We start from the raw sequence: 72,089 nt of genomic DNA, 5'->3' as shown, positions 1-72,089 counted from the left end.
ATTGTTCACTGATGATGTGAACTCAGGTTACAATTAAACTGCGTCTGATTCTACTTGACAAACACTAACAACATAACATGTAAATCTTTCTAAAAGCATCGTCCTTTAACTCGGAGAGAAATTCAAGTACAGAAAGCAAGTTTCAAAGATATATTCTGAAACAGCTCATCAGCATATGGAAACATTTCTACTGTCCAGATAAACAGAGATACAGCACAATGTGATCAAAGTCATCCTGATGATCAAACATTTACACATTTCTCTGGTAGGATTCTCACCTGCTGAACTCACTTCAGGTCGACTTACAGACACTTTCCACCTTCATGTGTGGAGGAAACACTGGAAGAGAAGAAGCGGCTCCTTTCGTCCTCGTCAGTCCTGGTGTCTGTGTGCATTTGATCCGAGGACGCTGTCACACCCTCAAAACTTCACGGTCCAAGTCTAACAAACACCAGAGTGACGTCAGAACCAGTTAAACAAGAATCAGACTGCACCCAATCAAAAGCATTTTTATTTCCTTCTTCCTCTCCCTGAACTGTCGGAGTGTTGGGGATGTGTTTGTATTGGTTCAGATCCATTTGTCATTATAGTTGATGAAGGCTGCAAGAACAAAAGTGCTTTAAACCTCTGAATACGCTGTTGGCATTGAAATAGAGTCGCACCTTTCCTCTATCTACAGTCAGTGACAGAGAAATCACTGATCAGATATGTAGTTCCATTATCTGTCCATTAGATGGTGCTAATTAATCATACAGTCCCCTTCCCTCTGTAGATAAGAACTGCTAATTCTAAGGAACCAAAAACACAATGTTCAGGTATTTATACACTAATAAAAACATACCTATAAATACTATATTCCATTTCTGACAATAAATCATTCACAGTGTTACACAGTGGATCTTCACAAATGACAAAACTTCTTATTTATGAATATTCTTCTACAGTGACTTCAAGTCTCAAAATCCCTCCGTGTGACGTCAGAACCAGTTTAACCTGTGGCAGAAACCCAGTCAGTGTCAGAGAAATCACACATCAAATGATGTAGTTCTACTATCTGTCCACTAGATGGCACTAACTGACCATCTCATTGAATAAAGATCAGCAGAGCATCATCTGCTGCTGGCAATTATTTCTGACTATCAACAGGACTCTACAGGTCAGAGTGAACCAGACATTAGGCTCATTCGAGATGAACTGCAGCTGTAAAGAGGACAAGATGAGGCAACAGCAGCAGGAGGTGGTGACAAAAAGCTGCAAGTCAAGTCGGGCAGTTTTCAGCATCCTTCAAATAACATAGATAAAGTCAAAATACAGTTTACATCGTGTTAATTCCACCTGTAGTTTTTAGACATTTGCTAAGACATTGTTTCATATTCTCAGTGGCTCTAAAAACTACAGCCACCTCATACATGATGTCAGAGTAGTTTAGCATCATTAATGGTAAGGTATTATATATATATATATATATATATATATATATATATATATAAAGTCTGTTTTTGTTCCACTGTGAACGGTTACAATCCAGATATATGTTAAATATGTATTGGATGAATTCATTTCAATTTCTGTTTATCAGTATGATGTTACATTAATGATTGAAGGGGTTTAATTTAATAACATATTTTAAGGGATATTGAAATGCCAAACCATACTCACCACATATTGTTGGACACACTGACTAAATGCACAACTAAATATATATAATAATATAAAAAATATGAAAAAAGCTGAATGAACTTTGAACGTTTGAATGAACTTTCTACTTTGAAACATTTAGAAGAAGGAGCCAAAATAATCTGTCTCCTCCCATACACTGCTCATAGGCTGACACCTGCTGGTGACTTTATGGAACTGCACAGAGGTGACACACACGGAGGTGACACGGTCTTAACCAGCATTTATTTGCTCCTGCAGAAGACAATATAGCACATTCATTTCCTTCTGCTCTTTTTTTCCTGCACCTCTGCTTCCTCAGCAATGCAAAACAACACTGTGTGATTTCATTATCTTTCTGAAAATACATATAGATAAATTAGTTTAAACATAACAGAGTATATGTAACTCAATGTGCATATTACAAAAAATATATTTTTTAAAATTTTTATTAAAAAATACTAAAAGAGCTGTTACAGTTACCAGAAAACATTTAATTTTAATAACAAATCTGTATATACTATATAGAATAGGTTAAACAGAGTAAAAAGTGTGTGTGGGGTGGGTGACTAAACAGAAACAACACAAACGAAGGAGCTACGGAAGTTCGGGAGCTACGGAAGGACAAAGTTCAGAAAACTCAATTTCCACTGGAAATAAACCAAAATAACAGTAAATGAAAAATAACTCAATGAGATAAAATTCAGACTCAATAAAATTCACAAATACACTGAAAAAAAGAACATGTTGGATTAACTTAATTCAATAGTGGACATTGGTTGCACACAGATGTTTTGCTTTGGCAGCAACTTCAACAATTGAGTTAAATTAACACAAGTTATTCATGTGTATTTTGTGTTGATACAGTGTGATTGAAACACATTTTGATAAAGTAATTTGAGCTCTTGGAACATTTTAATCCTTCACAATTTTATCACTTTATTTCAACACTATTCAATAACTTTTACTCCAATACTATTTGGTCACTTAAATACTACACGTTATTTTCATATTACATGTCAGTATTATATTCTAGTGTCAATTACACAATTTAATTTTTTTTGGGCCTTAAAACAGATTCTTTGTATTGTTCTCTGAATATGGTTCCCTGTAACCACTAGTAACCTTTCAAAATAAAATGTCTAATTTCACTGCAGTGACAGTAGGTAAAGAATTTAACTGACATTACCCGGTTTACTGTAATACAAATCAACAGTGAACAAGTAATGTCAGTTTTTCAGTGTTTTACCGACTCAGTCACAGAATGGAAATTAGACCTTTTCTTTTGAAAAAGGTTACAGACAACTATCTTCAAAGAGAACAATACAAACATTATGTTCAAGGTCTCTATGGTCAAGATTAAATTAAATAACTGTAAACAATTTGATGTAACTATAGAACTGATTTGAAATGCAAAAACGTTAGTTACCATTGCAATCATTTATTTTAATATCTAATACCTTTCTATTAACTCTCTTAATCATAAACATTACCCATTTTTACCAGTTGCATGTCAAAACCTTTATTCAAGAGCCATAGGATAAACAGCAATACAGTGAGTGTCAAAAATTCCAACACTGACCTCATTGTGACATCTTGGTTCAAAACAGTATTCTTAGACGTATTTAAAATTCTTTACTACAACTGAAAGATCCCATTTCACACGGCCCTGGTGGGACTATTTAGATTGTGTAGTTCTCCATCTCTTCACTTGTAAAGAGAAACAGAAACTAAAATTGAAGAATGCTGCCAATCAGAACTTTTAGCAGAGGAAGAGGGGGAAAAAATGGCCCCGTCCACATGGCAGTTAAGGTTTTATGAATGTCCTATAACTCCAGCTATGAAATATACAGCGAGTGTACAGCAAATATACATTCAATTTGACTCATTTTTAACTGCCTTTAAAATATGTAACTGAAATCTACAGACCCAAATACAAAAAGTGAAATAAAATAAATACCAGTGTTTTGTCTCCAATAATCTGAAAGATGCTATGTGGAAAAAAAAAAGAATCTGGTCATCAACTAAGATTCAAGGTTTAAGTGTCACTTATACAAGTAACAGGTAAATATTTCAAAACTTTTACACTGCCTTCAGTCCAGCCATGAATTCACCCTATACATAAGATTAAGAAACTGTGTCAATATCTAATGCAATACTGTTGTAGGAATTGGAACAGCGGTTGAACTTGAAATAATCTACACAAGTTTAAAGTTTCATAAATTACACAGTAGCCTAAAACCATCTAACCTAAACACATCTCTGGTCCCACAGGTAGGGCCTGTACACAAAGAAAAACGATCCCTACAAGAGCCATGTCTGAGTTGTATTCTTAGAAGTATTAAAATTCTTTACTCCAACTGAATTAAACTAAACATCCTGTTTCACATGGCCCTGATGGCGCTATTTAGACTGTGTACAGTTCTCCATCTCTTCACCTGTAAGACAGATAGAAACTAAGATTGAAGAACGCTGCCAATCAGAGAAATTGTAGGGGAGAGGAAGAGGGATAAAAACTGGCCCCGTCCACATGTCAGTTAAGACTGCACTTGGTTAAGGAGAAGTATAAACCGACTGACACTTTCTTTTCTGTTGGTGGACTTAACAATGGATGCTGTGATTTGTTGTGGGTTGCTGATTGTTCACCTGGAAATTCAACCTCCAAAATGCAGGATAGCAAGTGTGAGCTTTAAATGTCCTCCTCTCTGGAGCTAACCACCTCACGTGCACAACAACAGTGAGCTCACCTTACTGGAGCAGTCATATCCAACTCCATTACCACCTTTTGAATCACTTCGAAGTGTAGCGGAGCTGTGACGGATACCTCATGTTCAAAGAGTAAAAAAGTCCAAACAGCAAGGCTGTTGCAAGGGCCACATTATCCAGATCTTGAAGAACCACCACACCCTCGATGATGATGCCAACATCAGAAAAGTCATTGCCTGGCGTCTCTCTGGTGATGTAGATTCCCACTGTCGTTTTCTCCATGGCACTCAGTGCAGTGGCCTCAGTCATGTCCTGGTTAAAGATAAAACATTTCTTTAAGCTTTTTTAAAAAAAAAAACAGATTGCTTTTGAATGCAGCAATTCTAATGCTATAGTTTATTTAAACCCATGTAAGCAGCATAGCAGATTAATACAGCCAAAGAATGCCCTGCCATGCTGTCATTCATGGTCAATTTCTGAAAAAAATAAAATAAAATAGATTCCAGATCAAATGAAGAGGAGCCTTCAAGCTTTACAATCTAATGTAAAAATTTAATTCTCGTCCTCATTTTTACTGGAAGTTGTATTCATGTTCCTGGATAATTTTTATCATTAACCTGGATTTACTCCAGGGCTGTATCTCAGTCCCACTTCTGCCCTTGTCAGATGAGGGTCAGTGCAGTGTAAGAAGATGGGGGAATTTTCCTTCTTTCACTATATTCACAAATTTGAAGTGTTTTCACACTGGTGTAATCCCTAATGTAAGAGAAACAATATTTTTTCGCTCTGTGGCAGAGGGGTCAAAATAGGTGGTTTTTCACTTTCATAATGGGGGACTATGGAGAAAAAGTGGACTGTTTGGACCATTTGTTTTAGTCTCACTGTAATCACTTTGCCAAGGTGATAAAGAGGGCAAATGGACCTGAACAGTCCAAGAAGGATCACAGGGTTAACCGAATACGTTTTGAAATGTAGCAAAGCTACAATCTACTCCCAAAACACTCACCATGTACTCCTGCACCAAGACGTCGGGATTCTCATTCAGATAGATGCAGAGTCCTTTAATGAGGGACTCCCTTCCAGCATCAATGTCATCCTTAAGAATTAGAACAAAGAAAATAGAGATATTTGAACTGAAATGTTCAGTAGCACAGAAGGAAGTAATCAAAGACAAAAACTCACTTTTTTAAACAGTCAGCATGTGACACCAGTATCTACAAAACATTACAACTACCTGTTTGGACCTGACCTTTACCTTTACTGTGAACTGGGGCAACCACTAGCTCAACAATCTGTTTTAGATCCAACAAGACCTGCCATACTGGCTCATGTTCAGGAATCTTGGGGCCAATTAGAAATGGGAGCAATCTTAACAAGCTCCAATTTTCATGGGCATTGCCCCCTATGGTTTTCCTGCTTGAAAGATTTTGTGGCAAAGTGTGAGGCTTATTGGTTTTGTCTGTCCACTTGTATGGGAAATGCAGAATGGAACTGTTTATATCATCCAAGGTGATATACTTCTTTGATATTAGTAATGTGAGGCAATGTGCTATTTCAACAGGCACAATGCCTTCGAAAAGATCATGAGCAATGTCAGGAGGGTAGCCACTGACAACATGAAAATGAGACAGTGCTCCAGTAAAAGGACAGGCTCTTTTAACTCCAAAAAAGCTACTGCCACTATCTAGCGCTGCTCTGACATGGGTTTCATGTGTTTCTTTTGTTCTGAGGCTGAAAGTTCCTGACCTAACCTCATGCGATTGAATATCTGAAGCTGGTGCTGTACAAAAACGACAAAAGTAGGGGCCTGTAAAGTTCTCCACAAAACCTGCTATTCCATGTGCTCCTAAATTGTCAGCAGCAATAGTCTGCACTGTACCCTTCAGTGATTTGTTCAGTTGTGGGACAAAAATGCCATCAACTTCCAAAGACCTCAGGTCGCGTATTAGGGGGTCTAAAACCTTGTCATAACCAAATGACTTTACATTGTCCGTTTTACACAAAATGGCCAGGAAAATTGAGGACAAACTAGAATGAGACCCTGGGGGAAGGTTACTCAGTACCCAATACACAGCACAAAGTTTGTGGGTTTTGCGGGAGGTGCCCAAAGGGTTACAGACCTCGAAGTCATCAGCATACAAAGTTATGGATAAACTTAGGTCTTCCCCTGACAACAAACTATTTTCCTTAAAATGCAGACCATCCTTATAAGACCTGTACACAATTTCTTTTCCAGTCTCTGTCTCCCTTTGTGTTTCGTGATTACAAACTATCTTGTCCACAATATCTTTCCTACTTAGCAGCACTTGCAGGGATTCTAGGATGGGGACATACTGGAATGTTTTGTTCTCTTTCGCATCCAAAATATATTCAAGTGGTTCAACATTAAATTTTGCCTTGTAATATTGCTTACGTTGATATGCAGAACTCAAAGGTCCATCCTTCTCTATGGCCTTATTTAAAGGATTTGCTGAGCACAGAGAGGAGATTATTTGACAGCTCTGTGAACTTGGAGATGGTGCTTCTGAAAAATTTCTACTAGAACACCTTAAGCATGAGATTTTGAGAGACAGCCAGTTAAGTGGTGAAGTTCTACCAAAAAATCATTGATTGCTCTGCTTGGTACATGGGAAAAATGTTCTAATTTTATCAAAGCTGCTGCCAAACTGTGCTCGATTACATCTGGGAGGTCATTTAGAGCACCAGTACTGCTACCGGGTTGAGCATCCTCACCAATGTCATCATCAGACGTACTTGAAGCAGATTCTGAGAAAGCGAGAGTGGGTGATACTACAATTCCTGGTTTAAAATCTTTTGGTGAAAAAGACCTGTGTTTTCTGCTCTTGTGGGATTTAAAAGATCCTAAAATGTTTGTTTGAAATTTGCAGTCCAAGAACATACATGTTACAACCTCATTTTTCTTCAAATGTGCATTAATGTGAGTCCAGTAATCGCTCTCAGACACAAGATCCTTACAAGGACACAAATGGCAACTAAATGTACATTTCTCTGACTGATGATGATTGGTTTTAATAACATGACATCTGTTCAAATGAATTAACAGTGCATTCCATGTTCTAAAAGTGCATGGGCAACTTGCATGCACACATGGAATACGATTGTTATTCCCATAATGTCTATGTCTGACTCGATAGTGCTTCAGAATATGGGACCTACTTGGAAAAACTGAAGGGCAGGTCTTGCATTGCCACATTCACTCACTTCTAGCACCATGCACTGTGAAAGTGGAAACAAAGATGTATTAATGAGGTGGCCAGTGTGTGTATGCATGTGTTGAGCGATTCATTAAAATCTGTAATGCATTATAACTACGGTTACTATAAAAGCAAATACAACGTCCTGGTCTCACCACAAAAACTTGAGCCCGCGATCCATCAGCTGACTCCAGGTGATATGCAGACTTGAGTTTGTCTGTCACTCTGCAGCAAAACAGAAAAAAAAAATATAGGCATTACAAAACTGTATTTTAATAAACATACATTAGATGTACACTCACCGGCAACTTTATTTAGGTACACTGCATAAACTAGCATAAACCATTGTAAAATATCAAATCATTAATGTGATTATTGCCTTCTCTGATGAGAACAGAGACTAACCATTGTTCCATGTTCAAACACTGGGCTGACTGTGCAAAGCCAACAGCTTCTATCCCAAAACAGATAAGTTTCCATTATGTACGTTAAGCAGTGGCAGGCCATCGCTACGTGACTATTGCTACCACTGCCTCAGACAGAGCAGACACCAGTTAATGTCCTTTATTGTTTGACTTTCCTCTCCGTCTGCTCATGGTCTCATTACACGGTGTTTGGGGGGCGTGTCGCTAGCTTAATGCCGTTGACGACATTAGCAGAGACTGCTCATGACCAAATCTCACTAACGCTACGGTCACGGTGCAGTTAACACACACTGTAACTGAACAGTCAGTTGGCAAACTAATTTCAAACAGAAACAGACTAAGGAGCGCAGCAAAGTTAAGTTGAATGTAACATGAACGGCTCCCGCTCAAAAAACAAATTCAAATTAAACATGGTGATAAAATAGCGCGAGCAAATAAGCTCATGGGAAGTTATTTAACGTTAACGTTAATAGTGACTGTCAAGACATTAAACTACACTTGGCTGAGATTTCGGCAATATTTAATTAGAAAAGTCCAAACTTACTGACCGAGTTGTGGCGTGGCGTACCGCGAGCCCTTGGATGTGACGGTTGACTTCTTCTTCTATCAACATTTTAAAGCGCGCAAGACGAGATCGCGTGCGGTATCGCGAAAATCAACATCGCTATTTTATTGACTCACTTCATCCCAACATGATCTGAACAAATTCATGTACCCTCTCTGCATATTGTGTAGTTTCTACACAATATAGTTACGTTTAACTTTAAAACATGAGGCAATTGTGTTAAATACACCCAAGATGCTTACATAAATCTAAGAGTTGGCCAATGTCCTTTTTTCAGTCTACATGTAACACTGTCCAATGTACATATAATAAAATGACTGTCATGTACTCTCACTTTAGGCCAAATCAGAAGAAATAGATACGCTCAAGGAGGATTGATGGAACAGGACAACAGTTTGAAAAGAGTTGTAACAAATAGCTTTATTGGCAACAGTGCAAAACATAATATATTTCAGATATGACTGAAATTCCTTTATTGTATCAGAAGTTATCAACAAATCAGAAAATTACACTGAATAATGCTCAGTAGAAAACAAAACTCTTCACAGTATGAGTTATGAAATATGGGCCCAAAATAATAAACAAGAAAGAAAATTCAAAAGAAAAAGTCTGAATGAAGTCAATATTCACAGTTTGTCCTTCTTCAGTGTGTTTGTGTAATAGTTCATCTACCCGGGTAGTGTGACTTATCTGTATGAAGAGATGTTCTCTCCAATGCACAGTGAAGCTCTCGCTGACGTCACACCTTCCACGATCCAATGGGCTAGGTTCTGGCTCGCCATCAGAATCCACTCATACAATAAAACCAACCTGCATAGAGCAGTAGTAGTAGCATCTCTTCAATAAAATCTTATTTATCTCATTAATCTCTTTTTATCTATTTATCTTAACTGTACAGTATTAACTCTCTTTTTATCTTAAATCAATGAACATGAATTATTCAATGACAAAGTTTCATATACAGCTGCACAATAACTTTAACAGCCAACACACAATTATGTATATGACTTTTAAATGGTTTTAACTCATCACAGCTTAATGCACACAAATTATGAAATGAATGTTTTTAGCCAAGAAAATGAAATGAATTATCTTCTGTAAACTCAAGTTCACACAGCTGCGTGTGTTTGAGCTTAACAACCAGCTTTCTTAGCTGTATAACATGTGCTAGTGCAATTAACACAGCTCAACACATGTTTATCTGTCTCCGGTTGGTTTTTAAACACTATCACAGAAGCAAAACTATACTACGGAGGCCCTAAAGGGACATGGGAAAAAAAAAAAGGAGAAACATATCTAGTGCGCACTACTAAAAAACCCTCTTCCTTGTACAGAAGTCCTCAAAAATTGTAATTTTAACAACTTTACAGGCAGTTATCAACTTTATCAAACTCGTCTCTCACGTGGTGCTCTGGTCTGCATCGGTGCATAAAAAACCGGGAACAGAGAAAGAAACAAGGAAACTAAAGGCTGTTATATACTCGTCATTCCCGACCTGTAGCGCGACAATGTGACGTCAAGGGAGCGCCGTAACTATTTATACTTGCACGTGGTGGTGGTGGCCGCTCTTCTTTTGCCCTCAGCCCTAGCACGGTTCCCAGAAAGACAAAAACAAAAAACAAACTTGCGCGTGGTGGTCGTGACACGAGCTGCAGTCTTCTCCTGAACAGAGGTGTCGCTGCCAGGGGTGGACTGGGACAAAAATTCAGCCCTGCCATTTTGTGTCCAGACCAGCCCATTACATTATCAGCAGACACTACATAGACGTCCACAAATCTCGCAGCATCTCCTCTCATGCATACTACAAAGGAGAGTCATATTCCTTGATAGCAGTTAACAAATAAAGCACGTAACTATGAACTCAAGGACTAAAATTGACAGCTATAGCAATCAATCAATCAGTCTTTATTCATTATAGTGTCAAATCACAACAGAAGTTATGTCATGACTAGGGGTGGGACGACACTAACGGGAAGAACCCTCATGCTACCCTTTCAGTTTTTAGTCTGTGACAGTGAAAATCTTTTGGTGTAAGCCCAGCATTAGTTAAAACCAGACTGGGACAATAATAACAAAATATCCTGACAAATAATCTAAATAGAAACATATTACAGACAGTAGCAGCATTAGAGCTGAAACTCATTTGTTTTAACGGTGACTCAGTCATTATCAAACCATAAATAGAGAATTGAAAAACAAATAATGATCTATAGCTGTGTTAAAAAGTCTAAGACATGAATTACAGGTCTGAATAGATATGCATTCTCATATACGTGTATGTGCACATGTATATATTGCCCTACTTCCTCGTCCGCAGCCAGCCAGCTCCACTCCTCACCAAATTCATGACCTGCAAGAAACAGCAAACAGAACTTGTACTCAGTATCTGTGTACTGACAAGTATGTGTATAGCCTTTTTGTGATGTAGTGACACTTAGTGAACAACTTTTTCTGTCATGAAGGATGACTGAAGTCTCAAAAGAGCCCTAAGGCCTACCTGCATAACTGTTAACTGAACTTAAAAGATATGCAGATGTTTGAAATTAAAATCATCAATATGAAAATCTTCAATAATTAATAAGTTAATCAAACCTTTTGTTTCAATCTGAGACAAAACAAGTTGCATAATAAACTCACAAAGTCAAGACGAATCTCTCTCTCTCTCTCAAGCATCATAGAAGAACTTCTAGCATGTCAGGAAAACCTGTTTGACAGGAGATGATGGTAGCAGAGAATATAAAGAGACATTTATGAATGACCAATTGTCATTTTATCACACATATAGTATGTTTCTTCACATAAACCTTTAAACATACACATATTGCATTCCTCTCACCACATGAAATAAGCTCAGGAACCCAAAAGTGGCCCAGTGAATGATGGAGGAGACAAAGCAGGTCCTCAAAAGGGGACAGAGGGAAAACAACTCCTTAGGCTCTCATATATAGGGTGGTCAACCTAAAAGAGACATGGAAACATTATTAAGTCATCATCACAAATCAAGTATGAATTCATATAACATTATAAGACACATGACATACTCAACCAATCAGAGACGTCTCAGTAGCCAAAAAGTGGTGAAGTGGAGGCAGAGAGAGAGCAAGTCCTCGAACATGGACGGAGGGGGAACAACTCCTCAGTCTCTCACATGTCAAGTGGTCAGCCTGAGAGATTATTGGATACATTATTAATTCTGAAAAATAAAGACAATGTTTTCCTCTGTCCTGCACCTAGAGTTGAAAACTTTTTGGATGTGCGTTTCTTTTAAAACTTTTTTAAAATTATTATAATTATGAAGTATGAATAACATTAAAAACTACATGATAAACTTACCAAATTCTAACAGTGGTCCCAAATGAGAGAACAAGTCCACATATAGAACAGAGGGAGAACGACTCCTCAAATAAATCAGAACAACCTGTAATGGAGAATAATTGATCATTTAGTGTACATGATCACACCATTAATAACCACAGAATAATGTACAAGATAAAAGATTAGTTCATATTGAACTAAACGTTCACGAGCGTAACAACACTAATGGCTTTGTCATGTTTTCATTATGACACTAGTGTTTTCCAATGCAAGAAAGTCAGATCTTTGTGACAATACCTCACTGTAACAACATTACCTTCAAATTTACAGTAACTTACAGGCAACAATTAACAACCAGCAAGTTACTGTAAATATGTTTTACAGTAGACATACTGTACTTCCATTTACAGTATTGGTGTAGTTACTGTAAAATAAATACCAATTAAATACTGTGATTTCAGTTTATTTTACAGTATTGAGAGTTTAACTGTAAAGTAAATACCGATTAAATACTGTGATTTCAGTTGTTTTTACAGTGCTGGTTTATTTACTGTACAAATAAAAACAGTTAAGCACTTTTATTTTATTTTTAAATGGTATTGTAAATGGCAATACTGTACTATTAACAGTGGGTAACAGTTGATCATTGTAAATTCAGTTACTCACTGTACAATTTAAATACTGTATCACTTTGATTTACTATTATCCAACATTAATAGAATGACCCATATTCTAAAATATTTCAATTAACTACAGAAAACAAGAAAATTGTTAACACAATTATTTATTTAAGACATTTGGTGAACAGGAACATGATAAAGCACAGGTTACCAAACTTTTCAGACCAAGTACCACTTCAGAACCAACACAACAATGAAAGAGACACCTCTACTTTGTCTGACTACTGCAACTACCCAGGCACGCCTGAAACATTAGAAACAAGAAATCAAAAATAAAAAAGCTCGTTACGTCAGCCGAGCTTCACAATTATACATTTACTTTAAAATACTGAACATTTGCATGAACAATGCATCAGGACACTGTAAAATCTTCTCATTCCCCTCACACTTGAAATAAAAGTCTATGGCCTCTTGCTTGCCCTGAACTTGCCCCCGTGGCCCAAATAAAAAAAACAAACAATACATTTATTACAATCACTTGTAATGCACCACGAGGAGAGGGTCTAAGATGGTGATGTCGTGCAAGGTACTTATTCCGATAGAAAGTGTATCAAATATCCAAAGATACAGTGCGCATCAGTTTAAGGTAGCCGACACTTTATTCAATATGTAATTGAGTTTAGCAATGTGTTAAAATGCTTAAAGAGATGTTGAATTAACTGTGTTTTTATCATGTTTTTGATTGATCATGAATTACAGCATGTTTGATTTTTCCTGCTGAAGTCGACTCAAGAGCCTTCATCAGTGGACCATAGTCTCCATCAGCATTCAATCACTGACACAACAGTAGCTTAACACACATTATTTAATAAAATATCTGAGAGAACATCTTTGAATAAACCATCTTGAACTTTCAATGCAAAAGCTATCGTCAGAACCTCACCTGCATCTAGTCAGTTTGCCAATCGAACTCAGTGAAGTCCCTGATGAAGGAGATTGGGGGTTCATGTATGAAGTCTTCCGCTTCACCACTCTCCCAGTCTTCCGGCTCATCTGCTCCTTGGCACTGCACTTGGTGGAGTCCGGATTAATCCCGAACTAAAAACCTATGAAAATGAGTACAGGAGTTAAGGGTGGGACAATATGTACATGTTAACGAGTAACCGGTTACAAATCATAACTGTTTGCAGAGAAAAACAAAACAAACTTTATCAAATAGATCAAAATAAAGAAAATACAGTATCTTGGACATGCATCAACTTATTTCTCAGAATTATTTTCCTTTTACTGATTAGAGGTGATAATACTGTCTGAAAAACACTTGTTACTCCAAGTGTTGACACAAGCGCAGTTCTGTTACAAGTAATACATGTATGGGGCATAATGTCACATTAATTAAACAATGCCAGTGGGAATAAAGTTCAGTATATATATTTATCAGGCACACGCAATGCATGTAGTAGGATCAGCAGTGCTTACTACTCTCCATATGTCTCTTCATTCTACAGCTTTTGCAATGACGTGACTGGCCCATTAGAAGCACGACCGTTGGCCTCTCTTGATCCTCATTGGATAAATTGAAAGTGAAGCGGGAAAAAACTTTGATACAAAATAAAAGTCCCATAATAAGTCAGTTTGACCCTTCGATAAGCCCCGCCCCCTAGTTACTGTTGCTATGTCAGAGCCCGTCTACGGATCCTTATTAGACATTCTTTGGAAATATGGAGTTTTCAGTGATATCAATAAGAGATATTCCAAAGGAAATTACAACAAATGTCTGGAAAAACTGTTAGAGAGATATGATGAGATGAGATAAGAAGACATATATAAGATATAAAGGGTCAAACTTATGATTAAAAAAAACATTAGATCAAAATTAAATTAAAAAAATAAAAAAATAAAAGTGAATCATTGTTTTTTTTATGATAAACTTTTTTAAAATCTAATACACACAATAAAGGAAAAATACAGTAGTTTACTTTACTATTTACAGTACTATACTGGCTATTGTGATTTTCTTTACAGTAACCCTTAAACTACTGTGATTTTGTCACGTGGACAAGGTTTTATTGTAAAATTTACAGTATTCTACTGTAAAAATCATACACAGTAATGTTACTGTGTTTACTGCAGTCAATAACTGTAGATTTCACAGCCATTTTTTACAATGCTCAAGACAGCACTATACACAGCCATTTGAAAACTCCAGTAAAAGTAACACATTTACACAGAAATTAAAGTTACACACAAATTATACCTACGAAATAGTTATCACCTCAGTAAACAATAAATGAATTGAAAGATTACAATAAATTCAATGGCAAAAATTGCAAATTAAACTAATTATTTCCTCTAGGTTTACTTGTATTTTGTGCTCAAATTCAAAGTATCTCATCTGTATTTACAATATTGATTCTGCATCTCTATTTACAGTCATCAGTCCATGTCAATGGTTACTGTTGCTACGGCAACAAGAGACTGTTAGCCAGCTTAGAACAATTATAACCCATAATATCACAATTCGGCATATTTAAACCAAATCAACCACAACTACCAACAGTCACAGCCCTTCAACTCTGGGCTAATATGTTGTCACAAGTATGCAGTTAATGAGGTCCCATCACATTCAATGGAAAAACCAGGCTAACGTTACTCACCATGTCTGCCTCCACTCGCTCGTCTCCCGGCGCAGCAGCACCTGCTGGGGTGGTGACCCCGGCACCAAATAGGTCTGTCAATGTCCAACATTTAGCAGCTTCCACCTCCAGAGACTTCAGCTTTTTAACGTTAAGTTTCAGCGCCACCCGGGTGTTTCTTACGGTTATCCATCTTCAGCTCAGCAGCAGCCCGTCCCGCCACTCCGGCCCATGCCATGAGGTCCCGCCCACCCTGGTTTGTGTTGTGATTGACAGCATTGATTGATTGACAATGACAGACATAGACCAATAATATGTGTCGATGCTGGCAACACACTGCTAGCCCTCTGTAGCCAACTGGAGGGAATTTAGAGAGAGAGAAAAAACAAAAACATAGCGGACCGGACCACATTGGGTCAACGGCCCACCGGGACGATGCCCGGTGCTCCCGATGGCCAGTCCACCCCTGCCAGTGGCGGACTGGCCATCGGGAGCACCGGGATATTTCCCGGTGGCCTGGCCTGGCGATTGCCGATGGTCGGGACGATTTTGAAATAAACAATCCGTCGTGCGGCTCATTAGGGTATCTGCCTCACTGAAAGTCACACAGACTGAGCAGCAACGTTGGGCACAAACACACACACACACACACACACACACACACACACCAAGAATATTGCAAATGTTAGAATATGGTTACCTAACATAGACACAACATAATACATTATATGAATATTGAAATCCTTGTATTATATTGTTTCATTGAACCTTTATTTAACCAGGTAAAATCCAGTGGCGGCTGGTGAAAAATATTCTCGGTGGGGCTGTGCCATACATTTTTGTTTCCGTAACCATCGCAATACAATTGAACACAAACTGCAGGACACCAGTGCTCAGTGAAATAGTCAGTAATTATTTAATGCCAATATTAGTTGAGGCATTCTTACACAAAAACATAAACATCATATTGCACAAACACAAGAAACAAACAATTGACTATTTCTACACTTAACATCTTTTGTGGAAAGTGGACAATAACATGAAATTATTATAAAGTTTATAGGAAATCTTACACTGTATAAAGGATGTATAATATAGAAATGGATATCAAGTGGCTGAACTCAAACCTTTGACTGGAAGAATAGCATACAGTATTTTATGATCAAACTAAATGTAACTAATTGTTAATGTGCTCCAGAACTGCAACAATTCATTGATACAAAACAACACATATACAGTAATATTAGCAAACACACTATTAAGACTTTCTAGAGTACCATATATAACTGGATGATTCTTTATGCTAAGGTCAACTATATACAAAGAAACATGTGGTCAGTGCTGCGGGTGTGTGTGTGTGTGTGTGTGTGTGTGTGTGTGTGTGTGTGTGTGTGTCATCTTATTTGTACAGGAATTTTGCCCGTCTGTCCTTCTGAGTGGCAAACCTCTCAATGACCCTTTTATTAAAGTCAGGAATGTCCCTGACAAGTTTCTTCTCCATGGAGAGCATAGCCAGAGCATTCAGGCGATCCTGTGTCATGCTGTTTCTCAGGAAGGTCTTGATCCTCTTCAGTGTAGAGAAGCACCTTTCTGACTCAGCTGTTGTCATGGGTGTGGTGATGAGGATCTTGAGGAGGCTGACAGTCTCTGTGAAAGTGCTCTGAAGGTTGTTCTCCATGAAGAACTGGTACAGAGGCACTGCACCACTACAAGCCTTGAACTCACTGTTCTCATAGATGAGGGACAGTTCGGTTTTGAGCTTGGCCTTGTTCAACATCGGGTACGCCTCCACGGTTGTTTCAAGCGCTGCATCGGGGAACTTCACACTGTGTTGTGGGAACAACTTTCCGTGCAACAGTGTTGCGCTGATGAGGTGCTGGGTGAAGGAGAACCTCTCCTTGGCATGAATCAGGATAGTATCACATACCTGTAAAAGATACATCATCAGCTTTAATTTGCAATAAAGCTATTTTGATGCAAGTGATCCTGACTGAACACATGCCTATGTCCAAGTCAAGTATATGATTACTAAGGTGCTGATTGTTCAGGGTTTTTGGTTTTGGCTACATACTACCAGGCCTGAAAAAAAGTTCTAGGGGAAACACTGACAATGACATCACAACTTACCTCTGTAGCCAGCCTCTGTTGTTCTCCTGGTCCCAGCACCCTCCGTCGCTTTATGGGCTGCTGCTGCTCGTCAGATGCGCTGTCCCCACACAAAGAGGGAATGGAGGCCCCGGGTCCAAAAAATAAAGTTTAATTTGAAAACTTGCCATCAGACTTCTTAACTCACTGTAACCCCCCCTCAACACACACACACACACCCACTGACACTAATAACACACAGAAAACAGTTACAGACATATCGTATACACACACACACACACACACACACACACACAATATGTCTAGTAACTGCTTTTAACTTGTGATGTACGTAATTAACTTATGTTATTACGTTTTTTAGCAGTTTTCTATCACATTTGTGAGAGGGATGCAACATAATTTTGTTCTCCTGTGCACTTGTCCTGTGTAAGTGAAGGAAGTGTGTAAGGCCTCTTCTAGAAATTGACCTGGTGGACACCTGAATAAGCCTGTTATTACAAACTGTGTAATACTTTCCTGCATTATTATCCAAGTCTGATTGTGTCTTCTCTTTCCTTTTAAAATACTAAAACAAATATAATTGTGATGTGCTCTATGATAATCACTCACTTTGATGACAAGACACATTTAGGCTTTTACACTGTTGGAAGTGAGCTATTCATCTTTCTAACAACAACAGCTTTATCAGCCAATAGTAAATATAGTTATTTACCTGATCGTTAGCATGCTGTCTGCGAACCTCTGGATAAGTTCTTTAATGAAGACAGGGTCGATGTTCCTCTTCTGCAGCTGGCTGAAAACCATGTCCACATTTGGCATGATCTTGTGGAACAGTGCGTCTTCGAGCATCCTCACAAAGCCCCCAGCCTCTCTGACAGTCGGGGGGTCAAAGTTCCCAGAGTCTCTGATGGTCTGGAAACACGTTAGGAGGTCATCCTTGTGCTCGTACACAGTGTTTACAGCGCGACTGTGGAAGGTCCACCGTGTTGTAGAGGCTCTGGGGGAGTCTATGCGCAACCACTTGGTCAAGCACGGTGGTTCGCTTGGGAGACCTGGAGAAGAAAGCAGAAAATCCTGCAAGGTCGGAAAAGAAAGTGCCGATCCTGGGGATGCGTGAAGTAGCCTGCTGCATGATGAGGTTCAGCTGATGTGCATAGCAGTGGACGTAGTGTGCATTTTCGTACACATCCACTATTTTACGCTGCACAGTGGGTGGAAACGTCAGTCGTCTCGTCGGCTTGAATGGCGATAAAATCAGCACTCTTTACTTCCTCCAGGATGTAATCCTTAAGCACTGACAGCATGCAGTCCAACAGCTCGTTCTGTATCGTCTTTGACTGCCCTTAAAAACGGTAGCTGTGTTCAGGTGCTCCTCCAGCACACTGTCAAGGGAGGCAACAAAATCCACCAAGCCCCGGAAAATGCCGGGGTTGTCCGAGGAGTCCGAGTCAGTCTCGTCATGCCCACGCAAGGCCAACTCAAAAGTCCCACAAAACTTCACACAATCGATAATTTGGGATAAAATGTGGCTGTTTTTATCCACCTCCTCATTGTGTTTCCTCACTGCAATCCTGTGGCCGTCATCCGGCTGGGTAGCGATGTTCACCCTTCCTAATATGGCTAGCTTTACAGAGTTATCCATGTGTGCCCTGGTGTTCTCGTGTTTCTTTACCTTCTCTGACAGGTGCTTCATATCCCTCACTCCGGTAACTGTCCATGCTGGATCTGTCCCCGTCCTTTTAAAAAGCATGAGTGCACCCAGCTAGCCAAGCCTTCCCGGTGTACCGGCTACGGGAGAAGCCGCCGCCATATACTGCTTCCCTTTCTCTCTAGCCTGCTGTCTGATTGAGAGCTCAGGTTGATCTGGGCCCAGCTCTTTCACCCCAACTTTCTCCGACAAAGTTCTCCTCTCAAACGGGTCTTGGAGGAGAGATTTCCCCGAGTTAGGGTTGGGTCTTGGAGGAGAGATTTCCCGAGTTAGGGTTGGGTCTTGGAGGAGAGATTTCCCCGAGTTAGGGTTGGGTCTTGGAGGAGAGATTTCCCGAGTTAGGGTTGGGTCTTGGAGGAGTAACGTTCGCGCTCGTCATGGTCGTCTAGTAAAAATGGCGCCGCTAGAGCCCGGTCCTTGTTTTATCAGGGGCGAGCTTGGGGCGATAATCTAATAATCTCCCTTCTTGGATTCGATTTAAGGACGCTGATTGGCAAAATTTTCTGTCATACATTCATATCTTAAATTAGCAATTGGCTTAACTGCTACATAGACCCGCCTCCTGGGGGCGCTTTCTCTATCGGCCAGAGCTGATGAGGCTTCAGACAGGCAGAGGAAAGGTTGTGAATATGATTTTATATCATATTTTACACATATTACTGGCTGCATTCCATATTTCAAACACACAAATATTGACATACTGATATTTTTATCATTATTATTATTATTATTATTTAATTGTTTTTTTATTTATTTTATTTTTGTGGCTCAAGGGGGGCCAGCTGCCACAGGTTAGAGAGTAACAGATCAGAGGTATTAAAGGATGTTTAACTGGTTAGAGAGTAACAGATCAGAGGTATTAAAGGATGTTTAACTGGTTAGAGAGTAACAGATCAGAAGTTGATTTAGATAGTTTCACTCCTTATTTAGTGAGTAGTGAGCTAGTTTCTACCTTTGTTCATCGTATACAACCTCCTGGACAACTTTCAGCTAGTCTGCATGGAAGGTGGCAACCCTATAGCTAGCTAACGTTAGACAGTGATTGATAGACCGTTTGAAAGTGTCCCACCTAGTTTTGTGTAAAATAGTCTTTGTATGGTTGTTGCACTACACGTTTAGCTACACTGCATGTGTAGCTTGCAAACTCAGCTACACATTATTATTATTCTAAATATTCTTTAGCATGTAGCCGAGGTCTAGAGCTGACAAGGTAAACTGCAGGTCTAGGACTAACTCTTACATTAGCAACCCACCAATATGTGGTGCCTGTACTGTCATGGTAATTAGTTTTTATTTTAAATCCCAGCATGGAAAACCAATGAGTTTGCAAGTTTACCTAGCATGATGGCTAATTCATTTTGAGAGAGATTTGTTTTTCTCAGAAATAATTTTAAACATTTATATTTTTTTATGTTCTATGAGAAAATACTTTCTCTCAAAACTTTTTTTAGTCTCAAATATTATTATTTTTTGCTCTCAGTGTGATAACTTTTTCTCTCAGATCATTTATTTTCTCGCATGTAATAAAGACACAAATCTAACTCCATACTTAAGGCGCTGCCAGTGTTTGTGTGGGATGAATGCGCACCCTGCTGGTGAAACTAAGCAACTACATCTGAAATCTACTAGGCTGTATCGCTCTACACATTGTTAAACTGTAAAACTGGGGATTGCACTGTGTGTGTAACTAATGGGCGTTACATACATATTAAAAGTAAGAATTAATAGTGAATTTTTAACTCTGATACACCGTCACAAAAAAATACATATTTCTCCATTATGTTCTTTCTGTAAAACAGAAATCAAATCTATCTCTCATCTATTCCTTAAACAGACTCACAAGAGTTCTGGATTGAAGTTGATTTATTCATTTTATTAAAGTTTAACCAGATTGACACCCATTAATGTCAGAAAGTCCTGTTTCTCATTAATGTTTTAACGAATTGAACCAATTGAATGATATTTGAATAAATCTGGGTAACACTTTATAATGAGTACACACTATTAAGCATTAGTTAAGCATGAATAAATACTGAAATCATCATTTATAACGCATGAATACACATTAGTATGTAGTTTATAAACACAGTTAAACATGTTTTATTCATCATTGATAAGCACATTAGTTATGGATTAGTAAATACTGAATCCATCATTTATAAAGCATGATTCTGCTGTAAATAGTCATTACTATGTGGTTTATAATCACAGTTATAAATGTTTTACTCTTCATTGTACTGTACATTTCTGCATGCACTTGCACATCCACTATTCAGACATGTATTAATGATTAGTGACTGTGTTAGCAGATGTTCTATAAAACTCACAACAAATTCATTTTCTAATGATGGCCTATAAACAGTGATTAATGCAGGAATTCACAGTTACAAAGCACTTACTACTCCTTAATTAAGTATTTTGCACAAGCTGATCTAAAGTGAGCACTATCTATGGCTTATTAAGCATTTACAAATGAGATATAAAGGCTGACAATGCCTCGAGACTCACAACATGTTCAGTTATCTTAACAGACGAAGGAGAGACACAACACAAAGGGATATAGAACATATTGTATTGATATTTACTGCAACTTCCCAACATATTGTATGAAGACGAACAAGGGTGGTTTATGAAGACATGCTATTGTTGTGATCTTCTCTGTTTGGGACGTTGAGCTAGCAGTCAGCGGCTCTAGTGGAGAGTATGTGTCTTTGTTTGGTAGCACACATTATGGTGCTGACAAGATAACGTTAGCATTTGTTCTTCACAGAAACAAAAGTTTTAAGGCAACAAAGTTCAGTTTTAGACTCAAAGTTGAATATTTGTTCACACTTTAATATTTGAGTCATAAAAACACTTTCCCTCTAACTGTGCTTTCAAAAAGAAGAAGATTTGAAAAACAAGCAGCCACATTTGATCCTAAAAATGTTCATTTTTCTCAGAGTTATAGAAGAAGATCAATTCTTTCTATCATTTCTTTCATCTCTACGTCTGCAGGCTGCACATTACCCTCACACATGATCCCTTCATCCCAGCATCCTTTGCTCTTCTCTTCCTTCAGCCTCCTCTTCCTCCTCTATTACAGTAAACACATCAGGTTGGTACTAACTAACATCAGCTGTGTGTGATCCTGTACAGACTGAACTATCTGGTCAGCAGTGAGAAAGTTTCTCTCTCCCTCCTACAGAGGACACAGAGACACTGAGGAACCAGACCAGAACCCGAACCCGAACCCAGGATAAAGAGGTTCAGTGAATGTGGTGTTGAAGGTGTGGAGGTGGATCAGTGTGTCAGAGGAGACTGTGTAGAAGGACAGAGTGCCAGCAGGACAGTCCACATACACTGCTACTCTACCAGAGGAGGAGGAGGAGGAGGAGGAGGAGGAGGAGGAGGAGGAGATGGATGTTTCTCTCTTATTGTGCCAGACAGAGTAACCATCATCAGAGCACTCCAGACTCCAGGACTGATCATTCCCTCCAAACAAACAGTCTGTCACTGTCTCCTCTCCTGCTGATTCCTCTGTAACTCACTGATATATAAACCTCTCCTCTCCACTCGACCTCCCAGTAACAGCGACCAGTCAGACCATTTCTACACAGCAGCTGAGGCCAGAAGTTAAATCTGTCTGGATGATCAGGATATGACTGATCCTCCTTCACATAAATCATCTTCCTGTTGTTGTCAGACAGTTTGATGTTTCTGTTCACTGTGTTTGTGTCGACTGTGAGTTCACAGGAATCTGATGGAGAGAACAAGACACAATACAGCTGCAGTTATTGATCTATCATCTGATCATTGATTGACACTTTGATGATGACATCAGAGCTGTGAATGAGTGATGTCACAGTGTGAAGATGGTTGAATGTGTGCTGCTTTGTTTTCACACTTACACTTCCTCAGACCTGGTCTCAACCATCGGACTCCAGCAGGCTCCACCCTGAAAGGAGGAGGGGGGTCAGAGCAGCATGGAAACATGGACATTACATCGCTCTCATACACAGAGCTTATTCTCTACAAATGGACTTACATCTTCACATGGAGCACTTATTATTAATCAGCTGATAGTCTTTCAGTTCAGTGGAGCTTCTTCTTATTGGCCGATGGCTACAGCTCATTATTTTCACTTATTGATGATCTATTATTATTATCAGTATTATATTTGTAACAGAATGTTTACATTGATTACCTTTAAACAGTTTAACATGGGAGGTGAATTGGTAAGAGCCGACTAAATATAATATTTCTCTGCATTTACTTCCACTAGAAGCTAATGCTAGTTAGCAACAGCCAAAGAACTATAGTTAGCGTACATTATGAAAGTCCAACTATTATTTGTAGTTAATAAGTTTGATTTTAATATCTGAATTTATGAGGGAAACTGTTTCAAGATGACTGTAGTTGCCTAAAATAGCCGCTAGAGGGCGCACTACGGATGTGATATGTAGTAAATCCAGTAGACGTGAGCGTTGCATGCTGGGATCAAAAACACCTCAGCTAAGCCCGATGCTAACAACTCACGAGTGAAGTTAGTTAATTCCATTTTATGGAAGAAATATTGTTGTTCTCATGTTTATGAGTCTGTACTGGAGCGAAGTTGTTGCCAGACCGCTGCGACCGGAGGATTTGCTTTCTTTTGTTTATATGATTGAGGACTCTGGAGAGTGTACTAGTTAGCATGCTACGTTGCTAGCAGACATGTAATTTTTCTGTGTGGTTATGATTAAGCAATTTTCTTATCAACAAAAACCAATTGGACTGTAAATGTTATGGAGACACTGAAATGAGTTAATATGCTGAGTTGTGTTTTAGAAATGCATTTATTTTTAGTGTAATGCTAATGTTTACATTTCTGGGCGCCATGTTCAGTGTTAAAGTCAGAGTTAAAAATATGCTATATGTGGGCTAATGCTCATGATTTGTATACATATGGGTTTTTCCTGATATAAATAATGTGTTTCAGTTCATGTTGAGATGATTAAAAATACATAAGGGTGAATATGAATGAGAGACATGATTGATTAGAGATAAGAGATAATTGTGTAACATGATTTATTAATACGGGTAAAAAGGAAACAAAACACAATGATGTCTAAGCTTTTAAGGTCTCAGGATATAGTTCATCATTGCTTTTGTTATAAGTTACACTTGAGTTAAAGAGAGATAGATACTGTACAGTAATTGATGAGAGATAATTGGTTTTTTGAGTTGCTGGATCTACATTCTGGGTTTCCTGTGGGATGCGAGGCAGGGTTAGAGAGTATCTGGAATTCTCCATCTTCATCATCTTCCTGAAGATAAGATCTGAGCAAGCGTACAAACAAACACACACATTCTACCCGGGTAGCACATACACATTGAATACACTTGGACGGACATGGATACACACTAAGCTTTTGGACTGGACTTTGACCAACATTGATATCAGACAGCAATAAGCTGTAAAGAAACACTTTCACTTTCAGTTCTTTTATTTCTTTTATATATTGGAATGAATCTGAACTGTGATTCTACTTTTTGTTGATTGTGAAATTGTGTTTACCTTTTTACATTATTATTATTTACATTTACTCACTCCTTGAGTTGAACCTGAGTGCAGTAGTTACTTCTGTTATGAATTGGTGACATTGAACTGAATTGTTGTTTAGGTGACGCCTTTAGTTTTTCTGTTCTGTTGCCTGGATTGCTGTGTTTTTATGTAACCACAAGATGGCGCCTCAATTAGTAAAGCAAACACAGGTAACAATACAGGTGACACAGATGATGAGCTGATGACTGATAAATGTTATTCTATAGGATGAGTTAAGAGCAGTTGAATTTTGCTACTCTAATCTAACTCTAATTTGTACCCCAGGGCCGCTGGAAGTCATTTTGAACAGGGGGTGCTGTGAAAAAATTGTTTGGTATTTTTGGACAAAAAACCTATGAGCCTATAGGCCTATTTAAAATACATTTTAAAAATAAATAAAGATTGAGATTCACTACTTTATTGTCATATACACTTCAGTGCACACAGCCAGGGTCTGTAACACACAGACATCATCAGTTCTCAGATGAATATATGCGCTATTAATTAAACTTCACAATAACGCTATAACAATGCAATAGATTTGTTCAGCTGGCATGAACCTGAGTCACTGCACCATCTACGTTTATGTCACACGCGACTCTATTAACTCCAAAATCCTTTTACGCAAACCACAAGGAAATAATCTCTGACTATTTAAACGTTATTGAACAGTTCTCCACATCCATTACGCAAAGAACACACGATCAAAATAACACTCTCCATCTCCATCCTTTTTGATTACACGCACACTGGATAGCAACGTTGTTTGTTTAGTTCACAACCTCTGTCCAGTGGCGGATGATCAAAGTTGTGAAACTAACGTTAGTCCCTGTCAGAGCATATGAGCGGAGCGGGGAGCAAAAGGATTTTGTGTTGAGCGGCAATTTTTTTAAAGGTAGCTCCAGTCTTTGCACCTGCACGCGCACACCCACACTATTTTCTTTCAAAACTATGGAGTTTAATGTGTACTTCAGAAAAGAAACTGAGAAGTCGTACAAGTGTGCTATTCCTGTAAAAGTAACAGATGGGGATAATGTGGAACAAGAAAAAGGCGACATTGTTGAAGTCCTTTTTTTTTTTTTTGAGCGGAGTGGTGAGTGGAGCGGGATAAAATGTATGATGGAGCAGAACCAGGCATAGCGGATGAGCGTCTCTCTATCTCTCTTTTACATCTCCGTTTCTCTTTTTAATCCTCTCAGAATCCGGTAGGTTACCTCATACTCATCTCTAATAGACCCTGATTGGACAATGACAGGTTGACACCTGAATACTCTAATAAACAACAAAACATACAGCAGGAGGTGTTCAAGGACTGCTCAGAACACAGGAAAATTCAATATCTTGTAAAAAACATAGCAAATATACATTTCCCTGCATTAAACACAACTGATCTCACATCAGTAGTAATTTAGAATAGAATTTAAAATCCTCCTCCTCACCTACAAAGCTCTTCATGGTCAGGCCCCTTCATATCTTAAAGAGCTCATAGTACCCTATTACCCCATCTAGAACACTACGTTCTTTGAATGCTGGGCTACTTGTGGTTCCTATAGTCTCTAAAAGTAGAACAGGAGCCAGAGCCTTCAGTTACCAAGCTCCTCTCCTGTGGAACCAGCTTCCAGTTGTGGTTCTGGAGGCAGACACCCTCTCCACATTCAAGAGTAGGCTTAAGACATTCCTCTTTGATAAAGCTTATAGTTAGGGCTGGATCAGGTGAGTCCTGAACCATCCCTTAGTTATGCTGCTATAGGCCTAGACTATCGGGGGTATTTCCCATGATGCACTGAGCTCCTCTCTTCCTCTCTCTTTCTGCACTCATTCATGTCCCATTAATGCATGTTACTAACTTCACTTCTTCCCCGGAGTTCTTGTGCTTTCTCTTCTTGCAGGTTCTCATCGATCCTGGTGGAGCCTCAAAATTACTGATATTATTATTATTATTATTATTATCATTCTAATCTTATTATATTCTAAAATTATTATAGTTACTATTATTATTGTCCATCGTTGTTTTCATTGTCATCATCTTCATGTTCATCATCAGTTATTTCTAGTCTCTCTCTCTCTCTCTCTCTCTCTTTCTCTGTCTGTCTCTCTCTCTCTCTCTCTCTCTCTCTCTCTCTCTCTCTCTCTCTCTCCTTCAGGGCGGAAAAGAAAGTTTTTCCTTGCCGCTGTCTCCAAGGTCTTGCTCATGGTGGGAACTGTTGGGTCTCTGTAAATAATGTTATAAGGAGTTCAGTCTAGACCTGCTCTATTTGAAAACTGTCCTGAGATAACTTCTGTTATGAATTGGTGACATACAAATAAAACTGAACTGAACTGAATTGAATAGTTTAGGTGACGCCTTTAGTTTTTCTGGACTAAAAGGTAACACATGCTGATGGCAGATGACAACCATCAAAATATCTCAAACTATTTATGATATGAGCCCACAAACCTGCAGCGTGACAACATTGACAAATATCAACCCACCATGATGCTCACCAACCCATCAGGATAAACCACTGTCCTATTTTCCAATGTCGAATCAAGACATCGGTCCAGAAAAACAGAAATTTCATCACCTTTTCTCTGTCACCTGACTACTACTACTGTATTGATCCGCCTCATACCTGAGAGTGTCCAGTCTCCACTGTGGATCCTCCAGTGCAGCAGACAGCTTTGTTGCTGAGTCTCCTGGATGATTGTAGCTCAGGTCCAGCTCTCTCAGATGGGAGGGGTTGGACCTCAGAGCTGAGACCAGAGAAGCACAACCTTCCTCTGTGATCAGACAGCCTGACAGCCTGCAAACACACAGAACAACACATTACATAACAAACATGTTCAAGGAAATAGACTCAAACTAGATAAACAAAACAATGTTAGGAAGATTACAATTGTATCCATCAACATAATTCAGGTTTAAAGTGGTTATCAGTTGAACAGGTTGACGAATACTGACCTGAGAGTTTCCAGTTTACAGTGTGGACTCTTCAGTCCAACAGAAAGCAGCTTCAGTCCTGAATCCTGCAGGTTGTTGTTACTCAGGTCCAGCTCTCTCAGATGGGAGGGGTTGGAGCTCAGAGCTGAGGCCAGAGAAGCACAACCTTCCTCTGTGATCAGACAGCCTGACAGCCTGAAAAACACACAAAACAAAATGTAGTCCAGTGTAAAAGTACAGGGGTTAAAACAAGTTAATTTGTAATACAAATAATTGTTTCAGTGAATTAAATAAATAATTCAGTATTGCAAATAAACTGAGAGCAATTTAGGTTAAAAGCAGTGAAAGATGAAATGTTAACCGATAGATTAACATAAATTCATAATAAATAAAGTAGAGTGTAAATAGTTCATTAAATAGTTACATTAAACTGTTCTGTATAGTAGCTGAAGAAAAGTGTGTGGTAAACTAAACATGAATTTTCAGATTTGTGTCATTGGTTCATGCTGTTTCATTTGATTGGTTGCTGCAGGTATCACTCAATGTCACCTGTTGGTAATTGGCCGTAGGTAAGGGAGTGAACAAAAAAGGGGCGGGAGAATCGAGCCAAGAGGACGCCATTGCTGAACGGGAAGGACTGTTTCGTGCTTCCTGAGGAGGACTTTACTTCTGCTGCCGTTGGCTTTCATCTTCATCTCTTCATTAACTGTTTCTCCAGGACTTATTCCAGACCATGAGTTGGATTTTCTTTGTGACTGTTAATTGTCACTGAGGATAAGGTTTTGCCTGCCGCACCGCACCGAGCAACACAGGCCTTTTTTTGTTTTTGTGTGCGTGTGAGAGAGAGAGTGTGTGTGTGTGTGTGTGTGTGTGTGTGTGTGTGGGCCCACTGTTTTGTTAGAGTTCAGTTAAGTAGCATATTTGATCTGAGTTTCAAAAACACATTACATAATAAACATGTTCAAGGAAAGAGACTCAAACTAAATAAACAAAACAATGATTTGAGACAATGTTAGGAAGATTACAATTGTAACCATCAACATTATTCAGGTTTAAAGTGGTTATCAGTTGAACAGGTTGACAAATTCTGACCTGAGAGTTTCCAGTTTACAGTGTGGACTCTTCAGTCCAACAGAAAGCAGCTTCAGTCCTGAATCCTGCAGGTTGTTGTTACTGAGGTCCAGCTCTCTCAGACTAGAGGACTGGGAGCTGAGAACTGAGGACAGAGCTTCACAGCTTCTCTCTGAGAGGTTACAGCCACTCAGTCTGTAGAGACAATGATCAACAATAAGAAAAATAACATTTGTGACCAGCACTTTATCACTCAGCCAAAACCAAAAACACTTTAAATTAGTTCTGTAAAAATGATATCAGCTAGTGAGGAGTTCCCAATGTTGGTGATATATAATGTCTTTATAATCTCTTTAAGTCGAAAAGATAGCAGAGTATTTAAGTGATAATACAGACATCCAACTATTTCTGTACTTACAGAGCTTTGTTGGAGGCTTTGACCACTGGCAGCAGCCTCAGAAGAGCCTCCTCTGAAGCAGAGTATTTCTTCAGGTCAAACACGTCCAGATCTTTTTCTGATGACAGTAAGATGAAGACCAGAGCTGACCATTGAGCAGGAGACAGTTTATCTGTGGAGAGACTTCCTGAACTCAGGGACTGTTGGATCTCCTCCACTAGAGAACGATCATTCAGTTCATTCAGACAGTGGAACAGATTGATGCTTCTCTCTGCAGAGAGATTCTTACTGATCTTCTTCTTGATGTACTGGACTGTTTCCTGATTGGTCTGTGAGCTACTTCCTGTCTGTGTCAGCAGACCTCGTAGGAGATTCTGATTGGTCGGCAGTGAAAGGCCCAGGAGGAAGCGGAGAAACAAGTCCAGGTGTCCTTGTTGACTCTCTAAGGCCTTGTCCACAGCAGTCTGGTGGAGATATTTTAGATTTTCTTTGTCTTTAATTAATTCAGACAACCGGGATGTTGTTTGTTCTTCTGCCAGCAGATTGACTCCAGAGCTGATGAATGTCAGATGGACATGAAGAGCGGCCAGAAACTCCTGAACACTCAGATGGACGAAGCAAAAGACCTTGTCCTGGTACAGTCCTTTCTCCTCTTTAAAGATCTCTGTGAACACTCCTGAGTACACTGAGGCTGCTCTGATATCAATGCCACACTCTGTCAGGTCTGATTCATAGAAGATCAGGTTGCCTTTCTGCAGCTGCTCAAAAGCCAGTTTTCCCAGAGACTCAATCATCTTCCTGCTCTCTGGACTCCAGTGTGGATCTGTCTCAGCTCCTCCATCATACTTGATGGTCTTCACTTTGGACTGAACCACCAAGAAGTGGATGAACATCTCAGTCAGGGTCTTGGGCAGCTCTCCTCCCTCTGTGTTCTTCAACACATCCTCCAGAACTGTAGCAGTGATCCAGCAGAAGACTGGGATGTGGCACATGATGTGGACGCTTTGTGATGTCTTGATGTGGGAGATGATTCTACTGGCCTGCTCCTGATCTCTGAACCTCTTCCTGAAGTAGTCCTCCTTCTGTGGGTCAGTGAACCCTCTGACCTCTGTCACAATGTCAACACACTGAGGAGGGATCTGATTGGCTGCTGCAGGTCGTGTGGTTATCCAGAGGCGAGCAGAGGGAAGCAGTTTCCCTCTGATGAGGTTTGTCAGCAGCACACCCACTGAGGTGGACTCTGTAACATCAGTCAGGATCTCAGTGTTGTGGAAGTCCAGAGGAAGTCGACACTCATCCAGACCGTCAAAAATGAACACAACCTGAAACTCTTCAAACCTGCAGATTCCTGCTTCTTTGGTTTCAGTAAAGAAGTGATGAACAAGTTCCACCAAGCTGTACTTTTTCTCTTTCAGCACATTCAGCTCTCTGAAAGTGAATGGAAATGTGAACTGTATGTCCTGGTTGGCTTTGTCTTCAGCCCAGTCCAGAGTGAACTTCTGTGTTAAAACTGTTTTCCCAATGCCAGCCACTCCCTTTGTCATCACTGTTCTGATTGGTTCATCTCTTCCAGGTGAGGGTTTAAAGATGTCTTCTTGTCTGATTGTTGTTTCTGGTCTGTCTGGTTTCCTGGATGTGGTTTCAATCTGTCTGACCTCATGTTCATCATTGACCTCTGCAGTCCCTCCCTCTGTGATGTAGAGCTCTGTGTAGATCTGGTTCAGAAGGGTTGGGTTTCCTGCTTTAGCAATCCCCTCAAACACACACTGGAACTTCTTCTTCAGGTTAGATTTAAGTTCACGTCGGCACGCTGCAGCAACAGTTCCTGAATGAACAAAGAAGAAATGTAGTTAATAAGTAGAAGCTCCAATAAATCTGATGGATATAAACTTTAAGACATCAAGATGGTATTTATTTTCCTCCCCCCTTGAATCTCTTCAGCTCATCAGTTGTAAACAGTTTCTGTTTTCAGTCCAGAAGAATTCAAAGATCTGATACAATGTGTGCATCATATTATCAGCAAAGTTTTAAAAGTAAACTTCTCCCATGTTGCCTCCATTTCCTCTTTCCATCATGTTCAATCTGTTAAAATCCTCTTACTGCTCTGTAGACAGTCAGCCAGCTCTTCCTGCTTCATTCTCCTCAGGAAGTGCACTGTGATCTTCAGAAATGCCTCTCTGCTGCTCCTCCTCTGCTCTTCATCCTCACCATCCAACACCTCCTCATCCTCCCTCTGACTCTCTGAGCATTCTGGGTAATCTGAACTCAGAACCTTCTGGATCTTCTTCAGCTCGTTCTTCACAAAAGTGACAATGTTGTCCTCCAGCAGCTGGAACAGAATATTATATGAATGACTCAATCAAAGTCAAATCATGGAAGCAAACATCAGATCCATGTTGGACAGACTGACAATCCACTGGTCTAAAAAGTGCAGCATGGAGATTATTGTGAACACAATAGATGTAAAAGTAGTTGTTGTCCATGTACAGACCATAAATATGGAGTCCAGATGTGTTTGATGCTGCTGGGCAGACTGACCACTGGGAACCTCTGAGGTCTCCTGGTCCACTCTGTGGAGGAATCATGAAGAATGAGCTCACATTATGTCTGTCCACACAGAGACAAACACAAGGTAAAGGTCCATGAAGTGATATTTGGATGTGAACAGTGAATCTGATGACTCCCTGTAGTGGTAAAGGTTTACTAGTCCTGCTGATCCCACTGAGAATCAACAGCTCAGTTTGGTTCAGTCCCTACAGCTCTCACCAACCCCTCCATATAGCTCTCCCTCCCTCACTGTACACTGCTGAAGTGCCCTGGAGCAAGGCACCTAGAGCCTCCAGCTGCTCCAGTGGAGCTGCTCAGTGTTTGCTTATATCAGACTGGTTGTACTGGGCAGCTCCCAGTGTGAATGTGTTTGATTGTGTGAGTGTGATGCAGCTGCTGCTGAAAGAGTGTTGGTGCTCAGAGAACTTCATCTGAGTCAGTAAAGGTTGAAAAACTGGAGATTTCACAACTGAGAGTCTGATAAAAACACATTATTTTATTTTTATCATCAGTTTGAAATCCTCACCTTTCATCAACAGAGTGGCGGCCATCGTTGAAGTTTATAGGATGATCCTTAGACCGATCACTCTTCATGGACACACAGCTGGGTTCAGGTTTTTTCCTCCTGACAGAAAAACAGGATCAGTTCTGCACTGCACCCACAACACACTGAGACAGAACCAGTGACTGAATACACCGACTGTACACAGTGTATTTGTACCCAGGGAGTTCTTGGTTAGGATTTCTATAAAGTCAGTGTTTGATTTAGACATGTTTCACTGTGTATTTTAAAGCTGTATTCAGTGCAGTGTGCAGTATAGGCGGGGAAATGATGGAGTGGAGTGACCATATCGGTCCCATTAGGATAAACAGAGGAACAGACGTGGTGTCAAAGCAGTGAGTTTCTATAAACTGCTGCAACTATTTGTTCACTGTGAAACTGAGGCTGTTGTAAATTGAGCTGATCAGACACAAACCATCACCGTCCATTCAAAGACATTTTAAAACATTTAAAAATAGAGATTTCACAACTGAGAGTCTGATAAAAATACGTTTATTTTCACCATCAGTTTGAAATCCTCACCTTTGATCAACAGAATGGCCGCCATCTTTGAAGTACATACGATCATCCATAGAGCGATCACTCTTCATGGACACACAGCTGGGTTCAGGTTCAGGACAGTCTGGTCTCTGATGGATCCTGATAGAAAGAAATTCATTAAAGCTCACATATTCAGAAACATTCTCACTGAATCAAAGACTTTGTGAAATGATGTATAATTTGAAATGTTTGAATACAGGGCTGGACAATAAGAACAATGTCTTCAATTACTGACATTATGGACGTGTTACTGAACACAATTTACTGATGTCACACACTTCAACACACTGTCTGAATTCCATATAATTAAAGTGAGAGCAGCTACAACATCTAACCAGTGAGCAATCAGCTCCCAGTCCAGAAGAGCAGAATGTGGAACTGGTCAGACTGGAATGAATCAGGACAAACATCAGCAGTGAGCAACATGAGGAAGGAAATCTGCTCTGATTGATTCAAACACATGTTACTGTTACAATTCTCATTATGAAGCTGAATGTTTCTCCTGATACTGATTTGAGATCAGATTGTCCAGCCCTGTTTGAATACTGACAGCTATGTACTTTAGCTCAGATAAATGTCTTTGTTTCAAATGGAGAATCAAAGCCTTTGTGACATGGAGAAGAGTCATGGACAGTTAGAGATCCTCATCTCACCTCTGAGCTTTGGTCCTTGTGTCATGTTCCCCACACAGAGTGCTTTTAGAGGGAGGGACTCCCTCCTCTCTGTCCTCACACTGATCCATAGCAGAGCCCACACCTTCACACAGACACAGCAACCTGCTGGGAGAGATCACACATTATTTCCCATCATTCCTCTCAGTCACATGACAAAAACACAGCTCTGATTGGAGGGATTAGTCGACTCGCAGCAACGTGAACTCAGAAATGTTGAGTACCAAAGTTTTATGTTAGAAATGTACAGTGTGGGTCCCCAGCATTTAGAAACTGACAGATTCCAACTCAAGCATCATTATTAGCATTAATAAGCATGTATGTATGTCTGTATGGAGAATATTTCAACAGATACTATAGTAGTGGTTTTGGAAGTTGCTGAGGATGATGGATCAAATTCTGACATTTACAAAATACAAAATTGCACTTTAATTTATTTTATTTGAACTCCAGGTTCACTAATATTGAGGTTATTTATATGCATAATACATTGGAACTGCAGTTTAGGAAGCTCTTTGTCATTGCTGTTCAGATATTTATTCAAATTTCTGCTGGTGTTCTTTTGCTGTGCAGCATTTTCTCTTTGACCTGTGTCTCTGCAGCTGTGGTTATGCATTAAGCAAATAAATAATCTCAAAATTGACAAAAAAATCCTCAAAAATCAGCTCACTCTGAGATGAAATGTTGCCACAGATGTCAGAAATTGATTCATCATCGTCAATAACCCTCCAAAAAACACTCCTATATTGTCTAAATCATCCAAACAATTACTAAAATATTGTCCATATAGCTGATTATTAATGCTAATTATGCTAATTGACCAACAAATGCAAGTTAGCATCTGTCAGTGTGTAAATGCTGGAGATGCAGACTGTATATTTCTAACACACAATAGGACAATAGGACTCTATTGGCTGATATAAACGGCTCATTCAGCTCATTACTGAATCCACTCATCTGACAGTTTCCATGGCAGAGTAGAAATGTTGTTGGCACTTTGAGCTGCAGTATCTAAGAAATGACATTCACAATGCTCTTTAGTCTGTGGGGTTGGTTGAAGACTAGAGGAATACACTTCATGTTGCTGTTTCACTTCTATTTGACTGACTTTGAAAAGCTCCTCAACAGTTGAAATGTTGCTCTTTTTCCAAGTCTACTATATCCAGTCAGAGCATGCAGTGGCAGCTAGTCCAATAATCCAAAATCAATCCTGTTACCTTGGCAGCTGCTGCTGAATTCACATCCACATCAGCTCCCAGAGACTTTCTACCTTCATCTGTAGAGGAAACACTGAGAGCAGAGCTGAAAGCATCAGTCCAATCACTGATCAGCACTGAGAACTCATCATCACTCATTCATCCTTTACATCAGTGGTTCCCAACCTTTTTCTATCAGAGTAAACTGACGACCCCTGACTGAGTGACATATTTTATACATATTTCATATTATATCCAAAACTGTACAATCAACCCAAATATTGAACTCAGTAACTGCAAGAAGTTGAAGTTGATTCTGATGAATTCTGAGCAGATTATTTCCTGTTTAGGGAACTTTTTATACAGTTTGTCTGTGTTATGTATCTTTTATCATTTTAACAATCATAAATACTTCATATGCTTCTTTTTGGACAAATTCACTGTTTTCTTGTCCCTGATGTTTGGTCATTGATCTATTAGACAGTTTACTTTACATTGACTTTTCTTCACAGAAGTGAACCAGATGCTGAGATATAGGCCGACCTACAGACCCCCCATGAAGCTTTGGTGACCACTAGTGGGGGTCCTGACCCTCAGGTTGGGAACCACTGATTTACATCATTTCTCCTGTAAAACTATCAGCTGCTTCTCCACTGATTGGCTGCTTCTCTCTGTTTCATCTCAGTGTCAGTTGAATCCCTTTGGCTTGTTAGACTGTTGCTCAGACTAAAGAAGCAGTTAGAAAACATGACTGTGAACTCTGGGAACTACTGATGGCCTTTTCTCATCACTGTCACACATTGCAAACTAATCAATACATGGATCAATAGTGGTTTGTTATTGGCCAGAGGAGATGCTGCTTGTTCTCATTGGTCAGTGTTGAGGAAGAATGAGAGCAGAAAGCTGCCATCAGCTGCTCTACTTCTACTATCAGTCCACTAGATGGCCTCATGGAGCTGCATTTATCTGACAGCTTTACTTCCTGCTTACTTTTCAAACATGGGATCAGTTTATAAAATAGAATTCATTATTTTACATTCAAGCAGCCAAAAGTATTTGAAGTAGTTCATATTGGCTCCACCTGCAGCAACTCCAACATTAAAGTACTGATTACATGTTAATGCATCAATAATAATCATCCACTAATATAATAATACAACACTGACAGAGGCCATTCTGTACACTGACTACTTTCACTTTACATACTTCAACTACATTGATAAGGTGAGCTCATAAAGACAGACAGAAATCATACAGTGAGTACTCTGAGTACTGTCAGTGAGTACTCTGATTACTTTGAACAGTGACACACTGACAGTAAGATGGAGGACACTCTTCCTCCATGTTGGTTCTCAATTGACTGTTAGTAGAGTTTTCTGCTCTTTCTACTGAACTAAACTAACAAGATGAACAAAGAGTCATTGAGGAGTCAAACAGTGAAAAGTGTCTCTTACTAACCTTCACATGGACAGAAGAAGAAGCTGCGACACGACAAGCTCACAAAGTGAAAGTAAACTGTGGACAGGAAGTGGCTGTGACGTCACAGTTGTGGGGAGTGAGATAAGACTGAGTGAGTGTCTGCAGAGAGAGACTGGTAGCTTCAACTACATTGTGCTGAATACTTCTGTAACTGAGGAACCTTTTAATGCAGCACTTTAAGTTGTAATGCAGTATTTCTGTAGTGTAGTATTACTACTTTTACTATTTTCAGCTTTGAACTGTTGGTCAGACAACATTGTGTCACTGTGGGCTCTGGATGATTTTAACGGGCATTTCTCAATATATTCTCAAGTTGTACAATTTAGATTAATGACAATAATAATTAGTCACAGTCCTTCCTAAATAGTTGAAATCAGCTCCACCTGAGCAGCTACAACAGCCAAATACAGCAGTAATAATAATCTAATGATAGAATATAATATAGTGTAACACCTGTTGTTCCTTACTCCCCCAGGGTGGCCTGACTCCATCCTGTGTTCCTCTAATCCAAGTCTACAGGAGGATGGACTGGTCCCTGAGGCCTCTGGTTACTGGTTGAGGGTCAGTCCCCATACTGGAGTCAGAGGCCCGACCCTCCACCACAGGGAGCTTTAAACCTGCCGTGTCGTGGGGTAAATCTCTGTTTTCAACCCCAGAGGAGAAGGCCTCCAGCTTGGTTTTGACTCACGTGTTGATCCCACTCTCTATGATCTCTTCTAACCTCTGACACTCTCCAGTTTAAAGGATATCACACATACAGAAAGGCAGTTCCCATCATATATGACCTCTGTACAATGAACATATACAGATATCAAACATTTCTGATGCCCGCCAACATACAGCAGACAGAGGCCCTGGAGAGGACTACTTAACTCACCTGGAGGATGCTGTATTCCTCGTACACCAAAAGGAAAATGTAATAAAATGTTGTTATCCGCCTTTAAAAAATATTTTCTGTGGCCAAAACAAAAAACTAAACTGTTTGTGAGAAATAACAAAGTCTCTCTGTACCACGTCTGTTGACTATGTTGTTCCTCTTTCTCTTCCCCCTCAGATAGAGGAACATTCATCATGTGTCTTCCTGTTAGACGGCCATTATTGCTAAACCACATAGTTCATGTTAACTCAGTGAGTGCCTGTATAAGTCCTTTATTTGTTTCTGTGGGGCAATTGATTTTGCCACAGTAGCAATAACAGTAACACAGGGTGAGACATACAGATAGAAAGAACACACCAATGACTACACATATTTAAACACATAAAAACATAAAACATTAAAACATCATTCTTTGAAAACTTCCTTTACAGAGGCACAAACCTTGGACAGACCCCGGCTCTAGGTGGGTGGAAGAATTGATCTTCTTCTATAACTCTGAGAAACATTGGCTCAAATCAAATGTGGCTGCTTGTTTTTCAAATCTTCTTTTTGAACCCACAATAAGAGGAAAAGTGTTTCTATGACTCAAATATTAAAATATGAACAAATATTCAACTCTGAGTCTAAAACTGAACTTTGGTGGTAAAAACTTTCTGTGAACAAAAAATGTGTTCAAATGTGAAACAAGAGTCTTTCAGGATCAAATTCAGCATCTGTGTAAAAATAGTTCCAAGGTGTAAAGAGTGGCTTTGATCTGAACAAACTAAATTCATCATCTTTGGTCATCGTGGAACAAATGTACAAACTTTGATCTACTCAGGTTTTATGCTCATGGTTGTCTAATATAGTTTTATATATCAGTACTCACGTGCAGTCTCATGTTCTTTTTCTAACTGTACAACCCGGGGCCCCTTTCACCGATATGCTTAAAAATCAGCTTTTGTGTTAACATTTGAACACTCAACTCAATGAGATAAAATTCAGACTCAATGAAAATGAATAAAATTCACAAATACATGTTAAAAGTAAGATTTAATAAAGTGCATTTTAACTCTGATACCGGCACACATTGTTCCTATGTTTTTATGTTCAAGAGAGCAAGGGGATGAAAGTTTCTTGAGTTTTGAACTGCAATTGTGTACACAATATAAAAAATATGAAAAAAGCTGAATGAACTTTGAACGTTTTAATGAACTTTCTACTTTGAAACATTTAGAAGAAGGTGCCAAAATAATCTGGCTCCTCCCATACACTGCTCATAGGCTGACACCTGCTGGTGACTTTATGGAACTGCACAGAGGTGACACGGTCTTCTTTGTAAATTGTAATATTAACTCACAACCCATTAACGCTGCTATGAAACTTATGTGTCTTGTTGGCAAATATCATATCCATAAGGCTGGAACGCTTCAAACCTAATGTTCATCTGTATTATGTTGAATTATAATTTCTCTTTGACTTTGATTAACAAACAAGAAAGACCTCTCAAATATTTGGATAATTACTATGTAAAAGTAAACAATAACTTCTATACATACATACTGTATATGTGAGTTTATAATTCGCTCCTACAATGTGATGTCATTCAGAAACTTTTTATTTTATATGTGTAACAGGTGTGTGGATTGGGCATAAACAGAGGACGACTCACAGAACTGTTAACCAGCATTTATTTGCTCCTGCAGAAGACAATATAGCACATTCATTTCCTTCTGCTCTTTTTTTCCTGCACCTCTGCTTCCTCAGCAATGCAAAACAACACTGTGTGATTTCATTATCTTTCTGAAAATACATATAGATAAATTCATTTAAACATTACAGAGTATATGTAACTCAATGTGCATATTACAAAAACAAAACAATTACTAAAAGAGCTGTTACAGTTTACCAGAAAATATTTAATTTTAATAACAAATCTATATAAACTATATAGAATCGGTTAAACAGAGTAAAAAGTGTGTGTGGGGTGGGTGACTAAACAGAAACAACACAAACGAAGGAGCTACAGAAGTTCGGGAGCTACGGAAGGACAAAGTTCAGAAAACTCAATTTCCACTGGAAATAAACCAAAATAACAGAAAATGAAAAATAACTCAATGAGATAAAATTCAGACTCAATGAAAATGAATCAAATTCACAAATACATATTAAAAGTAAGTGTAACCAAGGTTAAAAATCTATATTAAAAAGAGCTATATTAAAAAGTCAATTCATGAAGTACGTTATTAATGTTAAAGATTAAAAACTGATATTTGTCTAAAAAGCAATTCAACTGAGATAAAGAGAAAATAAATAGGAAGTTTATTTTGAAGGAGATGGGTTGGAGACGCGCTGTCAGCCAATCAGGAAGAAGCTCGGACTGTTGACCTGCACGGAGCAGAGTTCACGTCACCTTGAGCTCCTGGAAGAACAGAGAGGAAACCCCGCGTCGACAACGATTCCTACCTCGTGAAGATAAAGCGATAAAAGTTGTTGAAAACTGATTAAAAACTGATTGAAATAATCCAGTGTGGAGCCCTGGACCTGTGAGAGTGCAGTCGGAGAGACCTGACGTCTCCCTCACGAAGGAAACGCATCGGTGAGCGATCGTCTTTACCATGCTAAGCGCTAGCTGAAGATGCTAACTAGCACAATGGCAGACGCCATTCACTAATGCTACAACCATTAGCTTGATATTTTAATGCTGCAAACTGAATCCAATGCTGTGTAATATGTTGGTTTGTATAATTGTTACACACTGAACTGTGTAATGTGTTGATTTAGCACTTTTATCTGTGCATTTTAAGCACATTAAGCCATATTTTAATTATCTTTGGATGTTACATTTTATTTGAGATGTAAACGTCCCATCACATGACCGAGGGTCCAACATGTGTCTGCTTACTGGTATCTAGGACCACGTTCAGACTGCAGGCAAAAGTGGCCCAGATCGGATCTTTTTGGGGTCAAGACTTCAGACCAGGTCAGACTTCTTCAGAAGTAGTGTGAACACTCAAATCAGATTTAGCCCACTTCCATATGTGGTCTTGAATCTGATCCAGGTCTGATTGTTTTCAATGCGGCCGCAGTGTGAACAACCAAGCTGGATTTGATGCGACTTTTACGTCAATCTACATCAACATTTGTCACAGTGATGCGCCGGCGAGTTCGCCCTCGACACAGACGGTAAAATTAAAAACTTGACTAGGCCTACAAAATGGAGAACAGTGATGGAGCAAGTCAATGGAGGGAGAGTGAGGTGTTAGACCTAATTAGTATTTGGGGAGATACTTCAATTCAAGCAAAACTAGAAGGATCGTACCGTAACCGCTCCGTTTTTGAAGAAATAGCAAAGGAAATGTAAGAACAGGGACACAGGAGAACGTGGCTGCAGTGCCAAAGGAAGGTGAAGAGCCTTAAAGCTAAATTTAAAGAAACAAATGAGTCCAATAACCGAAGCGGTCGCGGTCGCATCACCTGCCCATTTTATAACGAGCTTAGCCGTGTTATGGGCGATAAACCCAGCTGTCAGCCGTTGGAGCTGCTGGATAGCTATGAAGCAGGCGAAGAGGAGCCTGAAACTCCGAGGAGGTCGGCGGACAGCCTGGATATTGATGGCGAGACAGGTAAGTTTTCAGTCTTGACATTCACAGCCGACGCATATAGAAAGTCTTGAGTGGAAACGCACTTTAATATAAAATAAAAGTTAGAAATATTGCAAAGAAGTTTTACATTTGGAGACTAGAAAGTTGGCGTGTTTATTAGAGGAAAATTCTGTTAACAGAATAAACGAGCCCGTCAGCTGCTCCCAGTTTTCTTTGCACAACTCGGAAACCCATCAGAGAAGCAGAGACTACCCTGTACGTGTCTGTCATTCAAAAATGTACAGTCTATCTATGATCTGATCCAGTGCACTGCTGACCTGGATCTGAAGAACCAAATCCCATATTATAACCTAACATATAAGTTAAGAGGGGGGCTACCAGGTGACCCTCATCTTCTCAGGGTAACGTGTGTGTGTGTTGAGGGTGTTATGTAAAGTGGTAACGTGAACCAGCTCATAATATTTGCATTGAATACATCAAATACATCACATTATAGCATTACATGATATGTTTGCTTGCACCAGATGATACAAGCACCGAGTCACTCCCATCTGCATCTTCTGTGTCTTCTGCACCATCTACATCTGGAGAAAGCTCATCAGCTGCAGGCATTACAGAGACCACTGGAAGAAGCACAACAGCCACCAAGTCCTCTGGAAGTAAGAATCATCATGTTTTTATCAGGCTGTTGCTAAATCACTAGTAAAGTATTCGCTTAGCTAACCCATCCATTACTATTGTGTGTTCTGTTGTTACTGTACTGTATTAATGTTCAGTCTTTCCTTATACTCATGTCTACCCTCCACGCCTAATCTCCTTTATACTAAGATGGTACTGTAATCACTTGTAAAACTAAATGTGAGAACTTTTTGTTGTAGTTAGATTGTAATCCACAGTGATTAATGCCATGGAAGCAGACACCAGATTTGCAGACTTACAGAAAAATCTTTCAATTAATATTTGAGCAAAGTCAGCAACTCCCCCTACTGGCCACACAGAGAATCAATACATTAAACCTCAGCCTGGCATGTTTTACCCATCTATGGTTTTTAATCTGAAATGGTAGCAAATTCAGCTACAAGAGCAGCCTGGGGTTGATTAACACTTAATATTCAAAGTGATATAGTACTAAGTGGGATACCGAATGTCATCTAGGCCAATTAAAAGTAACAAAATCAACTAATCGTTTACTGTAAACACAATCTGCTTTATTATTTTTTTTTTAAATAAACTGCAACACCAAATGTACAAAAACAGGCAGTATTAAATAAAATAAATTTAAAAAATATCAGACAAATACTTAAATAATGATGTAAATCAACAGGCACCTAAAACAATGTAACACAAATGGTAAATATAATTTGCAGCAGAAGCAATAGACTGCATCTTTACTTTTTGAATATGTGAGCCAGCTCCGCTTTACTTTTTCCCCATTTACTAGGTGTCTGTATGTGTAATGTCTTTTTGGGAATGTGAATGTGTCCTTTTATAGGCAGTGGCCCTCTTAATACCTGTTCAGTCCTTTCTGAGTCTGACAGGAAAGAGGGACACTCAGCTGGGTCAACTGGCGGAGCTGCTGATCCCTGCTCCAAACTGGATGCTGAAGAAGACACATCAATCTCCATGACCAAAGATGAAGGACCTATAGGGAAATTAAAATAATATTTTTGGACAAAATTATTCATCTCAGAATATTCTGCAGTGCACTGAGCAATTATAAAGGTTGTTCTGTTGTTAACTGACCAGGAACAGCTGAGGTTGCAGAAGACACAGAAGGGACAGTGGGCACAGTGGATGGAGCAGAGGATAGAGATGGACCTGAGATGAAAAACAACAAAAACAAAAGCTAGCCATGTTATAGTCATATTACACTTGAAAATGATGCAGCTTATGTTCTAAATAAAACAGTACAGCTATAGCTTGTAATAAGAAAACAAACTGCCAGTGGAACAACTGAAAATTGCTTGACAAGTTTTGAAATAATATGGATTTGTCTAAAATCATGTCCCTTGTCATATGATTATATCTTATATTAGTTTATCTTAATGAGGTAATTTTACTATAAATTAAATATATATGGTGACAGTGTTTGATCAACTGATTCATCAGCCTTGGCTGCTCCTGAGGAGATGGATTGCCCCTGGGCTGAGTCAGTGCCTCCTCCTAAATACTTTAACAGTGCTCCTGGGGAAGTTTCAGATAACGTATGAGCATAATAGGGAGTTGATGTAAAAGAAATATGTTTATTTACTCACATAAATTACTGTGCTCTGCTGCAAACAATTGCAAACAACTGCACGATTGGGAGCTCTGCACACGTTACTAACGGAGCTCTGATAGTTCGAGCAGAGAGGCAGTAGGAAACTACACTCTGTTAACATCATATTGTTGTTGGGTTTTTTTTTTGTGCAAGAATGTACATTTGATAATATATGAATCATCATCACTCACATGGAAAAAAAATAATTACTTTTTTCTTTTTTAAGTTAATTGCTCTTGGGGGCCCCTAGTGGTCACGGGGCCCTAAGCAGCTGCTTAGTTCGCTTATGCCTTGGGCCGGCCCTGCCCCTGCGCAAGGATGACACACAAATATGTGAAGTCTTTCTCATTCAATTATTTAGTTTTTTGGTTCTGTTGTATTTGTCCTCTGGTTTAATGATTTCTAACTTTAATAACTGAGATCGACACTACTGTCACTGTTCGGTTGTTTATTGAGGAAATTCTGAGCTCAGATCACAGTAATTCTCCCAAATCAACTCTTTTATGGAAACTAAACTTCCCTGAACAACACATTTGGTCAGACTCTAATAAATTCCTCATTCCACATAAAATGAAAGAAGTTCACATGAAGATATTACAGAGATACCACCCCTGTAATAAAATATTAAATACATTAAAAATACATATTTCTCCATTATGTTCTTTATGTAAAACAGAAATCAAATCTATTTCTCATCTATTCCTTAAACAGACTCACAAGAGTTCTGGACTGAAGTTGATTTATTCATTTTATTAAAGTTTAACCAGATTGACACCCATTAATGTCAGAAAGTCCTGTTTCTCATTAATGTTTTAACAAATTGAACCAATTGAATGATATTTGAATAAATCTGTTCTAACAAACAATATTGTCACAGACATGAAAACAGAGTTAAACTGTTTCAGCTCAGCTAATATTTGAGGAAGGAATAAAACACAGTTTATCTCACACATTAAACAGTAAGCCTTAAACTTACTTTCTCAGAGTTTTCTGTAGAAACACAGTAAGTGATTAAAAACTCCACACTTGAGGAAATTCATGTTTCTTTTATTTTAACATGGTGAATATTACTATGAAATTTACACTTTAACCATCAAAACGTTTCCCTTTAAGCATTTAACATGAACCACAGAAAATACTAGAATTGTCTGTACATGGAATTAACTTAGTAGCTAACACACGAGCAGAAAACAAAATGAGAAGCTGAGAAGGAAACCCGTTTCACTTTCAGCTGGCAACTGCTCATCCTCAGTAATCGTTATCACTTCTTACTGCTTCTCAACTCTTATGAAGCTCAACGTTATTACACGGAGCGTCTACTTCAAGTTCCACATTGAGGCTCGGAGGTCCTCTCTCTCTCTCTGTGTGTCACGTACACCTCTCCCTGCTCGCCAAAAGCACCCCAAAACCTCCTGTCAATCATAGCGAGGGGCGGAAGTTGGTGAAACAAACCTTTACTAGTTATCAGTTAATTATTGTTATTGGTTCTTGATCAGTAGTTTGGTTTACTCTTCTTATGTCTCTCTGTTCAAATGTAAAAATCTGATTAGTGTTTGTTTTATATGAGTTCCCCAAACGAGCACACAGTCAGTGATGTATGGAAGTAGAAGTGAACAATACAAAGTGGAGAATGAAGCTGGATTTAACTAATCCTTCATTTTATACAGTGTTGGATCCATTTGGACAGTTTTGCTTTGACATCATTTAGATGTGGTTTCCAGCATCATTTATTATCTAGAATCATCCCAAAACTTTGATTTCTTTTGATTTCTACCTGACTTATCAAAGTTTGTACATTTGTTCCACGATGACCAAAGATGATGAATTTAGTTTGTTCAAATCAAAGCCACTCTTTACACCTTGGAACTATTTTTACACAGATGCTGAATTTGATCCTGAAAGACTCTTGTTTGACATTTGAACACATTTTTTCTTTTTTCTTCACAGAAACAAAAGTTTTAAGGCAACAAAGTTCAGTTTTAGACTCAAAGTTGAATATTTGTTCACACTTTAATATTTGAGTCATAAAACACTTTCCCTCTAACTGTGCTTTCAAAAAGAAGAAGATTTGAAAAACAAGCAGCCACATTTGATCCTAAAAATGTTCATTTTTCTCAGAGTTATAGAAGAAGATCAATTCTTTCTATCATTTCTTTCATCTCTACGTCTGCAGGCTGCACATTACCCTCACACATGATCCCTTCATCCCAGCATCCTTTGCTCTTCTCTTCCTTCAGCCTCCTCTTCCTCCTCTATTACAGTAAACACATCAGGTTGGTACTAACTAACATCAGCTGTGTGTGATCCTGTACAGACTGAACTATCTGGTCAGCAGTGAGAAAGTTTCTCTCTCCCTCCTACAGAGGACACAGAGACACTGAGGAACCAGAGCTGAACCAGAACCCGAACCCAGGATAAAGAGGTTCAGTGAATGTGGTGTTGAAGGTGTGGAGGTGGATCAGTGTGTCAGAGGAGACTGTGTAGAAGGACAGAGTGCCAGCAGGACAGTCCACATACACTGCTACTCTACCAGAGGAGGAGGAGGAGGAGGAGGAGGAGGAGGAGGAGGAGGAGATGGACGTTTCTCTCTTATTGTGACAGACAGAGTAACGACCATCATCAGAGCAGAACAGACTCCAGGACTGATCATTCCCTCCAAACCAACAGTCTCTACTGTCTCCTCTCCTGCTGATTCCTCTGTAACTCACTGATATATAAACTCTTCCTCTCCACTCGACCTCCCAGTAACAGCGACCAGTCAGACCATTTCTACACAGCAGCTGATGCCAGTAGTTAAATCTGTCTGGATGATCAGGATATGACTGATCCTCCTTCACATAAATCATCTTCCTGTTGTTGTCAGACAGTTTGATGTATCTGTTCACTGTGTTTGTGTCGACTGTGAGTTCACAGGAATCTGATGGAGAGAACAAGACACAATACAGCTGCAGTTATTGATCTATCATCTGATCATTGATTGACACTTTGATGATGACATCAGAGCTGTGAATGAGTGATGTCACAGTGTGAAGATGGTTGAATGTGTGCTGCTTTGTTTTCACACTTACACTTCCTCAGACCTGGTCTCAACCATCGGACTCCAGCAGGCTCCACCCTGAAAGGAGGAGGGGGGTCAGAGCAGCATGGAAACATGGACATTACATCGCTCTCATACACAGAGGTTATTCTCTACAAATGGACTTACATCTTCACATGGAGCACTTATTATTAATCAGCTGATAGTCTTTCAGTTCAGTGGAGCTTCTTCTTATTGGCCGATGGCTACAGCTCATTATTTTCACTTATTGATGATCTATTATTATTATCAGTATTATATTTGTAACAGAATGTTTACATTGATTACCTTTAAACAGTTTAACATGGGAGGTGAATTGGTAAGAGCCGACTAAATATAATATTTCTCTGCATTTACTTATTTTTAGTGTAATGCTAATTTTTACATTTCTGGGCGCCATGTTCAGAGTTAAAAATATGCTATATGTGGGCTAATGCTCATGATTTGTATACATATGGGTTTTTCCTGATATAAATAATGTGTTTCAGTTCATGTTGAGATGGTTAAAAATACATATGGGTGAATATCAATGAGAGACATGATTGATTAGAGATAAGAGATAAGTTGTGTAACATGATTTATTAATACGGGTAAAAGGAAACAAAACACAATGATGTCTAAGCTTTTAAGGTCTCAGGATATAGTTCATCATTGCTTTTGTTATAAGTTACACTTGAGTTAAAGAGAGATATGATACTGTACAGTAATTGATGAGAGATAATTGGTTTTTTGAGTTGCTGGATCTACATTCTGGGTTTCCTGTGGGATGCGAGGCAGGGTTAGAGAGTATCTGGAATTCTCCATCTTCATCATCTTCCTGAAGATAAGATCTGAGCAAGCGTACAAACAAACACACACATTCTACCCGGGTAGCACATACACATTGAATACACTTGGACGGACATGGATACACACTAAGCTTTTGGACTGGACTTTGACCAACATTGATATCAGACAGCAATAAGCTGTAAAGAAACACTTTCACTTTCAGTTCTTTTATTTCTTTTATATATTGGAATGAATCTGAACTGTGATTCTACTTTTTGTTGATTGTGAAATTGTGTTTACCTTTTTACATTATTATTATTTACATTTACTCACTCCTTGAGTTGAACCTGAGTGCAGTAGTTACTTCTGTTATGAATTGGTGACATTGAACTGAATTGTTGTTTAGGTGACGCCTTTAGTTTTTCTGTTCTGTTGCCTGGATTGCTGTGTTTTTATGTAACCACAAGATGGCGCCTCAATTAGTAAAGCAAACACAGGTAACAATACAGGTGACACAGATGATGAGCTGATGACTGATAAATGTTATTCTATAGGATGAGTTAAGAGCAGTTGAATTTTGCTACTCTAATCTAACTCTAATTTGTACCCCAGGGCCGCTGGAAGTCATTTTGAACAGGGGGTGCTGTGAAAAAATTGTTTGGTATTTTTGGACAAAAAGCCTATGAGCCTATAGGCCTATTTAAAATACATTTTAAAAATAAATAAATAGATTGAGATTCACTACTTTATTGTCATATACACTTCAGTGCACACAGCCAGGGTCTGTAACACACAGACATCATCAGTTCTCAGATGAATATATGCGCTATTAATTAAACTTCACAATAACGCTATAACAATGCAATAGATTTGTTCAGCTGGCATGAACCTGAGTCACTGCACCATCTACGTTTATGTCACACGCGACTCTATTAGCTCCAAAATCCTTTTACGCAACCCACAAGAAAATAATCTCTGACTATTTAAACGTTATTGAACAGTTCTCCACATCCATTACGCAAAGAACACACGATCAAAATAACACTCTCCATCTCCATCCTTTTTGATTACACGCACACTGGATAGCAACGTTGTTTGTTTAGTTCACAACCTCTGTCCAGTGGCGGATGATCAAAGTTGTGAAACTAACGTTAGTCCCTGTCAGAGCATATGAGCGGAGCGGGGAGCAAAAGGATTTTGTGTTGAGCGGCAATTTTTTTAAAGATCGCTCCAGTCTTTGCACCTGCACGCGCACACCCACACTATTTTCTTTCAAAACTATGGAGTTTAATGTGTACTTCAGAAAAGAAACTGAGAAGTCGTACAAGTGTGCTATTGAGCGTCTCTCTATCTCTCTTTTACGTCTCCGTTTCTCTTTTTAATCCTCTCAGAATCCGGTAGGTTTCCTCATACTCATCTCTAATAGACCCTGATTGGACAATGACAGGTTGACACCTGAATACTCTAATAAACAACAAAACATACAGCAGGAGGTGTTCAAGGACTGCTCAGAACACAGGAAAATTCAATATCTTGTAAAAAACATAGCAAATATACATTTCCCTGCATTAAACACAACTGATCTCACATCAGTAGTAATTTAGAATAGAATTTAAAATCCTCCTCCTCACCTACAAAGCGCTTCATGGTCAGACCCCTTCATATCTTAAAGAGCTCATAGTACCCTATTACCCCTCTAGAAGACTACGTTCTCTGAATGCTGGGCTACTTGTGGTTCCTATAGTCTCTAAAAGTAGAACAGGAGCCAGAGCCTTCAGTTACCAAGCTCCTCTCCTGTGGAACCAGCTTCCAGTTGTGGTTCTGGAGGCAGACACCCTCTCCACATTCAAGAGTAGGCTTAAGACGTTCCTCTTTGATAAAGCTTATAGTTAGGGCTGGATCAGGTGAGTCCTGAACCATCCCTTAGTTATGCTGCTATAGGCCTAGACTATCGGGGTATTTCCCATGGTGCACTGAGCTCCTCTCTTCCTCTCTCTTTCTGCACTCATTCATGTCCCATTAATGCATGTTACTAACTTCACTTCTTGCCCGGAGTTCTTGTGCTTTCTCGTCTCGCAGGTTCTCATCGATCCTGGTGGAGCCTCAAAATATCTGATATTATTATTATTATTATTATTATTATTATTATTATTATCATTCTAATCTTATTATATTCTAAAATTATTATAGTTACTATTATTATTGTCCATCGTTGTTTTCATTGTCATCATCTTCATGTTCATCATCAGTTATTTCTAGTCTCTCTCTCTCTCTCTCTCTCTGTCTGTCTCTGTCTGTCTCTCTCTCTCTCTCTCTGTCAGGGCAGAAAAGGAAGTTTTTCCTTGCCACTGTCTCCAAGGTCTTGCTCATGGTGGGAACTGTTGGGTCTCTGTAAATAATGTTATAAGGAGTTTGGTCTAGACCTGCTCTATTTGAAAACTGTCCTGAGATAACTTCTGTTATGAATTGGTGACATACAAATAAAACTGAACTGAACTGAATTGTAGTTTAGGTGACGCCTTTAGTTTTTCTAGACTAAAAGGTAACACGCTGATGGCAGATGACATCCATCAAAATATCTCAAACTATTTATGATATGAGCCCACAAACCTGCAGCGTGACAACATTGACAAATATCAACCCGCCATGATGCTCACCAACCCATCAGGATAAACCACTGTCCTATTTTCCAATGTTGAAACAAGACATCGGTCCAGAAAAACAGAAATTTCATCACCTTTTCTCTGTCACCTGACTACTACTACTGTATTGATCTGCCTCATACCTGAGAGTGTCCAGTCTCCACTGTGGATCCTCCAGTCCAGCAGACAGCTTTGTTACTGAGTCTCCTGGATGATTGTAGCTCAGGTCCAGCTCTCTCAGATGGGAGGGGTTGGAGCTCAGAGCTGAGACCAGAGAAGCACAACCTTCCTCTGTGATCAGGCAGCCTGACAGCCTGCAAACACACAGAACAACATGTAGTCCAGTGTAAAAGTACAGGGGTTAAAACAAGTTAATTTGTAATACAAATAATTATTTCAGTGAATTAATTAAATAATTCAGTAATGCAAATAAACTGAAAGTAATTTAGGTTAAAAGCAGTGAAAGATGAAATGTTAACCGATAGATTAACATAAATTCATAATAAATAAAGTAGAGTGTAAATAGTTCATTAAGTAGTTACATTAAACTGTTCTGTATAGTAGCTGAAGAAAAGTGTGTGGTAAACTAAACATGAATTTTCAGATTTGGCTATTGTTTCATGCTGTTTCATTTGATTGGTTGCTGTAGGTATCACTCAATGTCACCTGTTGGTTATTGGCCGTAGGTAAGGGAGTGAACAAAAAAGGGGCGGGAGAATCGAGCCAAGAGGACGCCATTGCTGAACGGGAAGGACTGTTTCACGCTTCCTGAGGAGGACTTTACTTCTGCTGCCGTTGGCTTTCATCTCCATCTCTTCATTAACTGTTTCTCCAGGACTTATTCCAGACCGTGAGTTGGATTTCTTTGTGACTGTTAATTGTCACTGAGGATAAGGATTTGCCATGCCGCACCGCACCGAGCAACACACAGGCCTTTTTTTGTTTTTGTGTATGTGTGTGTGTGTGTGTTTGTGTGTGACTGTGTGCGTGTGCCTGTGCCGTGCGTGTGCGTGTGCGTGTGTGTGTGTGTGTGTGTGTGTGGGCCCACTGTTTTGTTAGAGTTCAGTTAAGTAGCATATTTGATCTGAGTTGATAAGTATAGAGAAATCATATTAAGGGGTAAGAACTAGGAATTTTACCGGAGACCTGCAATTATTTGAATTTTGAATAGTATTTTGATATTGCCAATTCTATTTTGCTTATTATGAGTGTCTATTTTTCTACAGTGTTTTGCCAATTTTGGTAAAGGTCATTTTGTTTACAACTATAATATTTTTATTTTAAAGAAGTCTAATTTGAGTAATTGTGTTATTTCATTTTTGTTCATCTGTTAATGAACAAAGTAAATATTATTTGTGTTAAACTGGAAAACAACTGGTTGGTTAACTATTATTTCATTTATTTGAAAGAGTTGTCTGGGGTCAGTTATTTAAAATAGTGTAGAGTACGTGTGAATAGAGCCACTGCTTAGTCTAACAAAGTTGTTCGTTATTCATAAAGTATTAGGCCATAAAAAGTTTCACACAAAACAGTTAAACCTTCGTGGTAGCTACCTTAATAAATCAAACCCCAACACCCCATCATTCAAGTCCAGGGTGAGTTACTTTAACTTAAGCATTTACTGAGTGTTTGGGTGCTACAAACACATTACATAACAAACATGTTCAAGGAAATAGACTCAAACTAAATAAACAAAACAACGTTAAGAAGATTACAATTGTATGCATCAACATAATTCAGGTTTAAAGTGGTTATCAGTTGAACAGGTTGACGAATACTGACCTGAGAGTTTCCAGTTTACAGTGTGGACTCTTCAGTCCAACAGAAAGCAGCTTCAGTCCTGAATCCTGCAGGTTGTTGTTACTCAGGTCCAGCTCTCTCAGACTAGAGGACTGGGAGCTGAGAACTGAGGACAGAGCTTCACAGCTTCTCTTTGAGAGGTTACAGCCACTCAGTCTGTAGAGACAATGATCAACAATAAGAAAAATAACATTTGTGACCAGCACTTTATCACTCAGCCAAAACCAAAAAGACTTTAAATTAGTTCTGTAAAAATGATATCAGCTAGTGAGGAGTTCCCAATGTTGGTGATATATAATGTCTTTATAATCTCTTTAAGTCGAAAAGATAGCAGAGTATTTAAGTGATAATACAGACATCCAACTATTTCTGTACTTACAGAGCTTTGTTGGAGGCTTTGACCACTGGCAGTTAACTGTTTGATTTAAATAAACTTCTAATTTTGAACAGGGGGGGCTGTGAAAAAATTGTTTGGTATTTTTGGACAAAAAACCTATGAGCCTATAGGCCTATTTAAAATACATTTTAAAAATAAATAAATAGATTGAGATTCACTACTTTATTGTCATATACACTTCAGTGCACACAGCCAGGGTCTGTAACACACAGACATCATCAGTTCTCAGATGAATATATGCGCTATTAATTAAACTTCACATTAACGCTATAACAATGCAATAGATTTGTTCAGCTGGCATGAACCTGAGTCACTGCACCATCTACGTTTATGTCACACGCGACTCTATTAGCTCCAAAATCCTTTTACGCAAACCACAAGGAAATAATCTCTGACTATTTAAACGTTATTGAACAGTTCTCCACATCCATTACGCAAAGAACACACAATCAAAATAACACTCTCCATCTCCATCCTTTTTGATTACACGCACACTGGATAGCAACGTTGTTTGTTTAGTTCACAACCTCTGTCCAGTGGCGGATGATCAAAGTTGTGAAACTAACGTTAGTCCCTGTCAGAGCATATGAGCGGAGCGGGGAGCAAAAGGATTTTGTGTTGAGCGGCAATTTTCCTCTTTTTTTTTCCCTCCCCCCAACAAAAATTTTTTTTTTTAAAAATAAATTTTTTTTTTTTTTTTTTTAAAAAAAAAAAAGTTTTTTTTTTTTTTTTTTTTTTTTTTATAAAAAAAAAGGGGGGGGGTATGAGGAAAAAAAAGAAAAGGTTTTTTTTTTTTTTTTTTTTTTTTTTTTGGGGGGGGGGGGGGGGGGGGGGGAAAAAAATTTATGGAGGAGAAGAAGGGGGGGGGGGGGAGGGTCTCTCTCTATACGTCCCGTTCTCTTTAATCCTCCAAATCGGTAGGTTATACACCAATAGACCCTGATTGACAATACAGGTTACACCTGAATACTCTAATAAACAACAAAACATACAGCAGGAGGTGTTCAAGGACTGCTCAGAACACAGGAAAATTTTATATCTTCTAAAAAACATAGCAAATATACATTTCCCTGCATTAAACACAACTGATCTCACATCAGTAGTAATTTAGAATAGAATTTAAAATCCTCCTCCTCACCTACAAAGCTCTTCATGGTCAGGCCCCTTCATATCTTAAAGAGCTCATAGTACCCTATTACCCCTCTAGAACACTACGTTCTCTGAATGCTGGACTACTTGTGGTTCCTATAGTCTCTAAAAGTAGAACAGGAGCCAGAGCCTTCAGTTACCAAGCTCCTCTCCTGTGGAACCAGCTTCCAGTTGTGGTTCTGGAGGCAGACACCCTCTCCACATTCAAGAGTAGGCTTAAGACATTCCTCTTTGATAAAGCTTATAGTTAGGGCTGGATCAGGTGAGTCCTGAACCATCCCTTAGTTATGCTGCTATAGGCCTAGACTATCGGGGGATTTCCCATGATGCACTGAGCTCCTCTCTTCCTCTCTCTTTCTGCACTCATTCATGTCCCATTAATGCATGTTACTAACTTCACTTCTTCCCCGGAGTTCTTGTGCTTTCTCATCTCGCAGGTTCTCATCGATCCTGGTGAAGCCTCAAAATTACTGCTGTTATTATTATTATTATTATTATTATTATTATTATAATTATCATTCTAATCTCATAATATATATTCTAAAATTATTATAGTTACTATTATTATTGTCCATCGTTGTTGTCATTGTCATCATCTTCATGTTCATCATGAGTTATTTCTATTTCTCTCTCTCTGTCTCTGTCTGTCTGTCTCTGTCTGTCTCTCTCTCTGTCTGTCTCTCTCTCTCTCTCTGTCTCTCTCTCTCTCTTCTCTCTCTCTCTCTCTCTCTGTCTCTCTCTCTCTCTCTGTCTCTCTCTCTCTCTCTCTGTCAGGGCGGAAAAGGAAGTTTTTCCTTGCCGCTGTCTCCAAGGTCTTGCTCATGGTGGGAACTGTTGGGTCTCTGTAAATAATGTTATAAGGAGTTCGGTCTAGACCTGCTCTATTTGAAAACTGTCCTGAGATAACTTCTGTTATGAATTGGTGACATACAAATAAAACTGAACTGAACTGTACTGAATTGTAGTTTAGGTGATGCCTTTAGTTTTTCTGGACTAAAAGGTAACACACGCTGATGGCAGATGACATCCATCAAAATATCCCAAACTATTTATGATACGAGCCCACAAACCTGCAGCGTGACAACATTGACAAATATCAACCCGCCATGATGCTCACCAACCCATCAGGATAAACCACTGTCCTATTTTCCAATGTTGAAACAAGACATCGGTCCAGAAAAACAGAGATTTCATCACCTTTCCTCTGTCACCTGACTACTAATACTGTATTGATCCGCCTCATACCTGAGAGTGTCCAGTCTCCACTGTGGATCCTCCAGTGCTGCAGACAGCTTTGTTGCTGAGTCTCTGAGATGATTGTAACTCAGGTCCAGCTCTCTCAGATGGGAGGGGTTGGAGCTCAGAGCTGAGACCAGAGAAGCACAACCTTCCTCTGTGATCAGACAGCCTGACAGCCTGCAAAAACACACAGAACAACACATTACATAATAAACATGTTCAAGGAAAGAGACTCAAACTAAATAAACAAAACAATGATTTGAGACAATGTTAGGAAGATTACAATTGTAACCATCAACATAATTCAGGTTTAAAGTGGTTATCAGTTGAACAGGTTGACAAATACTGACCTGAGAGTTTCCAGTTTACAGTGTGGACTCTTCAGTCCAACAGAAAGCAGCTTCAGTCCTGAATCCTGCAGGTTGTTGTTACTCAGGTCCAGCTCTCTCAGACTAGAGGACTGGGAGCTGAGAACTGAGGACAGAGCTTCACAGCTTCTCTCTGAGAGGTTACAGCCACTCAGTCTGTAGAGACAATGATCAACAATAAGAAAATAAAATTTGTGACCAGCACTTTATCACTCAGCCAAAACCAAAAACACTTTAAATTAGTTCTGTAAAAATGATATCAGCTAGTGAGGAGTTCCCAATGTTGGTGATATATAATGTCTTTATAATCTCTAAGTCGAAAAGATAGGAGAGTATTTAAGTGATAATACAGACATCCAACTATTTCTGTACTTACAGAGCTTTGTTGGAGGCTTTGACCACTGGCAGCAGCCTCAGAAGAGCCTCCTCTGAAGCAGAGTATTTCTTCAGGTCAAACACTTCCAGATCTTTTTCTGATGACAGTAAGATGAAGACCAGAGCTGACCACTGAGCAGGAGACAGTTTATCTGTGGAGAGACTTCCTGAACTCAGGGACTGTTGGATCTCCTCCACTAGAGAACGATCATTCAGTTCATTCAGACAGTGGAACAGATTGATGCTTCTCTCTGCAGAGAGATTCTTACTGATCTTCTTCTTGATGTACTGGACTGTTTCCTGATTGGTCTGTGAGCTACTTCCTGTCTGTGTCAGCAGACCTCGTAGGAGATTCTGATTGGTCGGCAGTGAAAGACCCAGGAGGAAGCGGAGAAACAAGTCCAGGTGTCCTTGTTGACTCTCTAAGGCCTTGTCAACAGCACTCTGGTGGAGATATTTTAGATTTTCTTTGTCTTTACTTAATTCAGACAACTGGGATGTTGTTTGTTCTTCTGCCAGCAGATTGACTCCAGAGCTGATGAATGTCTGATGGACATGAAGAGCGGCCAGAAACTCCTGAACACTCAGATGGACGAAGCAAAAGACCTTGTCCTGGTACAGTCCTTTCTCCTCTTTAAAGATCTCTGTGAACACTCCTGAGTACACTGAGGCTGCTCTGATATCAATGCCACACTCTGTCAGGTCTGATTCATAGAAGATCAGGTTGCCTTTCTGCAGCTGCTCAAAAGCCAGTTTTCCCAGAGACTCAATCATCTTCCTGCTCTCTGGACTCCAGTGTGGATCTGTCTCAGCTCCTCCATCATACTTGATGGTCTTCACTTTGGACTGAACCACCAAGAAGTGGATGAACATCTCAGTCAGGGTCTTGGGCAGCTCTCCTCCCTCTCTGGTCTTCAACACATCCTCCAGAACTGTAGCAGTGATCCAGCAGAAGACTGGGATGTGGCACATGATGTGGACGCTTCGTGATGTCTTGATGTGGGAGATGATTCTACTGGCCTGCTCCTGATCTCTGAACCTCTTCCTGAAGTAGTCCTCCTTCTGTGGGTCAGTGAACCCTCTGACCTCTGTCACAATGTCAACACACTGAGGAGGGATCTGATTGGCTGCTGCAGGTCGTGTGGTTATCCAGAGGCGAGCAGAGGGAAGCAGTTTCCCCCTGATGAGGTTTGTCAGCAGCACACCCACTGAGGTGGACTCTGTAACATCAGTCAGGATCTCAGTGTTGTGGAAGTCCAGAGGAAGTCGACACTCATCCAGACCGTCAAAGATGAACACAACCTGGAACTCTTCAAACCTGCAGATTCCTGCTTCTTTGGTTTCAGTGAAGAAGTGATGAACAAGTTCCACCAAGCTGTACTTTTTCTCTTTCAGCACATTCAGCTCTCTGAAAGTGAATGGAAATGTGAACTGTATGTCCTGGTTGGCTTTGTCTTCAGCCCAGTCCAGAGTGAACTTCTGTGTTAAGACTGTTTTCCCAATGCCAGCCACTCCCTTTGTCATCACTGTTCTGATTGGTTCATCTCTTCCAGGTGAGGGTTTAAAGATGTCTTCTTGTCTGATTGTTGTTTCTGGTCTGTCTGGTTTCCTGGATGCTGTTTCAATCTGTCTGACCTCATGTTCATCATTGACCTCTGCAGTCCCTCCCTCTGTGATGTAGAGCTCTGTGTAGATCTGGTTCAGAAGGGTTGGGTTTCCTGCTTTAGCAATCCCCTCAAACACACACTGGAACTTCTTCTTCAGGTTAGATTTAAGTTCACGTCGGCATGCTGCAGCAACAGTTCCTGAATGAAGAAATAAGAAATGTAGTTAATAAGTAGAAGCTCCAATAAATCTGATGGATGTAAACTTTAAGACATCAAGATGGTATTTATTTTCCTCCCCCATTAAATCTCTTCAGCTCATCAGTTGTAAACAGTTTCTGTTTTCAGTCCAGAAGAATTCATAGATCTGATACAATGTGTGCATCATATTATCAGCAAAGTTTTAAAAGTAAACTTCTCCCATGTTGCCTCCATTTCCTCTTTCCATCATGTTCAATCTGTTAAAATCCTCTTACTGCTCTGTAGACAGTCAGCCAGCTCTTCCTGCTTCATTCTCCTTAGGAAGTGCACTGTGATCTTTAGTAATGCCTCTCTGCTGCTCCTCCTCTGCTCTTCATCCTCACCATCCAACACCTCCTCATCCTCCCTCTGACTCTCTGAGCATTCTGGGTAATCTGAACTCAGAACCTTCTGGATCTTCTTCAGCTCGTTCTTCACAAAAGTGACAATGTTGTCCTCCAGCAGCTGGAACAGAATATTATATGAATGACTCAATCAAAGTCAAATCATGGAAGCAAACATCAGATCCATGTTGGACAGACTGACAATCCACTGGTCTAAAAAGTGCAGCATGGAGATTATTGTGAACACAATAGATGTAAAAGTAGTTGTTGTCCATGTACAGACCATAAATATGGAGTCCAGGTGTGTTTGATGCTGCTGGGCAGACTGACCACTGGGAACCTGTGATGTCTCCTGGTCCACTCTGTGGAGGAATCATGAAGAATGAGCTCACATTATGTCTGTCCACACAGAGACAAACACAAGGTAAAGGTCCATGAAGTGATATTTGGATGTGAACAGTGAATCTGATGACTCCCTGTAGTGGTAAAGGTTTACTAGTCCTGCTGATCCCACTGAGAATCAACAGCTCAGTTTGGTTCAGTCCCAACAGCTCTCACCAACCCCTCCATATAGCTCTCCCTCCCTCACTGTACACTGCTGAAGTGCCCTGGAGCAAGGCACCTAGAGACTCCAGCTGCTCCAGAGGAGCTGCTCAGTGTCTGCTTGTATCAGACTGGTTGTACTGGGCAGCTCCCAGTGTGAATGTGTTTGACTGTGTGAGTGTGAGGCAGCTGCTGCTGAAAGAGTGTTGGTGCTCAGAGAACTTCATCTGAGTCAGTAAAGGTTTAAAAACTGGAGATCTCACAACTGAGAGTCTGATAAAAACACATCATTTTATTTTACCATCAGTTCGAAATCCTCACCTTGGATCAACAGAGTGGCGGCCATCTTTGAAGTCTATAGGACGATCCATAGAGTGATCACTCTTCATAGACACACAGCTGGGTTCAGGTTTTTTCCTCCTGATAGAAAAACAGGATCAGTTCTGCACTGCACCCACAACACACTGAGACAGAACCTGCCAGTGACTGAATACACCGACTGTACACAGTGTATTTGTACCCAGGGAGTTCTTGGTTAGGATTTCTATAAAGTCAGTGTTTGATTTAGACATGTTTCACTGTGTATTTTAAAGCTGTATTCAGTGCAGTGTGCAGTATAGGCGGGGAAATGATGGAGTGGAGTGATCATATCGGTCCAATTAGGATAAAAAGAGGAACAGACGTGGTGTCAAAGCAGTGAGTTTCTATAAACTGCTGCAACTATTTGTTCACTGTGAAACTGAGGCTGTTGTAAATTGAACTGATCAGACACAAACCATCACCGTCCATTAAAAGACATTTTAAAAGATTTACAACTGGAGACTTCACAACTGAGAGTCTGATAAAAATACGTTTTATTTTCACCATCAGTTTGAAATCCTCACCTTTGATCAACAGAATGGCGGCCATCTTTGAAGTACATACGATCATCCATAGAGCGATCACTCTTCATGGACACACAGCTGGGTTCAGGTTCAGGACAGTCTGGTCTCTGATGGATCCTGATAGAAAGAAATTCATTAAAGCTCACATATTCAGAAACATTCTCACTGAATCAAAGACTTTGTGAACTGATGTATAATTTGAAATGTTTGAATACAGGGCTGGACAATAAGAACAATGTCTTCAATTACTGACATTATGGACGTGTTACTGAACACAATTTACTGATGTCACACACTTCAACACACTGTCTGAATTCCATATAATTAAAGTGAGAGCAGCTACAACATCTAACCAGTGAGCAATCAGCTCCCAGTCCAGTCCAGAAGAGCAGAATGTGGAACTGGTCAGACTGGAATGAATCAGGACAAACATCAGCAGTGAGCAACATGAGGAAGGAAATCTGCTCTGATTGATTCAAACACATGTTACTGTTACATTTCTCATTATGAAGCTGAATGTTTCTCCTGATACTGATTTGAGATCAGATTGTCCAGCCCTGTTTGAATACTGACAGCTATGTACTTTAGCTCAGATAAATGTCTTTGTTTCAAATGGAGAATCAAAGCCTTTGTGACATGGAGAAGAGTCATGGACAGTTAGAGATCCTCATCTCACCTCTGAGCTTTGGTCCTTGTGTCATGTTCCCCACACAGAGTGCTTTTAGAGGAAGGGACTCTCTCCTCTCTGTCCTCACACTGATTCATAGCAGAGCCCACACCTTCACACAGACACAGCAACCTGCTGGGAGAGATCACACATTATTTCCCATCATTCCTCTCAGTCACATGACAAAAACACACAGCTCTGATTGGAGGGATTAGTCGACTCGCAGCAACGTGAACTCAGAAATGTTGAGTACCAAAGTTTTATGTTAGAAATGTACAGTGTGGGTCCCCAGCATTTAGAAACTGACAGATTCCAACTCAAGCATCATTATTAGCATTAATAAGCATGTATGTATGTCTGTATGGAGAATATTTCAACAGATACTATAGTAGTGGTTTTGGAAGTTGCTGAGGATGATGGATCAAATTCTGACATTTACAAAATACAAAATTGCACTTTAATTTATTTTATTTGAACTCCAGGTTCACTAATATTGAGGTTATTTATATGCATAATACATTGGAACTGCAGTTTAGGAAGCTCTTTGTCATTGCTGTTCAGATATTTATTCAAATTTCTGTTGGTGTTCTTTTGCTGTGCAGCATTTTCTCATTGACCTGTGTCTCTGCAGCTGTGGTTATGCATTAAGCAAATAAATAATCTCAAAATTGACAAAAAAATCCTCAAAAATCAGCTCACTCTGAGATGAAATGTTGCCACAGATGTCAGAAATTGATTCATCATCGTCAATAACCCCCCAAAAAACACTCCTATATTGTCTAAATCATCCAAACAATTACTGAAATATTGTCCATATAGCTGATTATTAATGCTAATTATGCTAATTGACCAACAAATGCAAGTTAGCATCTGTCAGTGTGTAAATGCTGGAGATGCAGACTGTATATTTCTAACACACAATAGGACAATAGGACTCTACTGGCTGATATAAACGGCTCATTCAGCTCATTACTGAATCCACTCATCTGACAGTTTCCATGGCAGAGTAGAAATGTTGTTGGCACTTTGAGCTGCAGTATCTAAGAAATGACATTCACAATGCTCTTTAGTCTGTGGGGTTGGTTGAAGACTAGAGGAATACACTTCATGTTGCTGTTTCACTTCTATTTGACTGACTTTGAAAAGCTCCTCAACAGTTGAAATGTTGCTCTTTTTCCAAGTCTACTATATCCAGTCAGAGCATGCAGTGGCAGCTAGTCCAATAATCCAAAATCAATCCTGTTACCTTGGCAGCTGCTGCTGAATTCACATCCACATCAGCTCCCAGAGACTTTCTACCTTCATCTGTAGAGGAAACACTGAGAGCAGAGCTGAAAGCATCAGTCCAATCACTGATCAGCACTGAGAACTCATCATCACTCATTCATCCTTTACATCAGTGGTTCCCAACCTTTTTCTATCAGAGTAAACTGACGACCCCTGACTGAGTGACATATTTTATACATATTTCATATTATATCCAAAACTGTACAATCAACCCAAATATTGAACTCAGTAACTGCAAGAAGTTGAAGTTGATTCTGATGAATTCTGAGCAGATTATTTCCTGTTTAGGGAACTTTTTATACAGTTTGTCTGTGTTATGTATCTTTTATCATTTTAACAATCATAAATACTTAATATGCTTCTTTTTGGACAAATTCACTGTTTTCTTGTCCCCGATGTTTGGTCATTGATCTATTAGACAGTTTACTTTACATTGACTTTTCTTCACAGAAGTGAACCAGATGCTGAGATATAAGCCAACCTACAGACCCCCCATGAAGCTTTGGTGACCACTTGTGGGGGTCCTGACCCTCAGGTTGGGAACCACTGATTTACATCATTTCTCCTGTAAAACTATCAGCTGCTTCTCCACTGATTGGCTGCTTCTCTCTGTTTCATCTCAGTGTCAGTTGAATCCCTTTGTCTTGTTAGACTGTTGCTCAGACTAAAGAAGCAGTTAGAAAACATGACTGTGAACTCTGGGAACTACTGATGGCCTTTTCTCATCACTGTCACACATTGCAAACTAATCAATACATGGATCAATAGTGGTTTGTTATTGGCCAGAGGAGATGCTGCTTGTTCTCATTGGTCAGTGTTGAGGAAGAATGAGAGCAGAAAGCTGCCATCAGCTGCTCTACTTCTACTATCAGTCCACTAGATGGCCTCATGGAGCTGCATTTATCTGACAGCTTTACTTCCTGCTTACTTTTCAAACATGGGATCAGTTTATAAAATAGAATTCATTATTTTACATTCAAGCAGCCAAAAGTATTTGAAGTAGTTCATATTGGCTCCACCTGCAGCAACTCCAACATTAAAGTACTGATTACATGTTAATGCATCAATAATAATCATCCACTAATATAATAATACAACACTGACAGAGGCCATTCTGTACACTGACTACTTTCACTTTACATACTTCAACTACATTGATAAGGTGAGCTCATAAAGACAGACAGAAATCATACAGTGAGTACTCTGAGTACTGTCAGTGAGTACTCTGATTACTTTGAACAGTGACACACTGACAGTAAGATGGAGGACACTCTTCCTCCATGTTGGTTCTCAGTTGACTGTTAGTAGAGTTTTCTGCTCTTTCTACTGAACTAAACTAACAAGATGAACAAAGAGTCATTGAGGAGTCAAACAGTGAAAAGTGTCTCTTACTAACCTTCACATGGACAGAAGAAGAAGCTGCGACACGACAAGCTCACAAAGTGAAAGTAAACTGTGGACAGGAAGTGGCTGTGACGTCACAGTTGTGTGAGATAAGACTGAGTGAGTGTCTGCAGAGAGAGACTGGTAGCTTCAACTACATTGTGCTGAATACTTCTGTAACTGAGGAACTTTTTTAATGCAGCACTTTAAGTTGTAATGCAGTATTTCTGTAGTGTAGTATTACTACTTTTACTATTTTCAGCTTTGAACTGTTGGTCAGACAACATTGTGTCACTGTGGGCTCTGGATGATTGTAACGGGCATTTCTCAATATATTCTCAAGTTGTACAATTTAGATTAATGACAATAATAATTAGTCACAGTCCTTCCTAAATAGTTGAAATCAGCTCCACCTGAGCAGCTACAACAGCCAAATACAGCAGTAATAATAATCTAATGATAGAATATAATATAGTGTAACACCTGTTGTTCCTTACTCCCCCCAGGGTGGCCTGACTCCATCCTGTGTTCCTCTAATCCAAGTCTACAGGAGGATGGACTGGTCCCTGAGGCCTCTGGTTACTGGTTGAGGGTCAGTCCCCATACTGGGGTCAGAGGCCCGACCCTCCACCACAGGGAGCTTTAAACCTGCCGTGTCGTGGGGTAAATCTCTGTTTTCAACCCCAGAGGAGAAGGCCTCCAGCTTGGTTTTGACTCACGTGTTGATCCCACTCTCTATGATCTCTTCTAACCTCTGACACTCTCCAGTTTAAAGGATATCACACATACAGAAAGGCAGTTCCCATCATATATGACCTCTGTACAATGAACATATACAGATATCAAACATTTCTGATGCCCACCAACATACAGCAGACAGAGGCCCTGGAGAGGACTACTTAACTCACCTGGAGGATGCTGTATTCCTCGTACACCAAAAGGAAAATGTAATAAAATGTTGTTATCCGCCTTTAAAAAATATTTTTCTGTGGCCAAAACAAAAAACTAAACTGTTTGTGAGAAATAACAAAGTCTCTCTGTACCACGTCTGTTGACTATGTTGTTCCTCTTTCTCTTCCCCCTCAGATAGAGGAACATTCATCATGTGTCTTCCTGTTAGACGGCCATTATTGCTAAACCACATAGTTCATGTTAACTCAGTGAGTGCCTGTATAAGTCCTTTATTTGTTTCTGTGGGGCAATTGATTTTGCCACAGTAGCAACAACAGTAACACAGGGTGAGACATACAGATAGAAAGAAAAACACACTAATGACTACACATATTTAAACACATAAAAACATAAAACATTAAAACATCATTCTTTGAAAACTTCCTTTTCAGAGGCACAAACCTTGGACAGACCCCGGCTCTAGGTGGGTGGAAGAATTGATCTTCTTCTATAACTCTGAGAAACATTGGCTCAAATCAAATGTGGCTGCTTGTTTTTCAAATCTTTTTGAACCCACAATAACAGGGAAAGTGTTTCTATGACTCAAATATTAAAATATGAACAAATATTCAACTTTGAGTCTAAAACTGAACTTTGGTGGTAAAAACTTTCTGTGAACAAAAAATGTGTTCAAATGTCAAACAAGAGTCTTTCAGGATCAAATTCAGCATCTGTGTAAAAATAGTTCCAAGGTGTAAAGAGTGGCTTTGATTTGAACTAAATTCATCATCTTTGGTCATCGTGGAACAAATGTACAAACTTTGATCTGCTCAGGTTTTATGCTCATGGTTGTCTAATATAGTTTTATATATCAGTACTCACGTGCAGTCTCATGTTCTTTTAACTGTACAACCCGGGGCCCCTTTCACCGATATGCTTAAAAATCAGCTTTTGTGTTAACATTTGAACACTCAACTCAATGAGATAAAATTCAGACTCAATGAAAATGAATAAAATTCACAAATACATGTTAAAAGTAAGATTTAATAAAGTGCATTTTTAACTCTGATACCGGCACACATTGTTCCTATGTTTTTATGTTCAAGAGAGCAAGGGGATGAAAGTTTCTTGAGTTTTGAACTGCAATTGTGTACACAATATAAAAAATATGAAAAAGCTGAATGAACTTTGAACGTTTTAATGAACTTTCTACTTTGAAACATTTAGAAGAAGGTGCCAAAATAATCTGGCTCCTCCCATACACTGCTCATAGGCTGACACCTGCTGGTGACTTTATGGAACTGCACAGAAGTGACACGGTCTTCTTTCTAAATTGTAATATTAACTCACAACCCATTAACGCTGCTATGAAACTTATGTGTCTTGTTGGCAAATATCATATCCATAAGGCTGGAACGCTTCAAACCTAATGTTCATCTGTATTTTGTTGAATTATAATTTCTCTTTGACTTTGATTAACAAACAAGAAAGCCATAAGACCTCTCAAATATTTGGATAATTACTATGTAAAAGTAAACAATAACTTCTATACATACATACTGTATATGTGACTTTATAATTCGCTCCTACAATGTGATGTCATTCAGAAACTTTTTATTTTATATGTGTAACAGGTGTGTGGATTGGGCATAAACAGAGGACGACTCACAGAACTGTTAACCAGCATTTATTTGCTCCTGCAGAAGACAATATAGCACATTCATTTCCTTCTGCTCTTTTTTCCTGCACCTCTGCTTCCTCAGCAATGCAAAACAACACTGTGTGATTTCATTATCTTTCTGCAAATACATATAGATAAATTAAAGTTTACCCACTGACTGAATTAACAAAATAAATATGCAACGTACAGTTACACTTTCAAAATAAAGCCAGAAGAGAAACGTTTGATGTTTATTATCTATTATATACTTATAACTGAACCTCTGCTAATATTTTACTTGTCCACAGACAACAGATCAATTCTACCAGCTAGAAACTGTAAACGGAGAGTTTTATATAACCCAAACGGACAATAATCTAATATTCTGTATAGATCAATGCATATTTTATTCATCAAATCACAGGATTTTATAAGCACAATCATGAATGCGTTAATTTTTATTCCTCTGCGTTTGTTGTAGATTTCTTCTTAAAATCATTATTGAAAAAACATTCAAATATACAAACCATTGGACGACAGAGCGGTTTTAGTAATTTCCTGTCTGTGTGTCACGTTGGTTTACTTTAGCCACTGCCAGTGCCGTTAAATATAATTAAATATGAAATATGAATATTTAACTTCACTGCCACTCCCCTTTAGGAGCCCTGTAGCATCCTGATTCTGTTGACTCTATAGGGAGAAATAAACGTGAGCTCAGATTATGAACATGAAGACTTCTGAACATTTGGACTCTGTATATATGACTTGCATATTAAAAACTAAAGGAGATGTGGATGAGTGTGTGAAAGAAACATTCAAAATGTAATGAAAAAGGCAAACTGAAACTGAACTGAAATAAAACAAATGAACAAATCTTTATTTTTACTCATGCAGAGAGAGAGAGAGAGAGAGAGAGAGAGAGAGAGAGAGAGAAGACAACATTCACCAAGACACACAAACAAAAACATTAAATGGAGCCTATAAAGTTGCTGGCAGGCTGCCAGGTATCTTCTCAAGTTTTGCCACTGAAAAAAAGAATGAATGCAAACAAGTGTAAGATCATTGCATATACCACAATATTAGTTTATATTAATGGGGTATCATAGAACAACAAATGACTTAGGATCTGTTTTTCAGAAGCCTGCTACTAACCTAGTATGGAAGTAAGTACATATATATTTATAAAGCATACTGTAAAAAAAGCCAACAGCTTTAAAATCAGCTAATGTGGATCAAAGTTCTGAGTTATTACCAAGAGGAACAAGGCAGCCAGCTCACTTTTACCTCTTCTCTTCTCTGCACACACACACACACACACACACACACACACAGAGAGAGAGAGAAACACAAACACAGACAAAAAGAAGTGTTAGCCATTCCAGCAACCACTGCTAAATGAACTGCTATTTCACTCAGTCAATTACATCTTACCTCCTTTAGTTGTTTCTTTTATTTCATTGTAGTGAAATATTTTTTGCTTCTAACATTTTCAGCAGCCTAAAATTATGCGAAAAGAAGAAAGAAGGAGAAGAAATTTAGAAACAGACTATGACATCCCCCAGGTGAATACAGCTGCAAAAAGGAATTTTAAGAAAGTAAAAAAGCCTTGTATCAAGGAAATAAGTCTTATTTTTTGTCCAAAAAGAAAATTAATCTTGTCAAGCATGTTTCGCATTGGAAAAATAATCTAATTTTTAAGAAAGTACAGCTAACTTTTTCTTAATAAGATATTCCAGCTACTTTTGAGCTAGAATGAACCAGTAACAGGGTATAAAAATGTTTTACAATAAAACCCAGTAGAGCAACAAGATTATTTGCCTCATTTTAAGTGTAAGACCACTTGTACAACTTCTCAATTTAAGAGTGCCAAGAAACTTAAGAAAATGAAAGGTTGTTTATTTTCATTTGTTATGTGTTCTCAGGCCATCTGAAGCTGGCAGAACCTGCTGCTTTATATCTAACATATTAAGATGACAGCAGTCTGGCAAATAACCATGTTGGACAAAAACGGCATGGCCCATAAACAAAACAAAATGACCAAAAATGACCAAAATGAAATGACCCTTGACTCAACTGCATTCTCAATCACAATGTAGCAATGAGTATGGTTTATACAGTACGATCCTGCAAGCATCAGCATAAAGACTGCTATTAACTAACTGATTGCTGATCTGCTGTTTTATCATTCAGATTAAAGTTATTTTGATACATGAAAAGATAGAAACAATCATGAAACAAACAACAGTCAGGAAACAGTTTGTCTATGAGAGGCCAACACATTAAACAGTGTGCCTTTTACAGTTCATCAGATGAGGCTCTGTGTAGCCTAAGCACATCTCCCAGATAATATTTCGTAGGAACATATGTCACATCCTTGTGAGTATAACTGTAATATGGAGTGAAATCTACCAGACTATCAGCCGTTATTATTTCATTTGCTTGAGCCGTTTGGAATCTATATGCTATGTAATTTCTATCATAACAAACAGTATTATGCTGCTGGAACTCAAAACAATATAATGATGAGTTAATTACATAGATATTGCTCACAAGTCCAAATTCAGGTAAATCACTGGCATTAACAGCAGTCACAAATGTCTTCTCCCGTATATATTTATTACCTTTTAGATGAATCCATTTAACAGACACTGAATTGTTTGTCATCATTTCCAAGGAAAGCCATCATTTTTTTCTTTTAAATATGACATGCTGCATATTTCTGATGTTGGTCCCAATGCACACTCATTTAAAAAAGAATGACTTACATTTTGACAACATTCATACATTTGATTATGCCTTATTAAAGACTTGCAAACAATTCTAAGATTTCATTTTAAGGCCCACTGTTTGAAAAAACAATGTTTTGATTCGACCTGTTTTTAGCCTACATTAGCTCGCTGCCGTGTACCGCTATTGCCTCTTTTGCCTTGAACCCAAGATGACCAGGTGATACATCATGTGATACCAAGGGTACGTAGCATAAATCCGTGCCTTATAAGGACAGAAACGACCTTCTATTTATTAATGATCACGTAGATGTGACTTGATTTTAATAGTTATAAGTTAATATGAACTTATTTAGATAAATATACTTTGTATAAATGCAAAATAAACTTATTCAGGCTGAGGGCCCACCCCCGCTCCCTCTGTGCAGATGGTACAATCCACCGTTTTGCGCTCTTTTTTTCCCTCCTGAAGTCCGTTGCATTTTGAAAATAACCGCGCGTGCGTGTTCCGCTGCTGTGAATTCCTCATTTGAAAGTGTCGTATGTGGATATCAGTGGAGCCGAATTATGGATAAACTGGACGATGTTTCAATTGCCACACTCAAAGCTATGCTACCAGGGTTTCTTTATGTCGTACTGATGTTATATTAGCTAACGTAGCTAACCTAGATTAACCAGTTGTAATGGGCTGTGACATAAAAACGAGCTAGTACTTGGTAGGGCCCCCTCTAAAAATATGTGAAGTCTAATTGGGCTTTGGGACTTTTGTTTTATTTTCTTATTATTAAGGGCTGTAAATGCTGAAAATACAGTAACACCTGGTGGTTTGTAAAACATCAGCTGTAAAGCACATCACTCTGATTTTGATTGTGTTTGTCTCATATGTACATCAGTCCAAAGCGCCTGAGTGCTATTTATTAAATCTGTAACATGTTTGTTTAAAAGTGCTATAGCAAATACTTGTATGTATAATGTATTTAAGTAAAATTCAAAAACAATAGTCATTCTCTATCAAGCATTAATGTGAAATGTGAATGCATTTTATCTAGCAAGGCTCTATACTCACGCTTACTGTAGTTTGCATGGCTTGAATATAGATATATCTAATTTATAAATGCTGTCAAATTCACTCACTGCTCTTGAAGTAAAATGGTAGTGTGTAGCAAGACTGAGCAAACTGTCCAAACAATGCTAACTGTACAAGAGGTGTCAGGGTGTTGAGTTGGCAAAATATCTGCGATGTTTAAATCTGTAGGAATTCAATGATAACATCAGTTTCTTGGTAATGACTGTAACTTGTCTATATTGCAGCTGCTAATATTGCAGAAGACTTACTACCTTCACTTTCCCGTGATGACATCAAAGATCTGTTTCCTGGTCCTGAACATTTGGTGAGGCGCCGGGCTATATGGCTTCCTGTGAATAAAGATGAAAAGGTAAGGTCTTTCACAGTATGACAGAACTGTTTAACAGTACAACAGATTTTCCAATATCACAGAAATGTTAAGTAACTTCAATTCCGGTCCATATACATAATATTTCATTATTTTAGACGTTTCTGCTTTGAGTCCCTTTCAACAGTCCAACTTGCTTTTTTCAAGTTTTTTTTTAATCCACTAAAAGATAATGTTTTTCAAAAAAATGTTTGTGTAAATGTATTATAGGTGGATGCTACTCCTGTTCCGAGCCCTGCCACTGCTCTTCCCGTCCAGCACCATGCCACCTAAGAAGCTGGGCTTAAGCAGCGAGGCTCTTTTCCATGTCCTTACGGTGAGGTTTACAGACTTACTGCAATATTTCATACTATATGTTTCCGTTATTCACGCATACATTTTATGTCAGGTTTAGTTACTTTGAGATAAACTTTTATTATTTCAAAAGGTCCAAAGGGTAAGTGTTCTCCATAGTGTAGTTGTAATACTACCTTCATTTGAACTACAGTAGCTGTGCTGCATTCAGTATTTGCAGCACTCAACAATGACAGTACAACATCTTCTCCCTCTCAGGGATTATTGTGACTATATGTTTACGTATATATAAGTACAATTATGATTTCACCAATATCCTAGTCCAGGTCAAAGTGTGTGTTACTTGTGATTTTGTTCTAATCCTCTACATTGATTTGTGTCATCTAGACTTCAGAGGATCCTGATGGTTTCCTGCGCCAGCGACCACTGTCTTGCCCAGTCGTGCTTGTTTCTGAGGACAACTGCATGATCGCCATTGGAAACATGCCAGTGACCACCTTCAACATTGAGAGGTTTGATGAGGGACTGCTCTACCTCATGGCATATTACTATGCCCTGCACCTCACTTACCCAAAGTGTATTTCCACACTTCTGTCAGTACTGCAAACACAAATTCTCCAAGATTCCATTCATGAGCAAGATTTGACCCCTTCCTACAAAAAAGCCATTGGCGAGTGGAAGTCCTTCATTGAGTGAGTGAGTGAGTCTCTTTGTTTCTTTTGTGGTTGTTTCTTGACACCGCCTCACTCTCTATCTCATGTAAGACTTTCCAAGAAAGTCAAAGTTCTGTTTAATATAAGGTTTATCACTGTTAGCCACATTTGTTGGTGAAACTGAAAACTTTTCCTGTGGGATAATGTGCAATAACAGCAGCTGCAAAGTTGTATTAATTGTTATAGTATGCTGCAATAATAGCAGATATAACATTCTGTTTTTTGATGGATGTTTAATTAAGCAATTGTATTGCAAAGTGAATAAAAAGTATTGAAAATGAGAATGTTTTGGTGTCTTGATTTAAGACAAAGTCACTTGTTTTTTTAATGCTATTTGAAGAAATTGTGTCTTATTTTAACTGCTTTTATACTTGTTATTAATCCTAGATTAAGGTGTCATTTCTTAAAGTTAACTCAGTCAAGAGACCAAAATTCTAATTTTAAGTAACTTAATCTGGGTTTTGTGGGTTCTCATTGCTTTCTATAGAAGAATTTACTAAAATTTAAGATTTTCTGTCTAGTTTTAAGGCCCATTTTAGTCTGTCAGAGGAAGAACTTTGTGCTTATTTTAAGAATTCTTGTCAAGTAAAAAAAGCTTACCCCATTGACAGATTTTTGCTAGATATAAGATAATTTGATTGAATTTAAGAATATTTTTGCTTCTTTCTAGTAGGTCTGTTTTTGCAGTGAACCAGGTAAAATCCCATTGAGATTAAGAACGTATTTGTTGTTATATGAACATAGCCAATGCATATAAAAATTGTCAATTAGTGAATTTGAATAGCTGGGAAATTATGGGTGGGATTTTCTAAACCTACACATCTGCAGTGCGCCACCTGTGTACCTCTCACTTGTGGTCTGATACTATGGTTGACACAGTGGTCAAATGTATAACTAGTCTGGTACCTGTTACATTAAAAATAGGATTGGCCTCAAGTTTAGGTGGATGATGGTGTAACCTATTTTATTTCATCTACTACTACACTTAAATGTGCAGCCTGCAGGATGTTTAACTGGTTAGAGAGTAACAGATCAGAGGTATTAAAGGATGTTTAACTGGTTAGAGAGTAACAGATCAGAGGTATTAAAGGATGTTTAACTGGTTAGAGAGTAACAGATCAGAAGTTGATTTAGATAGTTTCACTCCTTATTTAGTGAGTAGTGAGCTAGTTTCTACCTTTGTTCATCGTATACAACCTCCTGGACAACTTTCAGCTAGTCTGCATGGAAGGTGGCAACCCTATAGCTAGCTAACGTTAGACAGTGATTGATAGACCGTTTGAAAGTGTCCCACCTAGTTTTGTGTAAAATAGTCTTTGTATGGTTGTTGCACTACACGTTTAGCTACACTGCATGTGTAGCTTGCAAACTCAGCTACACATTATTATTATTCTAAATATTCTTTAGCATGTAGCCGAGGTCTAGAGCTGACAAGGTAAACTGCAGGTCTAGGACTAACTCTTACATTAGCAACCCACCAATATGTGTGTGCCTGTACTGTCATGGTAATTAGTTTTTATTTTAAATCCCAGCATGGAAAACCGATGAGTTTGCAAGTTTACCTAGCATGATGGCTAATTCATTTTGAGAGAGATTTGTTTTTCTCAGAAATAATTTTAAACATTTATATTTTTTATGTTCTATGAGAAAATACTTTCTCTCAAAACTTTTTTTAGTCTCAAATATTATTATTTTTTGCTCTCAGTGTGATAACTTTTTCTCTCGATCATTTATTTTCTCGCATGTAATAAAGACACAAATCTAACTCCATACTTAAGGCGCTGCCAGTGTTTGTGTGGGATGAATGCGCACCCTGCTGGTGAAACTAAGCAACTACATCTGAAATCTACTCGGCTGTATCGCTCCACACATTGTTAAACTGTAAAACTGGGGATTGCGCTGTGTGTGTAACTAATGGGCGTAACATACATATTAAAAGTAAGAATTAATAGTGAATTTTAACTCTGATACACCGTCACAAAAAATACATATTTCTCCATTATGTTCTTTCTGTAAAACAGAAATCAAATCTATCTCTCATCTATTCCTTAAACAGACTCACAAGAGTTCTGGATTGAAGTTGATTTATTCATTTTATTAAAGTTTAACCAGATTGACACCCATTAATGTCAGAAAGTCCTGTTTCTCATTAATGTTTTAACGAATTGAACCAATTGAATGATATTTGAATAAATCTGGGTAACACTTTATAATGAGTACACACTATTAAGCATTAGTTAAGCATGAATAAATACTGAAATCATCATTTATAACGCATTAATACACATTAGTATGTAGTTTATTAACACAGTTAAACATGTTTTATTCATCAATGATAAGCACATTAGTTATGGATTAGTAAATACTGAATCCATCATTTATAAAGCATGATTCTGCTGTAAATAGTCATTACTATGTGGTTTATAATCACAGTTATAAATGTTTTACTCTTCATTGTACTGTACATTTCTGCATGCACTTGCACATCCACTATTCAGACATGTATTAATGATTAGTGACTGTGTTAGCAGATGTTCTATAAAACTCACAACAAATTCATTTTCTAATGATGGCCTATAAACAGTGATTAATGCAGGAATTCACAGTTACAAAGCACTTACTACTCCTTCATTAAGTATTTTGCACAAGCTGATCTAAAGTGAGCACTATCTATGGCTTATTAAGCATTTACAAATGAGATATAAAGGCTGACAATGCCTCGAGACTCACAACATGTTCAGTTATCTTAACAGACGAAGGAGAGACACAACACAAAGGGATATAGAACATATTGTATTGATATTTACTGCAACTTCCCAACATATTGTATGAAGACGAACAAGGGTGGTTTATGAAGACATGCTATTGTTGTGATCTTCTCTGTTTGGGACGTTGAGCTAGCAGTCAGCGGCTCTAGTGGAGAGTATGTGTCTTTGTTTGGTAGCACACATTATGGTTGAAAG

At 38.9% G+C, this 72,089-nt stretch overlaps 1 protein-coding gene and 2 long non-coding RNA genes across 3 annotated transcripts; all 3 read right to left on the bottom strand.

The window, feature by feature from the left end:
* Nucleotides 1-10,817: 10,817 nt before the first annotated feature.
* LOC127360874 (uncharacterized) lies at nt 10,818-11,678 on the bottom strand. The gene is made up of 3 exons (XR_007883954.1): nt 11,609-11,678; nt 11,404-11,525; nt 10,818-10,917 (listed from the first exon to the last, which is right to left on the bottom strand). It is a non-coding gene; the product is annotated as an uncharacterized LOC127360874 (long non-coding RNA).
* Nucleotides 11,679-20,804: 9,126 nt separating this feature from the next.
* Nucleotides 20,805-62,458, bottom strand: LOC127360873 (NACHT, LRR and PYD domains-containing protein 12-like). The gene is given in 18 exon segments (XM_051395295.1): nt 20,805-22,445; nt 22,447-22,691; nt 22,843-22,889; nt 27,131-27,301; nt 27,460-27,633; nt 28,531-28,704; nt 50,891-51,064; nt 53,700-53,870; nt 54,044-54,217; nt 54,438-56,241; nt 56,517-56,745; nt 56,908-56,986; nt 57,489-57,587; nt 58,052-58,168; nt 58,728-58,850; nt 59,965-60,037; nt 61,402-61,475; nt 62,297-62,458. Coding segments are annotated over 15 exon segments (4,059 nt in total). The 5' UTR covers nt 58,817-58,850; nt 59,965-60,037; nt 61,402-61,475; nt 62,297-62,458; the 3' UTR covers nt 20,805-22,133.
* Nucleotides 62,459-65,104: 2,646 nt separating this feature from the next.
* On the bottom strand, nt 65,105-68,129 carry LOC127360875 (uncharacterized). Its single transcript, XR_007883955.1, has 3 exons — nt 68,004-68,129; nt 65,371-65,436; nt 65,105-65,235 (listed from the first exon to the last, which is right to left on the bottom strand). It is a non-coding gene; the product is annotated as an uncharacterized LOC127360875 (long non-coding RNA).
* Nucleotides 68,130-72,089: the final 3,960 nt, after the last annotated feature.

This window comes from Dicentrarchus labrax, unplaced genomic scaffold (assembly GCF_905237075.1).
Source record: "Dicentrarchus labrax unplaced genomic scaffold, dlabrax2021, whole genome shotgun sequence".
NCBI classification, from domain to species: Eukaryota; Metazoa; Chordata; class Actinopteri; family Moronidae; genus Dicentrarchus; species Dicentrarchus labrax.
This window is presented reverse-complemented; position numbering and strand designations above follow the sequence as displayed.